Source organism: Dendronephthya gigantea, unplaced genomic scaffold (assembly GCF_004324835.1).
Source record: "Dendronephthya gigantea isolate DGI-Jeju-01 unplaced genomic scaffold, DenGig_1.0 000184F, whole genome shotgun sequence".
Taxonomy (NCBI): domain Eukaryota; kingdom Metazoa; phylum Cnidaria; class Anthozoa; order Malacalcyonacea; family Nephtheidae; genus Dendronephthya; species Dendronephthya gigantea.
The window spans coordinates 288331-360419 of record NW_021163194.1 but is presented as its reverse complement, the minus strand read 5'-3'; the positions used below and the strand labels follow the sequence as shown (position 1 = coordinate 360419).

Here is a 72089-nt window from a genome sequence, read left to right as displayed (position 1 = left end):
TCGTTAAAAAGAGTCTTGAAGTGTTGTAAACTGTGGTGTCGCGAACGAGAAGTGAAAGAAAATGCTTTGAATCATCACACCTTTTTATAAACTATTACTATGATGACTCATCGGCCTCATGAATGTTTGTTGTCTCTGTGAAAACAATAACAGTGGCAAAACAACAGCATTAACGAAGGGTTATTAACAGTTACTAATTACTACCACTATGCAGATGAAACTCTGATACATTTCTGTCTTATGGATTTCCTATATCAATACGTTTCATTCATTCGTTGTTTCTCAATATGAAATGTAGCATAAGCAACATGCGGCGAAGAAGCAATTGTATCAAACTAGCAACCGTATCTTGGTCACGATTCTATGGTTAAAAAATCTTGACCAAAATGATTATCAATCGTGACTAATTTCCTCGTCGGGTAATTAGTCACGGCTGATGATCTTTTTACCACTTTGTTTTTAACTTCAGCCTGAAAAATTTTTTACCACTTTGTTTTTAGTCAGTGCGTATAAATGACACTACTACGAATGTTCGAATAACTCGGGTAGCTTTTTAAACCCGGGGACATTTTCAAAACCTCATGTGATCGTGCACGCACTGACTAAACATTTGTCATGTAATCGTTTCAACCACTGAGGTTTCAAACAGGCCTGAAGTTAAAAACAAAGTGGTAAAAAGATCATCAGCCGTGACTAATTACCCGACGAGGAAATTAGTCACGATTGATAATCATTTTGGTCAAGATTTTTTAACCATAGAATCGTGACCAAGATACGGTTGCTAGTTTGATACAATTGCTTCTTCGCCGCATGTTGCTTATGCTACATTTCATATTGAGAAACAACGAATGAATGAAACGTATTGATATAGGAAATCCATAAGACAGAAATGTATCAGAGTTTCATCTGCATAGTGGTAGTAATTAGTAACTGTTAATAACCCTTCGTTAATGCTGTTGTTTTGCCACTGTTATTGTTTTCACAGAGACAACAAACATTCATGAGGCCGATGAGTCATCATAGTAATAGTTTATAAAAAGGTGTGATGATTCAAAGCATTTTCTTTCACTTCTCGTTCGCGACACCACAGTTTACAACACTTCAAGACTCTTTTTAACGATGGCCGATCAAGATCTTTGCATTCGCTGCAAGAACTCCGTCCGAGCAAGACAAGAAGGCATTCAATGCGATGGATGTGACCGATGGCAGCACAGAACGTGCGACACCGGGATATCCCAACAGCGGTACAGGAGCGCTGTCAGGAATGGACAGGATATCGACTGGCGTTGTGATGATTGCCTCAACATGAGCGCTGGATTTCTTTTGCCACTTGCCGAAAGCTCGAGAATTCCCCATGGTAACTATTAGAAAAATGCTCATATATAAGCATTGGAATAATTATTGTTTATATAGAAAGAAACACTGTGATAAAACTGCAATATTTTAATCATATGAACTTTTCAATCTTTAGGTAGTACAGTGGTAGGCGTTGGTGCTTCTCAAGCTTCTATTCAACCTACCATCATACCTTCTTCAACTGTTGGTATGTGAAATATGCTATAAAATTATTATTCCCTTCATAACTGAAACACTATTTTTTTTATTTATTCCATGCAACCAACCAAGATTTATTTATTTTTTCATACAGATAGTGAACTCGTTGATAGTGAAATGGTTGACCTGATAGTGAACTTGGGCAATGATTCCTCAACTCCACCATCCTCACGCGAAAGTTCGGCACAAAATGAAGATTTTGGCAGTTACGAAATTCCACCCACAGTTCAGGAAGAGTCAATTAGAGATGGCGCTCCAGGCAACATTGTTCCTGAGGACACCATCCGTGTCATCGAGTATGAGAAAATCGAGTCCTCTACGCAACGCGGTAAATGTAAGTTGGTGGACAACCTTGGACATTCGTACACGGTTAAACGCAAGTATGGCGAGGACAACATTGTCTGGCGTTGTACTGTCCGCAACAAGACAACGAATTGTCTGGCCACTGTGAGGCAGCATGGCACAGACTTTAGTCCAGGTGTGCAGGTCCATTCACATCAACCGTCCAGTGGCATAGGTACAGCAGCAAAGGTGAAACACATGTAGTCATTTCGCATGTTCATATTTAAAAGTCAACACCTTATATCTACATGTCATAACATTTGTCTTCTTGATCATCTCTGCTTTGTATAGATAATCAGTGAGGTGAAAGCCAAAGCCATGGAAGACTTCTTTCGATCTGCAGGAGCTATCGCCGATGAAGTTCTGGTTGCCCATTTCACAGATGCCCCGTGCGCTGCTGTTCCTAAGGTTTGTAATCTCGCTAGGCAAGCAAACCGGAAAAGACAGAAGACAAGACCACAGGAGCCCACTGATCTGGAGTTTGAGGTTGACGAACGCCACATACCAGATGATTTCCTGCAGGCAGACGTGAAGGTTGGAGGTCGGCGCCACCTCATATTCAGCACCCCAGAAATGATCGCCCTACTAAAGCAAGCAAAGGTTTGGTACATGGATGCCACTTTCAAAGTTGTGAAAGATCCATTCAAGCAGCTATTCTCAATTCATGCCTTTGTGAGACAAAACAGTGACGTGAAGCAGGTAAATATATATAATATATATATATAATATATTTAATACATTCAACTAAGTCCTCATTTTTAGATCCAAATTAAATTGCTGTATTTTATTTTTTCATATTAACAGATACCGTTGGCATTTATCTTAATGTCTGGCAAAAAAAGGCGAGACTACAAGCACGTGTTGAAGGCCATCAAGAACCTCCTTGCTGATGGTCTCTGCTTGAAAGGCGTTGTCATCGACTTCGAGCATGCGTTATGGCAGGCAGTGGCAAAGGTGTTCCCAGGTGCATCAGTTCAAGGCTGTGTGTTCCATTGGACCCAAGCAATTTGGCGGAAAGTACAAGGGTTGGGCCTGACCACAGCATACAACGAGGACGACTCAACCCATAAATACATTAGACGGTTGATGGCCTTGCCATTTTTGCCCCACGAGCACATTAGCCAGATGTTTGAGCAGCTGAAGGCTTTGGCAACCACACCTGTCCTCCAAGCCCTGGTCGCGTACATCAGTGATACCTGGATCAATTCCACAGTTTGGTCTCCGGAGAATTGGAGCATATTCAAAAAAAGTGTTAGAACCAACAATGATGTTGAGGGTTGGCACCATCGTTTAAACCACAACGCAAGGCGTGGATCCCTGCCCTTCTACTTGCTGGTTGACCTGTTACATCGCGAATCTCGTCTGGTGTCCGTACAGGTTCGTCTAGTTTCTGACAACAAATTGAAACGTCAACAACGGCGCAAATACAGAAAACTACAAGGCAGAATATTTGAACATTGGGACAAATTCATTGCTGGTGAAATGACCAGCAAACAACTGTTGCATGCTTGTGCCCATGTCAATGGCCCTTGCACCCAGTGAACTGTGATGGTGGCGGGGTATTTAATAGGATACACTGTATATATCGATGTAAATAATGTAAATAATTATTAACTATTCTATTACGTATATTTGTATATTGTATGTTTATATGTCTTGTCTAAAAGTCATTTCTTGGCAAATAGCTTTCACGGCATTAAAAAAACCAAAATCACATGTGTTTGACTACTGTAAACTTCGAATGTCATATATTTATACAAGTAATCAACTCTCAGCAATGAATTCACTTGCCTGTACTTGCGATTTTCAAATCTTAGTATGCCAATATTGAAATTTTGACTTGACTTACCTTGGATAAAAAGCGATCATACAGTACGATATTGCAGTAACAACTTCTAGAGTACCTTTTCCTTTCCAATTTTAAAATATTTAACACATTTATACATTGAATAACATTGTCCGATGTTGGCCGAGTTGGTCTCGGTAGTGGGCCGACTTGGCCTCGGCAGTGGGCCGACTTAGTCTCGACAGTGGGCCGAGTTGGTTGGGCCGAGTTAGTTAGTGGGCCGAGTTGACCGTAATTCGATTTTTCTACGCAGCTTCGATTCTAAGAGCTCCTTCAAGTATGCAAACTTTGTCACCGCTGCCATGTTCGAAGAGCCGATTTCTGCTTAAAATTTGTTTCAAAACGATAGACTGTTCTGAAACTCGCCATCGTTCAAATAATTTCGCAACCGTGTTATTTTGGTGACGCCTCGGTCAATATTTTCTTCAATTAAACAGCCTCGCGCTTCTATGTCTTCAAGTGATTCGCCTTTTCCCAAATTTGCCATGTTTACTTTCACGTTTAGACTCCCCGATCCACGTTACTACCTTACTCAGAATCTATTTATGCCTTTTGATTTTCTCTGAAATACCCTTGTTTAGAACCCCGTTTCGTTTTTGCTGTTTAAAGACTTAAAAGAGTTCAATCGCTCCTTCCAGTTTTGAATTCAAGTTTTTTTAATTCGTTTTTACTCGATCTCGTTCGGACGTGCCACTATATCGCGACCCTTCTTCGGCGTAAACCTAGACACTAAAAATGGGTATCTATTTATGTTGTAATGCATCGAGTTTTCAAACTCAGGCAATCAGCGTAGACTACGAGTTGCATCATATTTCAATGAGTTTTTGATGGTTTTTAATCCTTTTTTACCCATCACTTGTGAATTTATGTTTGTCGAGCTTTGAAATAATCAGCATGTATGATTGAAGAGCCGGGTTTAACTTTCAATGTAATCATGTTCATGTTTCAGATTCAATTTGAACATTACTGCTAATGGCCCATGGTTATGATCCAAACCGCTTTCTTGATCCAGTCAACGAAGATTATCTATGCAATATTTGCCACCGTGTTTTTAACAATCCACGATTATGCGAGGCAGAAGAGCACTACTTTTGTCTGAGTTGTATTGAAGAATATCTTGCCCATTCTCAATCCTGCCCGAAATGTCAACAACATCTCACTCAAAAAACTTTGAAACATCCCCATTTTTTTTTGCCGAAGATTTTGTCGCAGCTGAGAATCAAGTGTGATTACAACAGTCGAGGGTGTCCCATATTTATTCAGCTTAAAATGTTGGACGATCACGTCAGTGTTTGTGAATATCGTCCAGTTACGTGTGGAAATTGTGGCCAGCAGGTGAACAAAAGAGATGAAAACTACCATAAAAGTTTCTGTCTGTTTGATCGCTCCAATATTCAGGACTTAAAGGACATCAAAATGAATCAAAAGGAAATAAAGGATATGTTGACAACTATGATGACGATTATGTCTGAAAGACAAGAAAGATTTCACGTAACCCTAGACATAAGTGGGAAAGCACCACAAGTGGTGGAGAATTCGCAAGTGAAAGATCTGATGGTAGTCACCAATGTGTACAAGGAAGGTCATACTTCCACGAATTCATGCGAACAAAATGAAAAATGGTGAGACAAAAAGTAATGAATGTCAAGATGATGATGTACGTATGGAAGTTATGAAAATGAAGGTAATTGTTCATAATTTTTTCTGCCATCATTTAAATGTTCTGACGGCTTAGTGAGGAGGGCCACATATCTTCGAAAAATAAGGTAGTAATTCGAAGGTAATCTTGTGATGTGCATAATAGACCAACTTTTGATTTAGCCAAGAAAAAGGAAATTTCCGAAAAGTGCATACTAAATTTAGTAAAATTACCAAGTTTGGCTGCAAAATATTGTAAAGTACGGAAAATATAGCCATGCGAAGTTGCCAATTTTGTATACTTTTTACTACGGCTGGAAGTGTTTAACTAAATTAGTTTAAACGCTTCCGGCCGTAGTAAAAAGTAAATACAAAATTGCCAACTTCGCATGGCTATATTTTCCATACTACTCGACATTTTCCAGCCAAAGTGGGCAATTATACCAACTAAGCATGCTCTTTTTAGCTGTGGTGATTTATTTCCTCCTTGTTATCTAGATCGTAAGTTGGTCTATTATGCAAAAGGTCTATTGGTAATTAGTACGACTGCTGGATCGCACTGGAAGCCGGGCCGAAACTATAGAGCGATAATTGAGGGGGATTATTGATACTGAATCATAGGTAGCCCAATGCGCTGCATTACGTACGTCACTCGGGTCACGTATATAGTATAAATAATATAAGGTTGGCAAGAATATTTTATTTTCAATATACATCGTTTAAATATGATCAAAATATTAACATCTATTCTATAAAATACGCCAAAAAATAGCAGCCCCTAAGTGTAGGGTAGTTTTACTAAATTTGTACGTCGTTTTTTTGCAATGAAACGCGATTAAAAAATGAAAATATGCCAAAAGTTTGTTGAAATTTGCCGTGTCCCTATGCAGGATGCCTGTTGCCGTGCAAAAACATCAATTTGAAAACTCGTATACGCGATCCTATTGGTCATCACAAAACGGTCAAAGCTGCATGACCAATAGGATCGCGTATACGAGTTTTCAAATTGATGTTTTTGCACGGCAACAGGCATCCCGCATCGGGACACGGCAAATTTCAACAAACTTTTGGCATAGTTTCATTTTTTAATCGCGTTTCATTGCAAAAAACCGACGTACAAATTTAGTAAAACTACCCTACACTTAGGGGCTGTTATTTTTTTGGCGTATTTTATAGAATAGATGTTAATATTTTGATCATATTTAAACGATGTACATTGAAAATAAAATATTCTTGCCAACCTTATATTATTATATACTATATACGTGACCCAAGTGACGTACGTAATGCAGCGCATTGGGCTACCTATGACTGAATATGTGAATAAACACCTCTTCACCCTCACCCTCCCCCCCCATGATTATCGTTCTAGACGTTTTGTACATTTAGAATATTTTGTGGTATTTTCGTTTACTTTTCCGGTCATTTTTAAAACCATGTTTCTAGTCAATACGAAACAGCTTTTACTAATGGTTTTAACCGATTTCATGATTTAATAGTCACCACATGTTTTAGCAGGCGCATAAAATCTTGCATGTACTTAACAACAAGTTTTATTTTATGATTTACCGGCTGCCGTTAAATAACAAGTTTCGTTTCAAGTTTTTTTTGTGGATCAAACACGATAGTCGTACATGTGTTATTTTAGCTTTTCAAAACGAGTATTCGCCAGCAACACTGTATATTATATAATAAACGTAAATAAAATGAAGAAAACAAGCGCTTTTCAATTTCTAATATTCTCGTCAAAACCTTTCGACAAACCTTGAGACAAACAAAGTGAATAAAATGGAGGTAGTGGTAATATTTTAAAATTATTGACCATTTATCCTCATAATTATTGCCCTGCATGCATTCATGCAGAGCTTGTTTTTTTCCACAGACCAAATGTTGCTACCACAAAGTTCAAATACCATTGTTAGACTCAGTCTTAACCAGACGTGTACTTTGAACTCGTAGAATTTTAATCATATAGCGGTTCAACTAAACGAATATTTACAGAGATTAGTACGGTACGAATACGAGGAATACGAACAAGTACCATACGACAAGTACGAATACGACCATACGAATACATACATGAAACTTACAGATTAATTTGTCTGTCCGGTAGAAAATCGTTCGCTTCTTGAATTGTGGAGACTCTTGGTGGATCTTTGTATCGTATGATCAAACTGATAGTGAACGACTATTTATACCGCGAATTAACATAACATTATATATATAACATAACATTAAACTAAGTTATGACAGTTCCGGTTTGAAATCTACAACCATTATGGTCGGATATAACACCATAGCATACCATAACACCATTATGGTAGTGTAATGACTAAAAATTAAAATTTTACATTTTAGGAGAACATTTTAACGAGTAAACAAGATTGCGAGGGGTTTAAAGGAGTGCTAAATGATCTATTAGCAAGGAATGCAACAGGTATTATCATATTTTCTGGTGGGTATGGTTGTAAAAGCGAAACTACTTCTTCAAATACTGTTGAACTGTATTGTATTGTTGAGAGGAGCTCTAGAATTGTGCAACAATTGGAGCAACCTTTGGTATCGTCGGCATTGTGTGTTCACGACAATCGCATCCTTGCTATTGGTGGTGTCGATGATGAAGGTGACAGTGACAAGATCAAGGTTTTGAAGATGAGCCGACATGTTTTGCAATGCGCAATATTTGGAAAACTGCCTGTTAAATTATTTGGCCACGATGTCGTTGTCCATGAAGGAAATTTATATGTAATAGGCGGGTGTAATTGGCACGAAAGGAGAACATTGGACGAAATCTATCAGATTGCTCTTACCCCACCTTTTACTGTCGAGCTGCTGACGAGAATGCCCGAGCAAAGAAGACATCACAGAGCAGAACTTGTTAATGGAAAGCTGTTTATCTTGGGCGGAGCATCTACCGGACGTAGTAAAGATGCCACTGACAGCGTTGTCGTTTACGATTTTGGTGAGAATGAGTTCAAGCCTTGTCCGTCGTTACCTCAGCCGGTTTCTCGTATGTCCTCGGTTACTTCGGGTGAGAATATTATCGTTATCGGGGGCATGGATATGAGAGGCCGTGCAGTCAATGACGTCATCACATATCACACGGTGACCGGGCGATCTGAGATGTTACCATCCATGCAGCACAAAAGGTACGGCAGCTCTGTCGTAATCATCGATGACGTCATTTTCGTGTTTGGCGGACGGAATAATGAGGAGGGATATCTCAACTCAGTGGAAACCTTCACCATTGGTGGAAATGGCTGGGAAGAACTGCCAGGAATGATAGAAGAAAGATGTTGGGCAGCTGCTGTTGTTAAACCTTACAACTATACATTTCTCTAAGTCATAGGCGTATGAGGCGGAAGAAAATTATCGGAACAACGGAACAACAAAAAACGATTATTAACTCTTTTTATAAATTTCTACTGTATTCGCGTTCCTGATTGGTCAAAACCCTCCAAATAAATCTCAATATTCGGTTGAATTTCACATTTTCACCGGTTGTGACGTCATAGCGAGGGATATTGATTTTTTTGGATCGAACTTCGATTTTTCATGCATTTGTTGAAGAACGATTTTTTTTGCATCTTTGCACGTAAAACTATTTAAAACGATGATGTTGTGACGCAATTTTTCGCTCTTTTTATTTAACTTCGAAATTTCGAGAACGGAACAATGTTGCGAAGTACATTTGCGAAGCATTTGTTGTTTTAACTAGGCCATAGGCAACCCAGTCAATGCGGCAACTCTCTCGAAAAATATAATACATAAATTAACACCATCGCTTGAAACACAAAAATTACGCTAGTTTCTTAAAAAAAAATTAGATACAAAACACCTTGGATATATTTACTACATTAATCTGTCATTTTTAGACTTAAAACTTAAAAATGCTTAAATTTTGCAAATCAAAAGTGTATTTTTATCGAAATTTTGTTAAATATAGGCGGGATGCAATTTACTCGACAAACGTCATCGTCGGCAAATCTCTGATTCGCTGTTGAAAGTTCGGAAAATCACGAAGACAATTTTTCTTCATTGAGTTGGCCTTCTGATTTTTCCGAACTTTCAACAGCCAATCAGAAATTTGCCGACGATTTTTCCGATGATGACGTTTGTCGTGTAAATTGCATCCCGCCTCTGTTTAAAACAAAATTTCGATAAAAATACACTTTTTATTTGCAAAATTTAAGCATTTTTAAGTTGTTTTCAAGTCTAAATATGACAGATAAATGTAGTGAATATATCCAAGGTTTTTATATCTCGTTTTTTTTCAAGAAACTAGCGTAATTTTTGTGTTTCAAGCGATGGCATTAATGTATGTATTATATTTTTTGTCAGAGAGTTACCAACCTTAGGATAATTATATACATAAGATGGTATGCGGTACCCGCATTGACCGGGCTGCCTATGATTAGGCGTGTTATTATTACGCGATTAATTATATTCTTTGCGATTCTTTATATTTCTTCATTGGCTGAAAGCAGGTGCGATCTGAGCTTTTCATTTCTACAGCCAATAATGATTGTAATCTTGTTTAGCCTGCACGGTGGTAACACTGTTATACGTGGTATTAATGAGCCATTAATGTATTCAGTTAATTTGTATTAAAATATAACAATATCAATCAACCTTAATTTTTGTCTAAATATTATCGACGTAATAGTTTTTTATGTTTGATTATTCTCAAGTCACGGCGATCGATATTAATTTTGGGGTACTCTGATGGAGAGCTGCTTTTAAAAAACTTGTATGCAGTGATATACTGTACAATTAACACACCGCATTTTATTTAGTTCGAGTTCGGGGGGGGGGGGCGAGAAAATTTCGGCTAAGCGATATAATTTCACAAACTCAAAACCAAATGAATGAAACTAAATCAAACGCGCTAAACTTCAGTCAAATATCAGGAAAAATTAAATTACCTTGACCAACTATAATCTTTGATTCAAAGGAACAACATTTGCAATCAAAGGAACAATAAATATGCAAACGAGTCTCTCAAAATGTAAATGAATCTTCGCGGCATGGTGCTGGAAATGGTATTGTTAAAACCGAAACCAAGTCTGGTAAATCTTGCATAAGAGATGATAAATAAATCAATGAACCATTAAATATTACTTCAAATCTTACATCAAATGTGGTTTAACAACTGCCTGAAATAACAAAAATGCTTTTAAAAGCACGCACGTTACTCCGACGAATGCCCATATAGGTTAAACATCGAGAAGTGTTTTTTTTTTATTTTAGACAGTTGTTATACCACATTTGACACGACGTTGTTAGAAGACGCTGCCACGTTGCTCATTGATAAAACTTGGAATATGTTAACACCTAGAACATCAAGAAAATGCAAATGTCTGAGAAAAATACAATTTTCGCAGCATGATAGTAAAAATGTTATTGTTATTAATGTTTTTAGCCCTTTATAACGATTTCAAAAACAAACGTTGATATAAAGGGATTTATTTAAGGTGGCTGGATACAGTTTTCAAAAATTCCATCGTTCATCACTTTGACACGTTCAAACAACGCATTTTTGTGATTTATTCTAGAGATATTGGGGGTTTTATATATTTTGATGTTTCTACTTTTGAATCGTATTAGTTTTAGTAACAAATCATCCGTTGCTATGGCAACATACGTGTACAAAATTCACTCCAAAATGGCAAATTGCCTGGGATAGTTGGAAAACAAGCACGGTGACCCCCAATTTTTTTTCGTCCAATATTTTTTGGAAGGAAAACTAACAATTAGCAAAATATAAAAAAATTCTATAATAGCAAAAAAAATTATTGAAAAAAATGTCATTTTTACATTTTTCAAAAATTTGGTATTATAGAATTTTTTTATATTTTGCCAATTGTTAGTTTTTCTTCCAAGTAAAATAATGGACGAAAAAAAATTGGGGGTCACCGTGCTTGTTTTCCAACTATCCGAGGCAATTGGTCATTTTGGAGTGAATTTTGTACGCGTATGTCGCCATAGCAACGGACGATCTGTTACTAAAACTAATACGATTCAAAAGTAGAGACATCAAAATATATAAAAACCCGAATATCTCTGGAATAAATCACAAAAATGCGTTGTTTGAACATGTCAAAGTGATGAACAATTGAATTCTTGAAAACTGTACTGAGCCACCTTAACACAATAAACATTACAACATTAACTGCTTTTCAGGCGCAAAATCTTATTGACGGCGTTTGGTCCAACTTCAATCTTTGAAAGTGTAAACCACGTATATATACTCGGGTATGTTAAATTTCATTCTCTTTGTGACGTTTAAGCCGCATGATCATTCGCTTTCAGTCTGTGGAAGCGAAACCTTCAAAAACTGCTGAAGATTATAAACATTAAAATCGCGGACTTCTGGAAACTTCTTGACCCTTTCTAAACTGAATTTTATAATTAACCCTTGTCTATGATTTCAATGAAGTAATTTAGAGTTTGCTGTTAGCGATTTTGCAAAAGATCAGTCAGAAAGTCTCTAAATTCAGCCTCGTTATCAATCACTATGGGCTTAATAGCGAACTCGATTACTGAATGGTCGGAGGTGACGAACTCGGTAGTTTATTGACCTAATCAGTGTTTATAATTAGCCAGACAAATCAGTCTACCTAACCATTCACAAAACTGAGAGAAATATATGAATCGGTATCGCTGCTTGTATCTCACTGTTTTCGACGGTCGCGTGTTGACACGTCATACACAATATGAACACGAAGCAGTGAACACTAACACAACACGAATCGTTTGCACTAGTGAACACATAATCAAAACGCTATTGTAAGTTATAGGGTTATCAAAAATGATACTATATATATTAAAATACGAATACTTCGCAGAAAGAGTGTACAAAATTCTTTCACCATGAACATAATCTTTATTACGTCATTCAACCTTTTTTACACCACTGCCAAGAAAACTTCTTATATCCCGAATCTCATTCCCTGAGCCCGCGATTCGGGCTAGAGGAACGAGATTGCTTGCTACTGCGTCTGACTGCATCGATCCTGTGTCCACTTGACCCGCTTCTTGCGTCCAGGTAAAAACTACGTCCGTTCCGTGAAATCTTCAAAACGTGTTGTTGCACAAGAAGTCGTGTAAAAAAATGATTAGTTCAACTTTTAATGAAATTATGTTTCAGGTGTAATGGACATGTTGGAATTGCTCGAAACGGGCCCCGGTTACGATCCATCACGGTTCATTGGTGAAGTAAAAGACGATTTGTTATGCTGTGTTTGCCATGGCGTTCTAAACAATCCACGTTTATGCGAAAATGGAAGTCACTCATTTTGTTCTTATTGTATATCAAATTGGCTTGAAATCAATGCAACATGCCCAGAGTGTCGGGATCCCCTTACTCTAGCGACTTTGAAATATCCCCAAAGGTTTATGAAGAACTATTTGTCAGCACTGATAATCAAGTGTGACTACGTCGATCGTGGGTGTTCTGAACAAGTTAAACTTGAAAATTTACATAAACACAAGAATGGCTGCGAATACGGGCCTGAGCAGTGTGAGTTTTGTAAATCGCAATTTAATAGAAGAGACATGGCCGAACACCAGAATTTTTGTATGGAGATGACGGAAATTAAAAGAAGACATGATAATTTATATCATAAAGTAAAGAAGATGAAGGTAATTGAGTATAGAATGAAGGCTGGTAAACATAGTCGACTATTAAGTCTAGTCTAAACAATAATATATCATGTTTCCAGTGACTGTATTTCTTTGGACCTCAAAGTCACATGCCCAATATATAGAAAGTCTTGATTTCAAATGTGGCAAACAACTGCCTGAGCACTTCTCGTGCTTTTTTCTAATTTAGGTGGTTGTTTTCATGTTTTGTTCCTTTATTACCACGCTTTTTAGTCATATCGTAACTTAGCCCAGAGCAGATAGATTTAAATTTCTCTTCCTGCAATTAAATTTGGCCCGTTTTCACTGCGCTCAATTTATTGGCTGTAGCCGTGCCCAATTTTATAAAAGCCGGCGCACACCAGAGCTATGTGCTTCAGTAGCAAAAAATGGCCATTGGCGTAAGTCAGTTGCTGTCGTGTGCGGTTTTTACGCTACGTGTAAGTACGTGTATATTAAATACCGGCAATGTTTCAATATTTTTTATGTATCATTTAGAAACAATTTAATGATATGAAACAAACCCAATCTGAGATGAAAGTCAAAATAAATGAAATGGACGAAAAAATAAATGAAATGGACGACAATGAATATAATATGGAGGTAATAAAATATCATGATAATTCTGCATAATTGCTGGGTCATTATCTTTAAATCTTTAATAGCTGCTAAGATGTAGAAAATCTAAACACCTTGAAAGTACAAAATTTTTGACATCGTGGTATACAAATGACCTCGTTTACACTACACTCGATTTATTGGCACAGCTAAAACTAATACCAGTATCATTTTAATTAGTCCCCTGTACCTGGCCTTTGTATTCATAACCAGTGAAGTGTTGACATTAGTAAATTCTTTTGATCGCAGGTAATTCAAAATTCGCACTCGTCGGGGGATGAAGAGCAAGAAGGCTAAAAGAAATCATTGTTAAAATGCTCAACTATATGATTCCTACTATTCTAAACAACCTATTAACGCTTGAGATGAGCTGATCAGGTACCATGCACGATAAAATACTGCAATTTAAGGAAGATATCATCTTCTGGGGAGGTCATATAACATAAGTAGATATAGATATATAATATTTTGTTCATATAGTCAACATTTTGCATCTTTGCACGTAAAACTATTTAAAACGATAATGTTGTGACGCAATTAGTATATTTGTTCGGGTCTCGGTGTTTTTCGCTCTTTTTATTTAACTTCGAAATTTCGAAAACGGAAAAATGTTGCGAAGTATTTGTTGTTTGAACTAGGCCATAGGCAGCCCAGTCAATGCGGCAACTCTCTCACAAAAAATATAATACATAAATTAACACCATCGCTTGAAACAAAAAATTACGCTAGTTTCTTAAAAAAAATTAGATACAAAACACCTTGGATATATTTACTACATTTATCTGTCATTTTTAGACTTAAAACTTAAAAATGCTTAAATTTTGCAAATAAAAAGTGTATTTTTATCGAAATTTTGTTAAACATAGGTGGGATGCAATTTACTCGACAAACGTCATCATCGGAAAAATCGTCGGCAAATTTCTGATTGGCTGTTGAAAGTTCGGAAAATCACGAAGACATTTTTTCTTCATTGAATTGGCCTTCGTGATTTTTCCGAACTTTCAATAGCCAATCAGAAATTTGCCGACGATTTTTCCGATGATGACGTTTGTCGAGTAAATTGCATCCCGCCTCTGTTTAAAACAAAATTTCGATAAAAATACACTTTTTATTTGCAAAATTTAAGCATTTTTAAATTGTTTTCAAGTCTAAATATGACAGATAAATGTAGTGAATATATCCAAGGTTTTTATATCTCGTTTTTTTTCAAGAAACTAGCGTAATTTTTGTGTTTCAAGCGATGGTATTAATGTATGTAGTATATTTTTTGTCAGAGAGTTGCCAGCCTTAGGATAATTATATACATAAGTGGTATGCGGTACCCGCATTGACCGGGCTGCCTATGATTAGGCGTGTTATTATTACGCGATTAATGATATATTACCTGATTTCCCCCTGGGGAAATGAATGGCATTCTGCGATTCCCTTTTTAAAGATAGCCAAGTTTAAAAATACTCTCATGCACCTTATGAATGACTGAAACTACATATTGTGTTTTTAAGACGTTCTTCCATTGAAAATTAAGCTATTTACATCGAAATATTTCAGCTCAGTTGTTGAATAAAAGTATTAGATACTTTTGTTTTCCATTTTGAACTTATCCACCGTTTAAGCTAAACGACTTTCGAAGTTCGAACAATCGGCCCTTCTACGCAGATACAATAACCTTCAGTGGTGGAAATATTGAATGAGCTCAGCTGCATAATCTATACCATGATGGATCGGTCACACTGCCTATCTTCGTAAAATCTCGTGTTTCCGAAGTGGGCTCGACAGTGCCGCGAAGATGTGCTGATCTGTTGCAGGAACGTCGTCTGTTTTCTTTAATTGCTCTTCGACATTTGGTGCCAGAAACCTTGAATTCTGCAAATTCATCGAGGATCTTATTTCGGTATGTAAACTATTGCTATCTTTATTGTTATTTTGAAAGAGGTGTGATTGTGAATTTGTTGAAGCCAACTGTAATAATTGCTACTTTCACTCGACATTTGTAACATTACTGATAGAATTTCAGTATAGAATTAACACAACAGGCACAAAAATCAGGGTTAGCCGGTTAGGGCTTGCTCTGACTTAATATACTCTTATACACCAAACATATCCTGACAGTTGAAGTTCTTTTCAACCTATATTATGACCTACAATCATAATAACTATGTACATATTGTAGTAATACTATACATATCAAACCACATGTAGATTTTTGCAGCAATATTATCACAACAGTGTATGATTACAGTAAATACATAAACACATGATATCAAACAAATTTTTGAACTCTATCAAGCTTCTTGCAAATTAGTTGTTTCTAAATGCTAAAGTTGGAAAATTTAGCAGATGATGTGCGCCATTCTTTCAAGTGGTCAAACCGGTTATTGAAATTGAGTATTTCATTAAGAGTACTCTAGTGAAACTACATTTTCCATGCTTAGCAGATGTAAATAGCAACATGCAATGCTTGAATGCACAGTTCTTGATACAATCTAAAATACCAGTAATCTGTCTGTACTAAAATACAACAGGGCTGGTATGGCCATTTTTACTGTGTAGCGCCTTCTCACCAAATAACTTTGCGCATATTACGTGGTTTCCGGACGGCGCGCAAGGAACTTTTAACAACAATATTTGTATAATTCTTTTAGGATATAACCTCCTCGCCTAGATTATAGTTTATAATTCTGTTAGGAAATAGACTTGCCTAGTTTAATCTTTACGCCGCAAATATTATTTACCTTATATTTCCTCTTGGCAGCAACACTTGTACATATTTATAGCCCATTATCACTTCTTGCTTAACACTCCTTAATTAAGCATTGTGCATTGTGTAAGCATACAGTCTTGCTTTATGCTCTCAAGAGAACATCTCTTCAAACTTTTGATTGTATCCACGAATTTCTATGTGAAACAAATTATATTAAATCAAAATTATATTAGCATCCTGAGTATTTCATACTAACTCACACGGCAACAGGTCATATACGGATCTCGTGCTAAAACTGTATGAAGTAGGGCATCCTTAGTTTATGTGGACCAAAATTTAAATGTTGGCAGGGGGTGGTTGCTTTTATCTACGGTACTTGCTGATCGAGTGACAAATCATGATTAATCACACTTACACAAAAAACAATGGAGTTGTCCTTCTGATGGGTACTCTGTGCCCAGGGATGAAGTGCTCAGAAGCGGCACTTAGTCACTATCTCAGGCTCTGCATTGGGGTTGGCTCTCTCTACCCTTGATATGAAAAATAATGATTTTAGCATTTGGTTCACATCAGTTAATTACTAACTATATAAATCATATTTTATGGAAACAACTTATGCACTAGTAATATTCTGGCCAATTTATTAAATCATCATTATATGCAGAGATTTCAGTCCATTAACCTGAATCTTTATAGCTTTGTATAAAATGTGGTGGTACTACAAACTGATTATTTAACCTATTAGATTGCAGTGCACCCAGATGTAGCCTACTTCAGTATTTTACTCTGTCTAATGCCAGATGATTTTACTCATCAGTGAAAGAGTACTGTCAGTTAATGAGTTAACAAAACTATCTGTCAGTGTCTCTTGTTAACCCATTAGCTTGCAATGCACCCAGATGTGGCCAACTTTATTATTTTACTCTGTCTAATGCCAGATGATTTTACTCATCAGTGGAAGAGCACTGTCAGTTAATAAGTTAACAAAACTATCTGTCAGTGTCTCTTGTTAACCCATTAGCTTGCAATGCACCCAGATGTGGCCTACTTTAGTATTTTACTCTGTCTAATGTCAGATGATTTTACTCATCAGTGGAAGAGGACTGTCAGTTAATAAGTTAACAAAACTATCTGTCAGTGTCTCTTGTTAACCTATTAGCTTGCAATGCACTCAGATGTGACCTACTTTAGTATTTTACTCTGTCTAATGTCAGATGATTTTACTCATCAGTGGAAGAGTACTGTCAGTTAATAAGTTAACAAAACTATCTGTCAGTGTCTCTTGTTAACCTATTAGCTTGCAATGCACCCAGATGTGGCCTACTTTCACAAAAAATTCCTAAAAGAACTGAACTTTCTCTGTATTTGAGAAACATGGGGGTTGAGAAGGGTTGGGCAGGACAGGTGGGGATATAGTGTATATATGTATTGGTCGATTTTTTATTTGCTTAGCACCCTGCAACATATCATATTCTTAGAAGTTTTGGTTGGAAGCAACCGGTTTGAAAATAACATGTCATTTAGTGATCTCCACTGTTTTTTTGCAATGAAGTACTTACTGGTTAGGTTGTATTTCAAAAAGACAACAAAAAAATGTGGCGCTTTTTGTATAGGAAGCATGCTATAACATAATAGCTGTACAGAGCAACCTTAAATGGATGACAGGAAGCTATAAGGAGCATTAGAACAACTATGTATTTCTGATAAATAAGTTATTTAAAGTCAGTCAATATTACTAATGATTTGAGTACTTTCCTACTAAATGAACTAACCCATAGTTTTTACAAGGAAAACTGCAATACCATGATTGGTTTTTACTGCTAAATGAAAGGCAGGCATAATATTCAGTAGAGATTTCTGTTGAGAAAACTACCCATATTGCTTTCTGTTTGCCTGCATAATCCCATGACACACATTTGCAGTCAGTAAATAGCTACCATTTGCACAATTCATAAATGAAATACTTGCAATACATTCAGAAACATTCAACTTGCCCAGCAAATGTTTTATGTCTATATGTATAGAAATTCATTGCTGTGTCAACAGGCCTTTCATATAAACTCTTTAATCTATTGACGTGTATTTAATGTATTTACACTAGTGTGTATATTAGTATGTATATTACTATATATTAATACATATTACTAGATCAGATTTATTGACAAAGTTAATGTTATTTCATTGCACATGTATGGGTAATATATTACTTAAAGTTAAAATGCCATTTTTATACAGTTGTACAACTTTAAGACAAACAAGTTATACTGTAGTGGCTTTAGTTTAACGGATTTTCTGCCCCTGTATACATTGCAAATCACACGACATCAGTGAAAATTGTTTTACGGTATCTCAGTCTGTCCCCAGAAATTTTTCATTTGACAACTGGGGCTGGTTTTATCAAGCCCGTTTAGCTTAAACGGTGGATAAGTCAAAATTAAATAACACTCTTACAACTCTCTTGAATGAGTCAACTTAAATATTATGCACTGAATATGTAGTTGTAAACAGTGTCGTTGTATTAAGGTTAAAAACATTTAGTTTGCTTGTTGAATACAACGATAGACTTGCTTTCTATTTTGAACTTATCCGCCGTTTAAACTAAACGGGCTTGATACAACCGGCCCCTGGCACCACGCACATAATGTTATTTGTGTTAAAAATTAAAATGAATCAAATCGCTTTGACGAATGACGATTGACGAAATCGATTATCGAACACTTCCGGTCATTCAAATTTTCCTTAAACAAGTGAATTCTATTTCAAGAAATTTTTGGAACCATTACTCAGTATTTTTTGGAATTTTAAACTAGTATAGCAGTGCCTCGTAAACATGGGCTTTACCAAGTTCCTTTGAACTTCAAGCATGGCTTTAATCATTGTGGATTTTAAATTTTTAATCATTAAAATGAGAATTGAGAATACTGTAAGATAGGAAATTTCGGATGAATCCTGAGGAACTGCGCTGCTCCTGCTAAGGAATATTGAGATTTGGGTGCAGTTAACGTTGTCGTTACGTTACTGGTCATACTAAACGTTAACAGGCAGCTATTCTCATTTCTCAAGCGAGCTTTGCCACAAATTTTTTCGAGGTTTCCACAAAGTACTAGCAGTTTTGGCGCGATAAAGCATCAGGTAAGGTTGCTTATACATTTGCTTTAGTTTGTACGCGATGCCGCCGAGTCTTTGAGTTTGACAAGCGTTCGCAAAGCTTTCGGACAAGAACATCTATAGATACGTCAAATATTGTGTGATATATAAATTTTCAAAGAGCTTCTTCGATTGCGGTCAACACAAGTAGCACGCTCCAAAATTAGGGAGATTTAGCATGAGGATGTGAACGTCAAAGACGACTTGAAAATAGCGAGTAAATGGCGTGGCATGTCCATATTTGGGCGCATCACGATATTTATTCGCCATTTTAGCACGCGATGCCGCCGAGTATATATATATATATATATATATATAATAATATATATATAATATATTATAATATTATTATATATATAATATATATTCCATATGTGGAATATAATACTCTCTTCCGGTAGGAGCCATATCTGCCTTTTCCACAATTCCTTCTCTGAACTGATCAACGTCTTCTTTTAAAGACCTTGGGTTAAAGTTTTCATGTATATGCTCGTTAGTGATAGAATTCATGCACTTTTGAAAGATGAGAACCCACAACAACTGGTAGAGCTATGACATTTTCGATATACTTATTTACGATTTCACTAACCTTCCCGTATTCAGACAGCCTTCAAGATATTGTTGCCTCTGTCGTAGCCTTTTCTCTTAGATTTGTAAACCGTCGATTTTTCTACGCAGCTTCGATTCTAAGAGCTCCTTCAAGTATGCAAACTTTGTCACCGCTGCCATGTTCGAAGAGCCGATTTCTGCTTAAAATTTGTTTCAAAACGATAGACTGTTCTGAAACTCGCCATCGTTCAAATAATTTCGCAACCGTGTTATTTTGGTGACGCCTCGGTCAATATTTTCTTCAATTAAACAGCCTCGCGCTTCTATGTCTTCAAGTGATTCGCTTTTCCCAAATTTGCCATGTTTACTTTCACGTTTAGACTCCCCGATCCACGTTACTACCTTACTCAGAATCTATTTATGCCTTTTGATTTTCTCTGAAATACCCTTGTTTAGAACCCCGTTTCGTTTTTGCTGTTTAAAGACTTAAAAGAGTTCAATCGCTCCTTCCAGTTTTGAATTCAAGTTTTTTTAATTCGTTTTTACTCGATCTCGTTCGGACGTGCCACTATATCGCGACCCTTCTTCGGCGTAAACCTAGACACTAAAAATGGGTATCTATTTATGTTGTAATGCATCGAGTTTTCAAACTCAGGCAATCAGCGTAGACTACGAGTTGCATCATATTTCAATGAGTTTTTGATGGTTTTTAATCCTTTTTTACCCATCACTTGTGAATTTATGTTTGTCGAGCTTTGAAATAATCAGCATGTATGATTGAAGAGCCGGGTTTAACTTTCAATGTAATCATGTTCATGTTTCAGATTCAATTTGAACATTACTGCTAATGGCCCATGGTTATGATCCAAACCGCTTTCTTGATCCAGTCAACGAAGATTATCTATGCAATATTTGCCACCGTGTTTTTAACAATCCACGATTATGCGAGGCAGAAGAGCACTACTTTTGTCTGAGTTGTATTGAAGAATATCTTGCCCATTCTCAATCCTGCCCGAAATGTCAACAACATCTCACTCAAAAAACTTTGAAACATCCCCATTTTTTTTTGCCGAAGATTTTGTCGCAGCTGAGAATCAAGTGTGATTACAACAGTCGAGGGTGTCCCATATTTATTCAGCTTAAAATGTTGGACGATCACGTCAGTGTTTGTGAATATCGTCCAGTTACGTGTGGAAATTGTGGCCAGCAGGTGAACAAAAGAGATGAAAACTACCATAAAAGTTTCTGTCTGTTTGATCGCTCCAATATTCAGGACTTAAAGGACATCAAAATGAATCAAAAGGAAATAAAGGATATGTTGACAACTATGATGACGATTATGTCTGAAAGACAAGAAAGATTTCACGTAACCCTAGACATAAGTGGGAAAGCACCACAAGTGGTGGAGAATTCGCAAGTGAAAGATCTGATGGTAGTCACCAATGTGTACAAGGAAGGTCATACTTCCACGAATTCATGCGAACATAAAATGAAAAATGGTGAGACAAAAAGTAATGAATGTCAAGATGATGAAGTACGTATGGAAGTTATGAAAATGAAGGTAATTGTTTCATAATTTTTCTGCCATCATTTAAATGTTCTGACGGCTTAGTGAGGAGGGCCACATATCTTCGAAAAATAAGGTAGTAATTCGAAGGTAATCTTGTGATGTGCATAATAGACCAAACTTTTGATTTAGCCAAGAAAAAGGAAATTTCCGAAAAGTGCATACTAAATTTAGTAAAATTACCAAGTTTGGCTGCAAAATATTGTAAAGTACGGAAAATATAGCCATGCGAAGTTGCCAATTTTGTATACTTTTTACTACGGCTGGAAGTGTTTAACTAAATTAGTTTAAACGCTTCCGGCCGTAGTAAAAAGTAAATACAAAATTGCCAACTTCGCATGGCTATATTTTCCATACTACTCGACATTTTCCAGCCAAAGTGGGCAATTATACCAACTAAGCATGCTCTTTTTAGCTGTGGTGATTTATTTCCTCCTTGTTATCTAGATCGTAAGTTGGTCTATTATGCAAAAGGTCTATTGGTAATTAGTACGACTGCTGGATCGCACTGGAAGCCGGGCCGAAACTATAGAGCGATAATTGAGGGGGGATTATTGATACTGAATCATAGGTAGCCCAATGCGCTGCATTACGTACGTCACTCGGGTCACGTATATAGTATATAATAATATAAGGTTGGCAAGAATATTTTATTTTCAATATACATCGTTTAAATATGATCAAAATATTAACATCTATTCTATAAAATACGCCAAAAAATAGCAGCCCCTAAGTGTAGGGTAGTTTTACTAAATTTGTACGTCGTTTTTTGCAATGAAACGCGATTAAAAAATGAAAATATGCCAAAAGTTTGTTGAAATTTGCCGTGTCCCGATGCAGGATGCCTGTTGCCGTGCAAAAACATCAATTTGAAAACTCGTATACGCGATCCTATTGGTCATCACAAAACGGTCAAAGCTGCATGACCAATAGGATCGCGTATACGAGTTTTCAAATTGTTTTTGCACGGCAACAGGCATCCCGCATCGGGACACGGCAAATTTCAACAAACTTTTGGCATAGTTTCATTTTTTAATCGCGTTTCATTGCAAAAAACCGACGTACAAATTTAGTAAAACTACCCTACACTTAGGGGCTGTTATTTTTTTGGCGTATTTTATAGAATAGATGTTAATATTTTGATCATATTTAAACGATGTACATTGAAAATAAAATATTCTTGCCAACCTTATATTATTATATACTATATACGTGACCCAAGTGACGTACGTAATGCAGCGCATTGGGCTACCTATGACTGAATATGTGAATAAACACCTCTTCACCCTCCCTCCCCCCCCATGATTATCGTTCTAGACGTTTTGTACATTTAGAATATTTTGTGGTATTTTCGTTTACTTTTCCGGTCATTTTTAAAACCATGTTTCTAGTCAATACGAAACAGCTTTTACTAATGGTTTTAACCGATTTCATGATTTAATAGTCACCACATGTTTTAGCAGGCGCATAAAATCTTGCATGTACTTAACAACAAGTTTTATTTTATGTGATTTACCGGCTGCCGTTAAATAACAAGTTTCGTTTCAAGTTTCTTTTGGTGGATCAAACACGATAGTCGTACATGTGTTATTTTAGCTTTTCAAAACGAGGTATTCGCCAGCAACACTGTATATTATATAATAAACGTAAATAAAATGAAGAAAACAAGCGCTTTTTCAATTTCTAATATTCTCGTCAAAACCTTTCGACAAACCTTGAGACAAACAAAGTGAATAAAATGGAGGTAGTGGTAATATTTTAAAATTATTGACCATTTATCATAATTATTGCCCTGCATGCATTCATGCAGAGCTTGTTTTTTTCCACAGACCAAATGTTGCTACCACAAAGTTCAAATACCATTGTTAGACTCAGTCTTAACCAGACGTGTACTTTGAACTCGTAGAATTTTAATCATATAGCGGTTCAACTAAACGAATATTTACAGAGATTAGTACGGTACGAATACGAGGAATACGAACAAGTACCATACGACAAGTACGAATACGACCATACGAATACATACATGAAACTTACAGATTAATTTGTCTGTCCGGTAGAAAATCGTTCGCTTCTTGAATTGTGGAGACTCTTGGTGGATCTTTGTATCGTATGATCAAACTGATAGTGAACGACTATTTATACCGCGAATTAACATAACATATATATATAATAACATAACATTAAACTAAGTTATGACAGTTCCGGTTTGAAATCTACAACCATTATGGTCGGTATAACACCATAGCATCCATAACACCATTATGGTAGTGTAATGACTAAAAATTAAAATTTTACATTTTAGGAGAATTTAACGAGTAAACAAGATTGCGAGGGTTTAAAGGAGTGCTAAATGATCTATTAGCAAGGAATGCAACAGGTATTATCATATTTTCTGGTGGGTATGGTTGTAAAAGCGAAACTACTTCTTCAAATACTGTTGAACTGTATTGTATTGTTGAGAGGAGCTCTAGAATTGTGCAACAATTGGAGCAACCTTGGTATCGTCGGCATTGTGTGTTCACGACAATCGCATCCTTGCTATTGGTGGTGTCGATGATGAAGGTGACAGTGACAGATCAAGTTTTGAAGATGAGCCGACATGTTTTGCAATGCGCATATTTGGAAAACTGCCTGTTAAATTATTGGCCACGATGTCGTTGTCCATGAAAATTTATATGTAATAGGCGGGTGTAATTGGCACGAAAGGAGAACATTGGACGAAATCTATCAGATTGCTCTTACCCCACCTTTTACTGTCGAGCTTCTGACGAGAATGCCCGAGCAAAGAAGACATCACAGAGCAGAGCTTGTTAATGGAAAGCTTTTTATCTGGGTGGAGCATCTACCGGATGCAGTAAATATGCCACTGGCAGGGTTGTCGTTTATGATTTTGGTGAGAATAAGTTCAAGCCTTGTCCTTCGTTACCTCAGCCGGTTTCTCGTATGTCCTCGGTCGTTTGGGGTGAGATTATTATCGTTATCGGGGGCATGGATATGAGAGGCCGTGCAGTCAATGACGTCATCGCATATCACACGGTGACCGGGCGATCTGAGATGTTACCATCCATGCAGCACAAAAGGTACGGCAGCTCTGCCGTAATCATCGATGACGTCATTTTCGTGTTTGGTGGACGGAATAATGAGCAGGGATATCTCAACTCAGTGGAAACCTTCACCATTGGTGGAAATGGCTGGGAAGAACTACCAGGGATGATAGAAGAAAGATGTTGGGCAGCTGCTGTTGTGAAACCTTACAACTATACATTTCTCTAAATCATAGGCGTATGAGGCGGAGGAAAATTATCGGAACAACGGAACAACAAAAAACGATTAACTCTTTTTATAAATTTCTACTGTATTCGCGTTCCTGATTGGTCAAAACCCTCCAAATAAATCTCAATATTCGATTGAATTTCATGTTTTCACCGGTTGTGACGTGTCATAGCCAGGGATATTGATTTTTTTGGATCGAACTTCGATTTTTCATGCATGTGTTGAAGAACGATTTTTTTTGCATCTTTGCACGTAAAACTATTTAAAACGATGATGTTGTGACGCAATTTTTCGCTCTTTTTATTTAACTTCGAAATTTCGAGAACGGAACAATGTTGCGAAGTACATTTGCGAAGCATTTGTTGTTTTAACTAGGCCATAAGCAGCCCAGTCAATGCAGCAACTCTCTCACAAAAAATATATAATACATAAATTAACACCATCGCTTGAAACACAAAAATTACGCTAGTTTCTTAAAAAAAAATAGAAAAAAAACACCTTGGATATATTTACTACATTAATCTGTCATTTTTAGACTTAAAACTTAAAAATGCTTAAATTTTGCAAATAAAAAGTGTATTTTTATCGAAATTTTGTTAAACATAGGCGGAATGCAATTTACTCGACAAACGTCATCATCGGAAAAATCGTCGGCAAATTTCTGATTGGCTGTTGAAAGTTCGGAAAAATCACGAAGGCTAACTCAATGAAGAAAAATTGTCTGCGTGATTTTCCGAACTTTCAACAGCCAATCAGAAATTTGCTGACGATTTTTCCGATGATGACGTTTGTCGAGTAAATTGCATTCCGCCTCTGTTTAACAAAATTTCGATAAAAATACACTTTTTATTTGCAAAATTTAAGCATTTTTAAGTTGTTTTGAAGTCTGAATATGACAGATAAATTGGCCAAAGCACTCAAATTATCCTAGTTCCTCAACAAACTGTCAATAATTCACATGTGTCCGAAAAAATCGAAAATATGAAAATAGTTTCTCGGCTGGTTTTCATATTTCACTGAGCTACTACAAGCTCTTCGCAGCGTTTTTGACGTAAAACAGTAAGAAAAACACGTTAAATGCATTTCTAAGGCTTCCAAAATGCATAATTTTCCATTATGCATACAAGAGCAAGTTCTACACAAGTCTCAGCATTATCAGTAGTCGCTTCAGGCAATAATGCAGGATTAAAACTAAGATTTCCAAGCACTAATTAATTATACTACACTGTGACTTTGTCTTGCAATTCATGTTAATTTTTTTGGGATACATCAGCGGTTCGAAAGATTTCATGGATTACTTGATCAACTAACAAAAGAAAGAACAACCAACAGAAACAGTACTCAAGCCGAGGATGATCCCATAATTCGTTATTATTGGTGGTTGGTATAGCGGTGAAGTCACCTTAGACACTTTTGAAGAATACAATGTTGGTGCGAAGACGTCGACAATGTTACCACGATTGAATCACTTTCGCGAACAATCAGCATCGTGTGTTTACGACAATGACGTTCTTCTCGTTGGTGGTTACGGTAAACATGCACTTGACACGATCGAAGCTTTGAACATAGACCAACATCCTTTGCGATGGACAATGTTTGATTCTAAACTGCCTCGCAGATTATTTGGACATGACGTCATAGTTTATCAAGGGAAATTATATATAATAGGAGGATATGACTGGGATGAAGAAAAAACATCGAATGCCATTTATGAGATTGCTGTTACCCCACTTTATATTACCAAGCTGCTGACGAGAATGCCTGAGGCAAGACAAAATCACAAAGCAGAACTTGTTAATGGAAAACTATTTATCTTGGGGGGAACAACAACTGGCAAGTCTGAAGATGCTCTTGACAGCGTTATTGTTTATGATTTCATCAAAAATGAGTTCAAGCCATGTCCATCAGCAGGACATTAGATTCATTAGTGAAACAAGACGCCTGTTCTGGCGTTAACTCCGGCGCACGTGCCAGTCTTTAATATAGAGCTTCTGAACATAAACAATACAATTCATATTCGCATTTAGATGCCTTACGAAGCTAAATGTTCGATCGCGAAATTCAGCAGCACATCGTACTTTAAAAAATATAGAAGTTCAATTGTTCGAAAATGTAAACAAACCGCATGATACATTCGCTTTGTCTCACACTTAGCCTTTGGAATTTGCGCTTATATATTATATCTTCAATCCTGTGCAAACTACGACGTGTCAACGCGCCCATACACGACCACATCATCTTGTTAAACGGCGAAATAGCAGCGATATTATTAAAATAGGACCAGAATCTACATGTATTAAATATATTCTTACTCCAATTCAATCTAAACTTAATCGAAGAGCATGAAAACAACGGCTTATTTGTTCCTCTTGAAGGAATTGCCGTAACATACGAGCGAAATCGAATCGCGCATCGGAAAATTAGCCAAAGCTGTGCACCACAACTCTTGGGAGATAAGACTGGGACGTAAATAAATACAGTCACATACACACTTTAAGTACTAGAAAGTTTCCCGCCATTTCAGACTTGCGACGACGAAAAATAAAAAAAATAAAAAAAAAAACAAACAACAGAACAAAACCAAGGCGAATTTTCAACTCCGTCGCTGACGCCGGAGTAATAAGTTTGATGATAAATATTGATCAATAAAAGGTAGATTATCCATGTTTTAATGGCGATCAATACGATTCGTTCCTAAATCACAACATATTAAGAACAAATGACATTGTTTACTGAAGGAAAAAGCAAGTCATGAGATCATTCTTTTGTTCAAAGAAAATTTTTAGTGAGTTTAAACTTTTTTTTTCAAATTTTTATGTATTTAAGTTTCGCCAACTTTTCTTAAACACCAGAGCCGTGGTCATCTCGACCACTCTAATATAAGTCTATTCATTTGTTATTACCGACCTATGTTTACAAAAATTATTATATGAACCTTTAAAAGATTATTCCAGTATTCTTTGGCTAACAAATAACATATAAAGTTGAGAACTGTTACTTATGTGAAATACGTACTGGACTAACTTCAATAATTGTTTAATTTCCGGACAGGAAATGAACTTTGAGGATTATGGTAATAAGACGAGACTTCGTATTATAACTCAAAGAGAAAGGAATTGAGACAAGAAAGGCAGAATTTTGTCGCTACGAAAATTACTGGTGAGTTTGTTTATATTTTAAGCGATTTCGTGTGCAAAGTTAGCAGCATTTAGCGAACTTTTCAACGTGTTTTTAACCGGACATAATTTCTGGCTATTTTTCTGAGTTCAAACAGCGAGGCAACGAATGTTGTTTGACTGTCTTTAATAATTCAAGGGACTTTTCGCCGTTGGTAAAATATTGATTATAAACTAGCGATTATATCACAAAGGACTTCGTGATGAGTGAAGTGTTATCATTAATTCACAACTATAAAACGATAGTTTAAAAATATCCTGTAATAAACTGTGTTTAAAAGTTGTCATTTGGTATTTTGGTTGCAATCTTTCCGCCTTTTCCTCGTTATAAGGAATCGCAGGCAGGTGCGGGTGAAGCAGGGACTCCTGTTGATAAATTTCTGTCCTCGTATTTAAATTACATGAATTTTTTCTATATTAGTGACCGAAATATAAATTGATAACAGGCTCAGAGGTGGTTTTTGTAAACAAGAAAACTTTGCACACAAATACATATTTAATCTTGATCAAACTGTGATCCTCGGATAAAACTTTAGGAAATTCCACGTCAGCATGCTTCAATATTACTGGGAAATAAATAATAATTCCTAGAAATTATTGGCAGGCATGCTTCTCTGAAATCTTGCATATCATAAAGTGATCGATTAAAAAAGCGATTGATTTTGTCTATATTAATCTATTGACAATAACAGCGATATAATGTCTAGTTCTGTGATATAACATATGATTATTATCATGTTTTTAAAATTGCGAAACTTTTTAACAGGAAGTAAAGGGTTTTTGATGTCCATATAAGGTAAACAAGATCACCCCATTCGTCACGAGAAGTTGCGCGTTTTATTCAGTCATTTGGAAAGCTCTAAAGATGCAGTTTTACACCACAATGAAAGAAGCTATATTGCCACCGTGAATGTATATCGCGACATTTTGTGGTAAGTGTGTTTACATATTTATTTTAGTCGAGATGTAAGCAATCTTAAATAACAAAATGCACGCATTGACACGATTAACTCTGGCACAATATGCTGATAATTTAATAATTTTGAGTCGCTTTTAACGAGATTTTAGTCCGGTTTCATTCGTTTCAATTCGTCTCGATTCCAAAATCTTAATTCATTGTAATTCGCTGTAGATATTTATGATTCCGCGTAGCACAAGCCAGGAATTGCGACATGTGAATTAGTAAACACTCAGGGGCCGGTTGTATCAAGCCCGTTTAGCTTAAACGGTGGATAAGTTCAAAATAGAAAGGAAGTCTGCCGTTTTATTCAACAAGCGAACGAAACATGTTTTTGACCTTAATATAAAGCTACTGTTTACAACTACATATTCAGTGCATAATATTCAAGTTGACTCATTCAAGGGAGTTGTAAGAGTGTTATTTAATTCTGACTTATTCACCGTTTAAGCTAAACGGGCTTGATACACCCTACATCATAATATTCTTGTAGATTACTGTACATACATTTTGACTGCTTTGGCGTGAATAGATTTCAAATTTTGCAGTGATGAGGAAAGGTTAATTATCATTAAAGGCCCTGTCACACTGTTGCGTATCACATTAGCGTATGGCAGCGTATGATAAATATCACGCATACGCCGGAATACGCTGAAATATGCTGGTGGTACGTCGTGCGTAAGTTATACACGTTCCGAGCACGGTCACATACGCTGGTATACGCCGAGGAAGAAAATTTTTTTTAAGCATGCTTAAAAATCTTGTGCGTGTTTGGACGTATGGTTTATACGGTAAAGATAAGCTAGTCATACGCTGAATACGGCAGAAGGACGCTAAATGTACTGTATTAATAGGTTGAGTACGCTAATCATACGCAAATGAGTAAGTGTGCCGTACAACTAACGTGTTGATAGCGCATCAGTAACGAAGGTCAAACTTATGTGTGACGTATGTTTAACGTCTATAGAGGGCTTAGCGTATGACTGACGATTAAGTAACGCATTTACCGTACAATTAGCGTATAGTTAACGCCTGGTCGTCGTATCTTCAGCGTATTGCAAACGTTACGAGAAAGGGTATAATTATAAATATTATAGGTTGTCATAGCCGGGGGTGGTATTGGGGATAAGCTCCCACTACCTATAAAATGCTCCCATATGGCGTGCGTGCTCAAATAGCCTCTGACAACTAAGTCCAGCTCCTGGCGTGCTCGTCGCGGGACTGCTTCTACTGACAGGAGAAGGGTTGCAGGCGGATCTCTGGCGCCTTAAAACCAGATTGCTTCGGGCAGGTGGGGCTCGACAGCCTGGGAAGGCAGTCCACCTAGGGGAAGGAAAACCCTGATTTCAAACCTCCGCTGCCTTGCGGCATACCCGTTCACTGGAAAGGCTTCGGGAGTCAACCCTGAGGAAAAATCCGGAGTCGGAGCCCCTAAGGCAGTTCGTCGTTAGCTTCAACCTCGTTCTGGCAGCTCCTGCGACGGCGCTGGTGCCAAACTGTAACAGCCTGCTGTTCCTTTGGATCCACCAACGACGTGGAGAGGGGGGACACGCTGCATGGGCAACAGCCCGTCCTCCATATCATTTTGCCCAGGCTAGAATCCTACCACAACGTACCAAAACCCAGACCATACACTGGAGAGGACACTCCAGCTTCGCCCTCGGCGTCGACACAACACGGGAAGCAATAGATACCGGTTATAAGTCATCGCTCGATTGGCGTAGAGCTTGGCGCCAAGGATTGCTTTCGACGGTGGGAGGCATTTTCGGATGCCATTGGACAGCTATCGCCCGCCTCAAGCTGGGCATCCCCCAGCCAATAAGGTGCTGTCCCGCCACGGTCTGCTTGCCCCATTGGGTGCATGGGGATTAGGAGAAATCTGAACGGCAGACTGCAAATCTCGCACCAGGCATAACAAAACAAAGAAAAATACCAGCTCTAAAACTGGGAAGCTGGAACGTACGAACTATGATGACCGGCCTCGCAGAAAACCTCAAACACATCAGCGACGCCAGGAAGACCGCCGTCATCAACGACGAGCTGAAGAGACTGAACGTAGACATCGCTACCCTGCAGGAAACACGACTGGCTGACTCGGGCACACTGAGAGAGAAAGACTATACGTTCTTCTGGCAGGGAAAGGGCTCCAACGAGCCCAGGGAGTACGGAGTGGGCTTTGCAGTTAGGAATACATTGCTGAAGATGGTTGAACCAGGCAGCAACGGCTCTGCGCGACTCCTGACTCTCCGCCTTAACACCACTGAAGGCCCTGTCACTCTCGTCAGTGTCTACGCCCCAACGCTGGCCGCCACCCCAGAAGCCAAGGACGAGTTCTATGAGAACCTAGCAGCCACTGTCAGGAATATCCCCAGCACAGAACAACTAGTTCTGCTTGGCGACTTCAACGCCAGAGTGGGCGCCGATCATGACTCCTGGCCGTCCTGCCTCGGTGAATTTGGTGTGGGCAAGATGAATGAAAACGGACAGCGTCTACTGGAGTTCTGCACGTACTACAACTTGTGCATTACCAACTCCTACTTCCAGACCAAGCCACAACACAAAGTTTCCTGGCGCCACCCGCGTTCCAAACACTGGCACCAGCTGGACATGATCCTGACCAGACGCACCTCCCTGAAGAACGTGCTACTGACCCGTTCCTACCAGAGTGCGGATTGTGACACAGACCACTCACTGGTGTGTTGCAAGTTCAGGATGCAGCCAAAGAAATTCCACCGCGCCAGACAGCAAGGAAAGGCACGCATTGACACCAGCAAGATGGCCCAACCAGAACTTGTGGAGCAGTTCGCCGCCGCCTTTGAGAAGGAGCTTGGCACCTTGGGGCACGAGGAATCTGCAACGAAGAGGTGGGAGGACTGCGAAACACCATACACCACACAGCCTTGACTACCTTTGGGAAGAAAACCACCAAGTCGCATGATTGGTTCGAAGCCAAGACGACTGAGATGACCCCTGTCATCGAAGCCAAGCGCGCTGCTCTCACCGAGTACAAGCGGACCCCAAACGAGAGGAACCTCCAGATCCTCAGAGCTGCAAGGAGCAAAGTCCAGCAGACGGCACGGCGCTGCGCCAACGAGTACTGGATGCAGCTAAGTGAAGACATTCAGACTGCCGCCATCACTGGGAACATCAGAGGGATGTACGATGGCATCAAGAAGGCACTGGGCCCAGTTCAGAGCAAGACGGCACCCCTCAAATCCTCCACTGGGGAAACCATCACAGACAAGGGCCAGCAGATGGAGAGATGGGTGGAACACTACTCCGACCTCTACTCCAGACAGAACACAGTGTCCCCCTTAGCTCTTGATGCTATCGAGTGCCTACCGACCATGAACGAGCTCGACGCGGAGCCAACCTTGGATGAGCTCAATAAGGCCATTGACAGCCTGGCCGCAGGAAAAGCTCCAGGCAGTGACGGTATACCACCCGACCTGATCAAGCACTGCAAGACTGCCCTATTGCGTCCACTGCACGAAGTCCTCTGCCAGTGCTGGAAGGAAGGTGCTGTACCTCAAGACATGAGGGATGCCAAGATCATCACCCTCTACAAAAACAAGGGCGAAAGAAGCGACTGTAACAATTACAGGGGGATCTCTCTCCTCAGCATAGTTGGCAAGGTGTACGCGCGCGTCATCCTCGTTCGCTTACAGAAACTCGCCGAACGCGTCTACCCTGAGTCCCAGTGTGGCTTTCGCGCCAACAGATCAACGGTAGACATGATTTTCTCCCTCCGCCAACTCCAGGAGAAATGCAGAGAACAGAACATGCCGCTGTATGTTGCCTTCATTGACCTGACGAAGGCTTTCGACTTGGTCAGCAGAGAAGGCCTATTCGCGATCCTGCCAAAGATAGGATGCCCCCCAAAGCTGCAGAGCCTCGTCGAATCCTTCCACACTGATATGAAGGGAACTGTACAGTACGACGGCAGTATCTCGGAGCCATTCGACATACGCAGCGGCGTCAAACAAGGCTGCGTCCTCGCCCCGACTCTCTTCGGGATCTTCTTTGCATTGCTCCTGAAGCGCCTTCGGCTCATCAACAGAGGGGATCTACCTACACACCAGATCCGACGGCAAGCTGTTCAACCTTGCCCGCCTCAAAGCCAAAACCAAAGTACGAGAGGCCCTGATCCGCGACATGCTGTTTGCCGACGATGCTGCAGTCGCAACACACACACAGCAGGAGCTCCAGACCCTGATGGACCGCTTTTCCCAGGCCTGCAAGGACTTCGGGCTTACTATTAGTCTAAAGAAGACCAACGTACTGGGACAGAGCGTGGAAGTGCCACCATCTATCACCATCGACGACTACGAGCTGGAAGTCGTGAACGAATTCACATACCTGGGGTCCACGATCAGCAGCAACCTCTCACTGGACACAGAACTGGACAAAAGAATTGGGAAGGCAGCAACAACACTCGCTCGCCTCACCACACGAGTGTGGGAGAACTCCAAACTTTCCATCAAGACCAGGATGGCAGTGTACAATGCCTGTGTCCTCAGTACACTACTGTACGGGAGTGAGACGTGGACGACCTACGCCAAACAAGAAAGAAGACTGAACGCCTTCCACCTGAGGTGCGTCCGCCGCATACTGGGCATTTCGTGGCAGGACAAAGTGCCCAACACCGAAGTCTTGTCTCGCGCCGGCCTTCCAACCATGTTTACCTTGCTCAGACAACGAAGGCTACGCTGGCTGGGCCATGTTCACCGCATGGAGGACGGCCGTATCCCCAAAGACATCCTCTACGGAGAACTGGCGAGTGGCAAGAGAGGCACTGGCCGCCCAAAGCTGCGCTATAGAGATGTCTGCAAGAGGGACATGAAAGCTCTTGAGATCGACACAGAGCGCTGGGAGAGCCTGGCCGACGACCGCTCCAGATGGAGAAGCACAGCGACCACACAGCTGAAGACAGGAGAGGAGCGGCTGAAAGGTGCTGCGGAGGAAAAGCGAGCCCGCAGAAAAGAACGTGACCGCTCTCACAGCACAGAGACAATCCACAAGTGTGACTTGTGTGACAGAGACTGCCATTCGCGCATCGGCCTGTTCAGCCACAGGCGGCGCTGTTCCAGCAGGACAGACAACTAGGATTTTCAACCCATGGTCACCACAGACCGAAGGAGGCCGAACAGCATGTCATTTTTTGTCTATAATATATATTTATGTTGGATGCCTTCATATCATCTTGTACCTTCGAGGATAAAGGATGGAGTTAGCTGTTCTTGAATACCAGTTTGATCTCATAGCTTTGACGATTCGTCACATAGAAAATAACAGAAGGAAAAGGAGAAAAAGAAAAAGAGAAAGACGTGAGGTATGGATGAGATTATGGATCGGAAGGCGAAGGCAGTTTGGCATTTACGACCAACTTTTGGTGGAACTCCGAAGCGAGGATACGCGATGTTTCAAGAACTTTATGCGGATGGTCCCCGAGATGTTTGATGAGCTTCTAGCAAGAGCGAGTCCCTGCAGGATCACCAAGAAACATACCTGGTATAGGCGACCCCTGGAGCCTGGGCTGAACCTCTCTTTGACTTTGCGACACCTTGCCTCTGGGAGCACGTTCAGCCATGAAGTACGGATGGAGGGTCCCCCACAACACCCAGTCACTTATTGTCAGAGAGGTTTGCCAAGCCATCATCGACGAATACATGTCCGAAGTAATGACCTGCCCTACCACGCCAGAGGGATGGCGTGCCATATCTGATAAGTTCCTCAAGAGGTGGAACTTCCCCCATACATGTGGTGCTATAGATGGAAAGCACATTGCCTGCAAATGTCCACCAAAAAGTGGATCCCAATATTTCAACTAAAAGGGATTCTTCTCTGTTGTACTCATGGGCCTTGTAGACGCAGATTATAAATTCATCTGGGCAGACCTCGGTGGTAAAGGGTCATCATCGGACGCACAGATCTACAACAACTCTGAAATCAAAGAATTAACAGAAGACGGAACTATAGGATTCCCCATCCCCGATGCTTTACCAAATGACTATCAGAGTGTCCCCTACTTCTTTGTAGGTGACGATGCCTTTGCCCTCCGAGAGACAATGATGAAGCCATACAGCCGCCGTGGTCTATAGTCAATACTTCTTTCACGTTGGTGGTTGAAGGTTGAGAACCTCATCCTGAAATCCAATATCATCAGTAGATTCCATGATGTCTCGAAATCCTGAAAGACTAGTAATGTTCGGGTGACTTTGTAGTGGGGTGCAAATCGTGGGGTGGTTGAGAAGGGATCCCTTGTTGGTTCACTTTGATAGATGGAGCCGCCATTGCACTTGGAAATTCATCATCGCTGTCCTCATCCATGAGTTCAGACAATAACCTATTGATGGAGGACCTTGCCTTCTTGTACTTGGACTTGGACATAGTCAAAAGGCTCTCTTTAACATAATTTGCAAAGACACTTCGTGCTGTAATGGGCTGTTGTTTAGCTTTGTAGATGTCTTTGAGGATGGTGCCAGACTCAGCAACTCTCTTCTGTAGAGTCTCAAGGACGTCACTCTCTGTGTCCTGAGGTCGCTTGTGGGACCTTCCAGCGGTAGATGATGGTATTGGAGTGACTTCATCTAAGACATCCTGCATATCAGCGCAGGCACTCTCGGCAGCATTGAGATCTCCTCTGTGAAGCTGGATGGTTTCCTTCACCTAAAAAAACCAAAAATATCATGTGGAAATTGTCTCAAATTACTTGGTTATCATGTTGCTAAGGTAATATGGTTGTATACTTACACTCTGCATGGGCTCCGGTCGGTGGCGAGTGACAGTCTTCAGGAAGGCAAACTTTGAGAGGATCCACTGTTCTCTCTTAGTCAGGTTTGGAGCACTATCCCCGCTTTTCTTTTTGTCAAGGCGCGTATTGGTGTCGCGCAGCGATCTGAACCAGCCCTTGAGGATGTCAACAGTCTTATTCATCTGATGTGCTTGCTCTTCCCAGATCTTCTCTTTCTTGTCTTTTCGCCTATAATCTGTCATCTTCACATTCCACAGCACAGGATTGTCCATGATAAACTCCAGCATCAGCTCCTCTTCTGTGGCGCTGAGGTTGTAGGGGTTTTTTTTCGCCCTCTTCCTCTTATTTTTCTCCTTGCTATCAGCCCGCCGGAAGGAAGTAAAGTCATCAATGGTTTCAGATGATAAAGCCAATGAATTATGGGAGTCTTAGGAAGGTTGTGTTGGGGACTTTGAGAGCTCAGGAACATGTTGCGCATTATTTAAAGATGTTTCAGGAATAAGTGCATCATCATCAGGTGGTTCAACTACATCTGCAGGTGCACAAACACGTTGTTCGTCAGCTTTGGCAACGGCTGATGATGGAGTCCTCTTTCCTTTCCTTCGTCCGCGGGTAGATGATGTCTTCGTATTTGCCATGGTGTCTTCTTCTTTTTTCACTGGAGGTTTGACATTTTCTCGAATGGAGCCGTGTGAAAATACTGCCGCTTATATACGATTAAAGTCTGTGAAACGCCATTGGTATGCTTGACATGCGCATTTCAAACGCTTCTCGTAAGCTATTCATACGCTTGCATACGCCAGCGACAGGCTACTCATACGATACTCATACGTTTAATAAGTTAATTTTATGCAAAATGTCCTATTTTTACAGACTTTTTCGTGCGTATAAAAATGAATGAAACGATCTTTATACGCGACTCATACGTTCCTCTTATACGCAACAGTGTGACAGGGCCTTAACACACAACTATAAAGCGATTGTTCAAAAATAACGTGCAATAAACTGCGATTATTTTAAAACTGTCCTCAGTCGTATGAAATATTAAATTACAATCAATGAACCATCATGAACTATCAACATGCATTCAAATTAATTACAGGCACAAAACTCGTAGTGATCACAAATACAAACGCCTCTCTCAAAGTGCAAAATTCTTTCTGTCAAATTTGTGAAATCCAACTCTGACAAATCTTGTCTAACGAATGACACAAATCAGTGACATTACTTTGGGTCTTAAATTGATATAGTTGGACAACACAGTGTCTGTCTGATTACATAGAGCAAGGCATCTCGACTAAGCGAGATAGTTTCTTAAACGCTAAACCAGACTAGAACAAACTCACTAAACTTAAGTCAAATATCAGTAAATATTAAATTACAATAACCCAATAACACTCGAAGAATCAAAGGCACAATATCCGTAGTAGATTCAAGTGCAAACGCGTTTCTCAAAATACAAATTAATTCTCGGAACATGATTCTTGAAATGGTATTCTCAAAACAAAGACGTATTGATAAATTTTGTGTTCTTGCGAACAATAATATATCAGTCAATGACTCGACCATAATACTAGTAATCTCACGTTGACACTGGGATATCAATGAATGCAAAGAATTCAATAAATAAAATGAACTTTCACAGCGCGATGACAGAATGACGTAAGTTATGAATGATGTCGTGGATACAACAAATATTGCACAAGGTATCAAGGTGTTGTCTTTAACAAAATATCGTTGATCGCGTCAACACCAGCTTACCACAGAATATTTAAGCGAAAATCTGTCGTAATTCATCAGCTTTGGTAAGTCTAATTTTATTATCTTTGTGTGGTTTATGTTGCATGGTCTGTCAGTGTCAATATCAGCCTCGCTACCGATCACTGTAGGTTTAATAGTTCCACTGGTCGCCACGTTTACACTTTACCAGATTCCCGAGTCACGAGATTAACCCTTGTCGTTTTCGAGTAATCTTTGTCAACAAATCTTAGTTCATTCACAATTATTGTTTGATTTTATTGTAAAATCCTAATTCAAAGTGTTCAGAGCGTTCTCAAACTGGAAAATACGATATCGTGTCAGAGACAGAGGGAATATTGTACAGTGTAAACACAACTATGAACTATTGGGCGGCGAGGCGTTCCTTGAGGATGATATACTCATATACACATATAATAACTCGACTATCAATAATACCAATCTCAAGTTGATACTTGGTAAATAAAAGAGAAAAGCAAGTGTCTGAAATGAATACAATTTTCGCACCGTGTTTAGTAAACTTTTAGTGTCAAAATAAACCACTTTTGAATCTTGTATGCGAGATAATAACTCAACTATTAATAATGCCAATCTGAAGTTGATACTTGGTAAATAACAAAGAAATGCAAGTGTGTGAAATGAATACAATTTTCGCACAAGTTTAGCAAACTGTTAGTGTCAAAATAAACCACTTTTGAATCTTGTATGCGAGATAATAACTCAACTATCAATAATACCAATCTCAAGTTGATACTTTGAATAACAAAGAATGCAAATCTCTGAAGATATTAAAACTCTCTCAACACGATGGTAAAGATAGCAAATCGAAACTAGTTTCGTAATTAGTTTTTACAAATTTTGTAAAAAGGATGATAACTCAATCCACAAACCATTTGAAAGAACTTGAAATATTCCATTGATACTCGAAATATCGAAGACATGCAAATTAAACGACGGGAATAAATACAAGTTTCGCAGCATGATGTTGAAAATATTTTTGTCACAGCAAACTGCGTAGTTTCGCAAGAATGATTTTTGAATGACGTGGACATCACGCAATGTTTTGAAGACAATAAATAATACGACATTTCAAGGTGTTGTCTTAGACACAAAATACCGTCGAACGCGTTAACACCAGCTTGTTCCAAAATCGTTACGTAAAAATCTGTCATAATTCATCATCTTTGGTAAGTCTTATTTGATTATCTTTGTGTGGTTTAAGTTGCATGGTCTGTTAGTGTCAATATCAGCCTCGCTACCAATCACTGTAGGTTTGATATTTCCATTGGTCGCCACGTTTACACTTTACCAGATTCTCGAGATCAACACTTCATGAGTAATGTTGGCATATAGTATAAGAGATTTTGCTGGCTTGAATTTGAATATCAAAACCCTTTCGTGGAAACAAATACCTATATTCTTTCTCTATTTCTCTCTCTAGCCTAAATTTGACTTCAGATTGTAAATTACACTGCTAAGGTGTACTCAATTCGAAACGAAAATCGTTGTCTATTATTTGTGTCGTCTACGCCATCGGTCCAGTTTTATTGAATGCCTAAAACGAAGTACATTGTTACTTCAATTAAATAATTTTATCGCCATTGAATCGTCTATGGCTACAGTGCAATAAAGGTTTATTTCATCATTTCACTTTTCAATAATTCCGTGGACTGGATTTCTAAGGGTTAAAGCACATAACAATTATGAAATTTTTTCAGATAAATTGAGCTCATCATGGACGGAGGCTATGAACCAGAACGGTTCATTGGTCAAATTAGACATGATTTAATTTGCTGTATTTGCCTCTGTGTTTTGAAGAATCCACGATTATGCGAGGCAGGAGAACATCTGTTTTGTTTGAGTTGTATAACACGATCCCTTGCTAACGATGAAAAATGCCCCAAGTGTCGACAACACCTTACTCTAGCAACTCTGAAACATCCCCAAGGGTTAATAAGGACCATTTTATCAGAGCTAAAAATCAAATGTGTTTACATCGATCGTGGGTGTCCGGAGCAAGTTGAACTTGGAAACCTTCAGGATCACGCAAATAATTGCGAATACCGTCCAGTGTCGTGTGAAAATTGTCGCCGTGAGATTGAACCTCACATTACTCGTATTTCGCGAAGACTTGATGAAATGGAGGAAAGTCAAAATTTATACAGTCAGCAAGTGAATGAAGTCAACAATAGTTATGAAGAAATTCGTACTTTGACGAATGAAATAGAAGAGGAGAAAAAAAATGAGGTCATTGGAAATAAAAGAAAATATGGGAAAATACATGAAACAGTGAAGAAAATGAAGGTGATTAGTGAATATTTTTGCCAACATTATGCCTAAATGAAGCACCCAACAATATCAAAGTCCCACAATTAAGGCGTTTTGGAAATGTGATGATAAATTGTACAAGATATTGAGCAAACCTTATGGCATCCCCAGTGATACCAATCTCGGCACATCACTAGCTGGTTTTACAATTACTTTCTTATTCTCATTTTTCACCGTGATAACCAATTATAAGCAATTAATCATCATTGATACAACTCAGAGGGAATTGATAAATATTTCTTGACCACTTCATTTTTAGCAAAACATTTATCTAGAGCGGAAATCTATTTAGAACTTGTGCCTGACACCTGTTACCGTAGCAACAGAGACGTTTTAAAATAGCCGCCGAACTGGGTTTATTCGTGTTTATATCACAAACGTGTTTGATGACCCCCATTTTTACTCCGGCATGAGAGATGGTTTTGTTGTGTCTTTTGGGGGGGGGTTATTATTTTTCGTCGTCGCAAGTGTGTTTTGGCGCTAGATATACAAGTATTTAAAAAGTGAATGATCATTTGTAGCCAGGACTTAACAGGATGCGACTATAGCTCAGTGGTATTAACGCATGAATCGATTATTGCAAATTTCCCGAGTAAACGTATTTTAATTCTTGTAATTGTCAATCAGTCAATCAATCAATTCAATTTATTTTGCAAAAAAAGATATACAATAATATATACAATAGAACATATACAATAATAATTTGAGATGAGTTATACACTATATGGCAAGGAACCTTTGGGCTACCTTATTTCATCCTAATGAAACGAGGGACGCGCATATTTACACACAAAACAAATTAGCACAAATGAAATAAAGCTTTCCAGCTTTCCACTGTCGCGTTTCTTGGACGTACGTACACACACGTAAAGGTTGTTGTATTATTAATTTTATGCCAGAGAAAAACACATCAGAAAAAATCATCAACAGAAGCCAACGCTATACGTCTATTGAATTGTTGATTTCATGAGTATCATTTGAAATGATTTGAAACTTTTACGTGAGTAGACGTAGGTACAAAAAACAAATGGACAGTGGAAAATAAATCACGACGAACGTGATATTTTAGGTGGCTCAATACAGTTATATATAGTTATATACAGTTATAAATAAAATAGTTAAAATATTTTACCCATCATGCTATGATTTAGACAAATGTCAACAAACTGACACCGTCTCAAGCTGAGCTGAATATTAAGCACCTTGAAATGGCAAGAAAACAAGATCAAATGGAAGTGAGACAAGATGAGACGAAGGTTAATTTTTAACTGATATAGTCAAGGCGATATCTACGAAAGACAGCAATCCTCTCTCTTAGGAATTAGTATAAGATGATGTTTCTTATAAAAATGATGTTTCTTCTATATTCTTGCTACATAAAATTTAATAATAATAAAAATGATCTTTAATAATAATAAATTTAATAATAATAATAAGCAGTTTTACCTTTGAGATAATCAGCATATTCTACATCCAGACTCATCTTCACCTTAACTTGTTTCCATCCCCCCATTTCCGAGGTAATTCATATTAAATGAGTATGAACGTGAGTGAGGTTGTTATTTTAGAAAGCTCTTGACAAGATGAAACAAACCCAATCAGGAATTAACGAGAAAGTAGAGAAAATGGAGGTAAGAAAGTATTGTGATAATATTTCATAATTGCTGGTCATTGATTATCATATAAGCTGTCACGTGACGAAAAGCACACTCTCGATAATTATGTCATTTCCCTGGACGGCCTGGTTCAAAAGTAAACGTGCAATGCGCGTTGGATCCCTTGCGAAATGATGTAATTATTAAACTGATGTATCGAAATGTAATTTTTAACGCTTTAGAAGATCCATCGGAACAAAATAAAATTTGGATTTCTGGAGCTGCATTTGGAAAAAAATTGGATTTCCGCTGAGATTTCAAAGCACTAATGTTGCTACACCGTAACTTTTCATTTCAGATGATGGAACGCAAGTTGGAAAGAGTTGAAGGATTATTTGGTCAGCTATTCCAAGAAAATATTTTCAACAGAAATGGTGCTCAAGCTACGGATCCCACAATTCCCACTAACAACCAAGACGTTATTATTCTTGGAGGTTGGTATGACTTTGTGTACACACCCCCTTTGAATACTGTTGAAAAATATAATATTGTTGAGAAGAGGTCGACTATGTTGCCACCATTGAATCATCCTCGAGCATTATCAGCATCGTGTGTTTACGACCATGACATCCTAGTCGTTGGTGGTTTCGATGGTAAAGAAGGAACTGACAGGATCGAAGTATTGAAGATGAACCAACATCCTTTGCGATGGACAATGTTTGATGGTAAACTGCCTGTCAAATTATCCAGTCATGACGTCATAGTTTATCAAGGAAAATTATATATAATAGGAGGATATGACGAGAATGAAGGAAAAGCATCGACTGCCATTTATGAGATTGCTCTTACCCCACCTTATACTACTACCAAGCTGTTGACGAGAATGCCTGAGGCAAGATGCGATCACAGAGCAGAACTTGTTAATGGAAAACTATTTATCTTCGGCGGAACAACAACCGGCCGTGGTAAAGATGCTCTTGACAGCGTTGTTGTTTATGATTTGATTAACAATGAGTTCAAACCATATCCATCTTTACCTCAGCCCGTTAGTCGCATGTCAACAGTCACCTGGGGTAATATGATCATCCTTGTTGGCGGCCAGGATGAGAATGAAGAGGCATTAAGTGACGTCATCATGTATGACGCTGAGACGGGGCGAAGTGAGAAACTGCCCTCCATGATTTACAAAAGGAGCGGCTGCTCAGCTGTCATCATGAATGACGTCATTGTCGTGTTTGGTGGATTCAATCGTAAGCAGAAAGAGCTCAACTCAGTGGAAACCTTCAGCGTTGGTGGAAATGGCTGGGAAGAACAGCCAGGAATGATAGAAAGGAGATGGTATGCAACTGCTGTTGTAAAACCTCACATCTGAAAGTTTTCCCAATATAAACTTCTTATTGTGTCCTTGCATGAATATGATAATATTTTGTGTCGTGATGGTCAATCATTGTTTCGGCGCTTTCTTGATATATGACCAACCAGAAGTCTGTCCTTAATCACAATCCTGAATCTAACATGAAGTATTTTATTTATATTTCGGTTTTCTCATATATCAAGAAACAGTCATTTTCCACGTCACGTTGATAACTGCTGTTGTCATCTATAATATTTCTATATTCTTATACTGTGACGTCTGGTGAGGTTTAACCAATATTATTAGTGTGTAAATATATAACATAAGATAAATAGATATAGATATATAATGTTTTAATCATGTAGTCAATATTTTACCCTAACCAATGTTGATAACTGCTTTTGTCATCTATAATATTTCTATATTCTTATACTGTGGCGTCTGGTGAGGTTTAACCAATATTATTAGTGTGTAAATAGGTTCAATTTGACATTTTAATCTTAACCAATGGACATTAGAAATAAGCAGGACATTAGATTAATTAGTGAAATAAGTTTGATGATAAATATTGACCAATAAAAGATAGATACTTCTAAACTAAGCCTAATTATTTTTACGATGGTTATTCAGGATAATTCTTCCTAGTTGCTATCAAACGTTTTAACGAAGCGTGAATTGACCAGTTGTTTTAACCCAAAAAGCTCACAAGGCATGGCGTTACAAGCTTAATAATATAAAGTGAATTCTTATAATAATTGCAAAAGTGATTTTTGAAAGTTCTGGCTTCTGATTGGTCGAGCGACCTCGAATTATTACGCAATAATCAGCTGATCGGATTTTTCAAAATGGCGACGAGTTGTTTTTGTCAAAATGACAGATGAAGAAATCTGTAATTTAAAAAAAAAATGATCTAAAATGATTTTCTAGGGAAAAAAAAACGTGTCGAAACATGCCAACTTTATTGCACAAAAATTGTCAAAATATCGCGGTTAACCGTTTACATTCGCTTTTAACAAAACTAAATAGTCATGTTTCATGCAAAAACTGGATGTATGTCACAAATAATATATATTTCACTTTTGGAAATATATAGCTTGCATTAGTAAATCAACTGAGCTGCATAATCTATACCATATAATGGATCGATCACACTGCCTATCTTCGTAAAATCTCGTGTTTCCGAAGTGTGCTCGACAGTGTGCCGAAAATGTTCCGATCTCTTGCAGGAGTTCCCTCTGACTTCCTTCTGTGCAAGAAACCTTTAAACTCTGCAAATTCATCGAGAAATTGTGCTGTTTGGAACGGTATGTAACAATAATAACTATAATCTTGCTATTCTTATTGCAGTTTTAGTCGTGTCTTGTTACTTTAAAGATGTGTGGTTTGTTGATTCCGGTCTGGTCTGATTAATTTAGGATTTAAATGGACCTACTTTTTTACAGTCTTATAACTCTGCGAATACGCGGGCGAAAAACACAAAAATACAACCAAAATATAGCTTGAGAAAAGCACTAAAACCTAACCTCTTCTGTTCAAGATTTAATCAAAGTTATAACCAACAGCGGGCGATTTTATAGCGATTGAAAAAACCACTATCCGGTGGATAGCGCTATCCAGCTTTCACACAACCTGCCCCTGGCTTTTAGCTGTTGATAAGCAAATACGAGTTGGTTGAAGAATTCTGGTCAAATTAAAATATTTTCACCTCTGCGCTATGATAAAGAAAAGAACAAAGCAATTAATCACGGATTTGTCAAACTGCCTTTTGTTAAACGATGCTTAGAATAATTATTATGCATGGCGACAAACGTGCATCAGGATGTGTGTTGAAATTCAATCACTTTCTCGCTACGACTTTTAATCGACTTATATTTCCTTGTTTATTTTCTCTACGCTGTGAAAATCGTTTCATTCAACAGCCAAATGCTTGTTCTGTCTTCATATCCGAAAGTTATTCTCGTTGATCAAGTAAGTTACGTACAATATCTCGCTAAAGTGAGGTTACTTTTTATACATCCGTATTGTGAAATATAACCAGTAATCATTTGAATGTAATAATTTATATCTCTGAGTGCATTATAAGCTGATGAAGAGACTTTAATATCTCGAGTAAAAAACCTTTTTTATGATCTTAAATAAAGAAATGAGTTTCATCGCTTTTGTATGAAAAGAATTGTTGAAACCGACAAAGAATATCTTCCATATTATCACAATTCTACAAGAGGGTAATTGATATTCAGAGCTGGGTTAATTTATGCAGAGCATTAATTATACTTGTTTACATAAGTTTTTCGTCCAGATTTTATTTTTTACCAAACGCAATCGAACTTTTAAAGATGGCTTTTGGACCTATGTCGAATAGCTCTACGAAATATCGTAATTTACGTATTATTGTATTACCTTTCCACCAAAACAATCCATAGATGCTTTGCGGTTCCAGACCTGACCCAGTAGCCTGCTCGATTTGAGAGAGGATTTGTAACTTTTTTCGCTTACGAAATTCATCATGGTAGTAGAGTTAATGTTTAAAATTTTTCAAAATCTTAGGTTAAAATGGGGACAATTGAGACCATCGAGGGAGACCTCCAAGGATATATATGGATAGCTCGGGGTTTTGGTGATATAGTTTTCATGGCTGATAAAGGTAAGGAAAGTTATTCCGAATTCTAAGTTCATAATACACGAGCTCAATCTAATCCTAAATCCATCCCTAAACCTCTTTATTATCGGAAATTAAAGAGATTTATGGATTGGATTAGGATTAGATTTAAGATTAGATTTAGGATTATACTCGTGTACTATTGTATTTCTAGACGTGTAATTAATTATTAGTGTAAATATGTTTGTGAATATATTGTTGATGTGTTGATATGATTGCATATTATGATGGTTCATTTCAAGACTTCAATATTAATCGGTGAACATTAGCAATAATCATGTACAGCGAACAAATTCTTTAGTAAAAAGTCTGACTAACTTCTCGTCAAATGTGACATAAAAACTGTTAGACCGGAAAAAATTCTCGAGGTTTCGACCTAAAAGTCTTTGTCAGGAGAGTTAGTATGACTGTACTAATTTTTAAAGGGTTGATAAGTCAAGTTGATACTTGAAATAACAAAGAAATGCGAATATCTGAAAATGTTTAAAACTCTCACAGCATGATGCTAAATGGCAAATCGAAACTAGTTTCAAGAAATGCAATTGTCTAAAGATATTTAAAACTCACTCAGCATGATGGTAAAAATTGCAAATCGAAACTAGTTTCGATTCAATAAATCTTGCTGGTGTCAAAACGGAAACCAGTTTTTACAAATCTTGTAAAAAACTCATTCAATGAACAATTTGATAGTACTTGGAATATCATATTGATATTTGAAATATCGAAGACATGCAAATTGAATGAGGGGAATAAAAACAAGTTTCGCAGCATGATGTTAAAAATGTTTTTGTCAAAGATAATCGCGTAGGTCCACATGAATAAAAAAATTACTTAGAAATAAATATTACGACATATATCAAGGTGATGTTTGGCACAATATATTGAAGTGTGGTTAGAAAACTGTTAGACCGGGAAAAATTCTCGACGTTTCGACCTAAAGGTCTTTGTCAGGAGAGTTAGTATGACTGTACTAACACTTCTGACGAATGATGCTTTTGGACACATGGGTCATAAACACTTCTCCGTAGACATCTCCCCAGCCTCCCTCCCTTTAAAACGTCGCATAAAAGCTGTATTTGAATACGCTCTTGAAATCCTTACGTCTTCTGTGTCTTCATCTGAATTTCAAACACTTTTCAATAAATCAATTGAGATTTTGTAGCATTAACTAATTTCCAAAGAATTGATAGGTATTAATTTCGATTGGAAAACTTTCCACTTGAAATTACTTGTTATTGAATACTTTTTATCAGAATTTAAACCGTAGTGTTCAGCAAGTTGTGTTTGTTCATCAATGAAGTCAAATAGCTTTTTATTATTTCATGCCTGGACTTCCTCTGTGAGACTGGTTGCGAAATTGACACAAATCAATTACTCGAACCAAAGCAAGATTTATAGCTTTAGTTTGCTCCACAGCATGAAATATTTAATTACGATGACCCTAGCACGATATTCAATTTAAATCAATAACTTCTCAATAAATCAATTTGTGCCACTTCACTAGATGTTGGCTAATTTTGAAAGGGTTTATAGATCTTAATTTCGATTGGAAATTTTTCCACTTGAAATTACCTCTTAAGGCTAGTTTCCACTCAGAAAAAATCTCCTTTGGATCGGAACTGACAGGAAAATTTCCTTTGTCGGTGAGTTCTCAGGAGGCGTTTATACAAAGGAATCTTTCCTGTCCTGTCCGATCCAGAAGAGAATTATCCTGAGTGAAAACTAGCCTTTATTGAATACTATTAATCAGAATTTAAACCCTAGTGTTCAGCAAGTTGTATTTTGGTTCATCGATGAAGGCAAATACAATTGTATTATTTCATGCCTGGACTTTCTCAACACAAATCAATCAACACAAATGAATTACTCGAACCAAAGCGAGGTTCATAGCTTCAGTTTGGGCCACAGCATGAAATATTTAATCACGATGGACATAATTTAAACCATTGTCAAACAGTTGTGTTATTGTTATCGATTAGTCGAGTCCGTCTGGGAGACTAGCTCTGAAATGGACACAAATCAATAATCACTCGAACCAAAGCGAGATTCATAGATTCACTTTGTTAAGGGCCTGTCACACGGTGCAATTTTTCCTGCAGCTTGCAATGCAATTCTCCTTTTGAGAGATGTAAATTTGGCGACCACCAAACTTCTGCCTTTATTACACTCCATGGCGTTTCTTATACTTACTTTTTGAAGAATCTTTACTAATTAACATGTCTTCAAAGTAGAATTGCATTGCAAGTTGCAAGAAAAATTGCGCAGTGTAACATAGCCTTTACACAGCATTAAACATTTAATTAAGACCCCAGCACGACATTCAATTTAAAAGAACAACCACTTTAAATACTAAATATAGCGAGAGAGAGTGCCAGAGATTCTCTCAGCACGAGGCTGGTACTAATATTGCAAAACAAACCAGATTTAAATTTTGTGGTAATGACTCGATCAATGAACCATTTAATAATACTAGAAAACTCATGTTGATACTTGGAACATCCAAGAAATGCAAGTGTCTAGGAAACTGAAATGAACACAAATTTTGCACCATGATTAGAAAACTGTTAGTGTCAAAATAAACCACTTTTGAATCTTGTACGGGAGATAATAACTCAACTATCAAAAATACCAATTTCAAGTTGATGAAATGCAAATATCTGAAAATGTTTAAAACTCCCACAGCATGATGCTAAATGGCAAATCGAAACTAGTTTCGATAAATATCTCAAGTTGATACTTGGAGTAAGAAATAAATGCAAGTGTCTAAGTATATTTAAATTTCAAAAATACCTGTTGATAGGTCTTAATTTCGATTGGAAAACTTTGCACTTGAATTTACTGCTTTTTGAATACTTTTTATAGAATTTAAACCTTAATGCTCAGCAAGTTGTGTTATTGTTCATCGATGAAGTCAAATAACTTTGTATTATTTCATGCCTGGACTTCCACTGGTTTCGAAATCGACAGAAATCAATTATTCGAACCAAAGCAAGATTCATATCTTCAGTTTGGGCCACAGCATGAAATATTTAATTACGATTACCCCAGCACGATATTCAATTTAAATCAATAACTTCTCAATAAATGAATTGAGATTTTGTTCCACTTCACTAGATGTTGGCTAATTTTTAAAGGGTTGATAGATCTTAATTTCGATTGGAAAACTTTCCAGTTGAAATTACTTCGTATTGAATACTTTTTATCAGAATTTAAACCTTTGTGTTCAACAAGTTGTATTTTTGTTCATCGATGAAGGCAAATACAATTGTGTTGTTTCATGCCTGGACTTTAATTCTCAACACAAATCAATCAACACAAATCAATTACTCCAACCAAAGCGAGGTTCATAGCTTCAGTTTGGGCCACAGCATGAAATATTTAATCACGATGGACATAATTTAAACCCTTGTCAAACAGTTGTGTTATTGTTATCGATTAGTCGAGTTCGTCTGGGAGACTAGCTCTGAAATGGACACAAATCAATTATCACTCGAGCCAAAGAGAGATTCATAGATTCACTTTGTTATACACAGCATTAAACATTTAATTAAGACCCCAGCACGACATTCAATTTAAAAGAACAACCACTTTAAATACTAAATATAGCGAGAGAGAGCGCCAGAGATTCTCTCAGCATGAGGCTGCTACTAATATTGCAAAACAAACCAAATTTCAATCTTGTGGTAATGATGCGATCAATGAACTATTTAATAAAACCAGGAAACTCATGTTGATACTTGGAACATCCAAGAAATGAAAGTGTCTGAGAGACTGAAATGAACACAATTTTTGCACAATGATTAGAAAACTGTTAGTGTCAAAATAAACCACTTTTGAATCTTGTATGCGAGATAATAACTCAACTATATCAATAATACCAATCTCAAGTTGATACTTGAAATAACAAAGAAATGCAAGTGTCTGGAATGAATACAATTTTTGCACCATGATTAGTAAACTGTTAGTGTCAAAATAAACCACTTTTGAATCTTGTATGCGAGATAATAACTCAACTATCAATAATACCAATTTCGAGTTGATACTTGAAATAGCAAAAAAATGCAAGTGTTTAAAGATATTTAAAACTCTCTCAGCATGATGGTAAAAATTGCAAATAGAAACTAGTTTCGATTCGATAAATCTTTCTGGTGTCAAAAGGGAAAACAGTTTTTACAAATTTTGTAGAAAACTCATTCAATGAACCATTTGATAGTACTTGGAATATCATATTGATACTTGAAATATCGAAGAAATGCAAAATAAACGACGGGAATAGATACAAGTTTCTCAGCATGATGTTAAAAATGTTTTTGTCACAGCAAATTGCGTAGGTCCACAAGAATCTTATATGAATGACGTGCGTGGACATCACGCGATGTTTTGAAGGCAATAAATATTACGCCATTTCAAGGTGTTGTCTCAGAAACAAAATACAGTCGACAGCGTTAACACCAGCTTGTTCCAGAACGGTTACGTAAAAATCTGTCATAATTCATCAGCTTTGGTAAGTTTAATTTGATTATCTTTGTGTGGTTTAAGTCGAAAAGGCTGGGGACATTTTATTGGCAGACACTTGATTATTATTATTATATACCGAATATATCAAATAATCTCCTCTAAACTGAAAGCGGTAAAGACATGCTCTACTCTAGTGTATAAAGTTGGCACCTAAAGTTGCATCTAGGCATCTAAAGGCATCTAAAGTTGTCGAATACGAACATTTCTTACAATCTGATAACGTTTTCTTAGCATTTCGAACACTCTTTCCAAATTAACATCTCTCAAAATTATAATTGCATTGCAAGTTGCAAGAAAAAATTTTTGATGTTAGGAAGTTGAGAAAAGTTCCTTCTGTCAAACACGCCGTGAACAAATCCCAAAATCATTGTATATCTCGACAGGATATGAATCTTTGAAATTCTGTAGGGAAAACCGTCGAGACAAACAAGCGTCGAGAGGGAACGCTACGAAAATCGAAAATTTTGTCGCTACGAAAATCATTGGTGAGTTTGTTTCTATTTTAAACGTAATCTTGTGCAAAGTTATACCAGTGAACTCTAAAGGCACTGTCACACTCTGCAATTTTTCTTGCAATAGACCTTTTCGAAAAAAAAGCAAGAGGCTTGTGGCTAGGTACACGAAAGCGAGGCTAGTCAGATTTCCATTTCGGAATTTCAAAATCATGTTTACTTTCATTTTTCCCCGCTGGATCTGTCAGAATTTACAAAAACGATGTTTCTTTCATTCAAAACCCAGAAATAAAAAAATAATTTTGGACTTATTTTGAAAAAGTTTTTGACAAACAAATGCATGCTTATTTAAACAAAACCTTTAGGGCGATGTTGTATTTGACTAAAATTTTTAAAAAGATGAATTAAGAGGATCTTCTGCATGAGCTAAGAACTAGTTTCTGAAATTATTTGATGCTGGTAAAAACAGGAAAAAATATAGCTGAGGAGTACAGGGCTTGCCGTATGGAAAGCTGTGCAATAGTTTAGCACTTGCTGAGTTTAGAAAACATGTAATACATGCTTTAGTTACATATATCTCCAGGAGATAAGATGAAATGAATTAACAAATATCTAGGAATAACAGAAATGCGGAACGAAATGATAAAAAAGGACTTTGATAGAAACTTGAAAAATTCAGATAAATAATATTTACTTCATCGCAAAGAATTCAACCAGAGTATATATATTCCATAGTGCCAATGCAAATATCTTCTTTGATTTTCAAAGTCAATTTTGAGGCATAGAGATATGCTCAATTGCCTTTCCACAATTAACGAAGGATATACATATACCGATATTCTTCAAGAATTTATTCCAGAAATAGGCATAGGTAGCGAGGGTTTTTAAAAAAGCAATTTTTCGTCTTAAAACGGCGTTTTACTCATTAAATTCCCCCATGACACTTGCCAAGCTCGCCGGAAGTCATCACGCACTGTCTGCGCGTGGGACACGAAACAATAAACAAAAACACATATCACAGTTTCATATCTGTATGTATCTTATTTTATCTTCCGGAGTATAATTGCATTGCAAGTCATTCAGGGAAAGTTGCATAGTGTAACTGACACAACCTTAAAGGGTGTATCGAAAAAGTTAAACAGTTAATAAATGCATTCAGTCGTTAATAAGACTATGTGTAAGTAGCTATTTTGAGTCCTTCAAACGGCACATTTTGCACCAAAAATTTGCGAAAAACGGTGAAACGTTTTGGTGGAAACTTTTTCTAACGATATAAAAGCGTGATTTTAAATTCAATTTAAGAACGACTTGCGCAGAACAACGGGTGACTTGGCAGGCTAAAATATGGAATATATTTTATAAGTTGTTAAAATTTCAGACAATTTTGTGTATGCTTTAGCGAGTGCGCGGAGTTTAAAAATTGGGTATTTTAAAACCGTTTTGCATCATTCAATAGTGGTAAATTAATATTTGGAATATCAATAGATGCAAATGTCTAAAAAAGATGCAAAAAATTTTTCGCAAGCTTATTGAAAGACTGCCGTAGAAATCAAATCACGAAGTCTTGAAACATTACGACGCCTCAAGGTGTTGTCTTAAGCACAAAATATTGTTGACGCAACGTTAACACCAAACTATTGCAGGATGTTCAAGTGAATAACCGTCATCATCAGCTTTGGTAAGTCTAACTTGATTATATTTGTGTGGTTTAAATTGCCTGGTCTGTCACTGTCAATATCAGAATTAAATATGAACTAATATGTGGAAAAAAATCTTATTTCTATTTTATATATCGAGTTTATAATTATTTTAAACATTCATTGAAATAATATTTCAGATACATTCAACATATTGCTAATGGCTGGAGGCTATGATAGTGACCGTTTCGTTTATCCTGTTCAAGAAGATTTCTACTGCATTATTTGCTGTAATGTCTTAAGCGATGCGCGATTATGCGAGGCAGGAGAACATCATTTTTGTTTTAATTGCATATCACAATACCTTCCTAATTCATCAACGTGCCCAGTGTGTCGACAACGTCTCACTCTTGCAACTTTGCAACGTCCCCAAAGGTATCTAAGGAACTGTTTGTCAGAGCTGATAATCAGGTGTGATTATCACAATCGAGGGTGTCCCGAACATGTTGAGCTTGGAAATCTACAAAATCACGTGAATGGTTGCCAATACCGTCCAATAATGTGCGTGAACTGTCGCATGCATGTAAGTGCAAGAGAAATGCAGATCCACCAGGCCAATTTGTGTGAAGTGAATTTGCCACGATTGGAAGAAATTGACCAAAGAGTAACTACAATTGAGGTAATGTTAAGTATATTGTAGTTTTGTCACATTCTTCGGAATTTTATAATCCATATCCACGTTATTGAGAGCAATGAGCAGGATCTCGTCAGGCTCTTTATAACAGAGTTTTCAACAAACGTTCGGTTCCTGGTTTTGTCTAAAGCAACATTTTTTGTTGTTTTACGCTAAGCGTAACTACGATCCACGAACTATTTCTACGCCTCTAGACTGCAGCTGTCAAATTTGCTGAGTATAGGCCTATTACCACAACAAAACAGTGCTTAATATGTATAAACGTTAACGCGGTTAAGAACAGGCAGTTGTTATAAAAGTGACAATTATAAATGTTGCAATTTAGGGAAATTTACAGGGGATGATACAAGGCCAAAATATAATAAACGAAAGAGTGAATAGAATAGAGGTAAGAAAAAATGTTGCGAAATTTTAAAATTGCTGGTCGTTATTATGTCTGTGAGTTTTATAATCCATATCCACGTTATTGAGAGCAATGAGCAGGATCTCGTCAGGCTCTTTATAACAGAGTTTTCCACAAACGTTCGGTTCCTGGTTTTGTCTAAAGCAACATTTTTGTTGTTTAACTTGTTTTACGCTAAGCGTAACTACGAACCACGAACTATTTCTACGCCTCTAGACTGCAGCTGTCAAATTTGCTTAGTATAGGCCTATTACCACAACAAAACTGTGTGGTTATGCTTCAGACTAAACATGCAATAAACATTCATTAATCGAACATTCGAGTTTGCTCGTACTAAATATCGATAAACGTAAACGCGGTTAAGAACAGGCAGTTGTTATAAAAGTGACAATTATAAATGTTGCAATTTAGGGAAATTTACAGGAGATGAGACAAGGCCAAATTATAATAGAGGTAAGAAAAAATCTTGCAAAATTTTAAAATTGCTGGTCGTTATTAGGTTTGATCATCATTGTAAATCAAGGATAGGAAAGCAACTGGTTCACGAACACTACATTTTGGGAAGCATGGTTGGCTAGTGAAAATGCCTTTTTTGGAAAAATCTTCAGACTAAACATGCAATAAACATTCATTAATCGAACATTCGAGTTTGCTCGTACTTAATGTGGATAAACGTAAACGTGGTTAAGAAGAGGCAGTTATAAAAGTGACAATTATAAATCTTGCAATTTAGGGAAATTTACAGTGGATGAGACAAGGCCAAATTAGAATAGACGAAAGAGTGGGTACAATAGAGGTAAGAAAAATTCTTGCAAAATTTCAAAATTGCTGGTCGTTATTAGGTTTGATCATCATTGTAAATCAGGGATAGGAAAGCAACTGGTTCACGCAAACTACATTTCAGGAAGCATGGTTGGCTAGTGAAAATGCTTTTTGGAAAAATCTTCTCTTAAAAAACACCAATAAAGACTCACTTTCGCTAAATGCTGTTAAACTTGTAACTTTCTCAATTTAATGCGTGTATTTATAGACACATTTGAGCAATCAACATTAGTCAGGAACATACCGGACCAAGTATAGGAAATAGAGGTAAAAGAAGTTTAGGGTGGTATTATTAAACTGATTGGATCATATTTCTTACGCTATGGCCTAAACTGATAAACAGAGAATGTAACCTTCGGTATATTTAGGCAGCCCCAATACACTGACTTATATCATTTGTAATTCAGGAAAACTTCAAATTGACGAAACAGAACTTTGAAATGATTGACGGGGTTTCCGGATCGCCCAATCACAAGGCTTGGCTTGTGACTTATGACAACTTATGAATATTTCTATATTCTTATACAAGTCTACTTATTTTGTAACTATCAACTTATTTCATAGTTGATCATGTTAATAGTTTTAAAAGTTTAGTCAACAATACAGACATAATTAATTAAATCTGATGTGTCAGTCTAATAAAATTAAAAATATCAATACGTCTTATGTACTTTCTGTGGGCGCAGCTCTTTCGTCAGTAACATTCAGTTTTTGTCCTTAGCCTTCCTATGCCATCTTTTTCTATGTTCTCGATTTACTGGGTTAAATGTGTAGAGCATAAGATATGAGATATAAAGGCGCGACATCTTACGAAAAGAAAACAAAAGAGTGGCGCATTGTTGAAGTTTTTGCGAATGAGAGCATAAAAAAACTTAAAAGGGTAAAAAACCCCAGCAAAATTAAACAAATAGTGTCAGTTAAACAAATAGGTTGACAGTTTAAATATTGTGTCAGTATAAGATAAGAAATTGCCATAAATCTCTGTAGGTTCCATAGTGTAACAGATAAAACAGTGGTCTATAAACTTTGGAAGATTAATATATTGGATGGGTGACTATTAGGAATACTTCGTGATGTAAACCATTTTTGATTTATTCGTAAAAAATTATTCAATGTTCTTATTAATTTACTCGGGAGTATTTTGTTGTAGCTACTCCAAATCCTATTTCAAATATTTGCTCTAAAATGATATAATATTCGAGCTGTGCTGGGCCATCTTGTTATACACGCAACCACGATTTTTCTAATGACTTTTGAATGCATGTGGGGTGATATGAACATGGGAGGGTATATAGACAAAAGTACCACATACTTACAACATCTAAGATCGACTGGTAGCTATGTAATAACTTTTAACTTTCAATTTTATAACGTTTCAGGTGCATTAAAGATATCGCTCAAGAATTGAGGGTCACGATCCATCCATTTGAACCGGTAGATTTAAGGATATTGTGCTGTATTTGCCTATGTTTCATGATAAAGGTTTATAGTAATAACACGAGATTTCGCATCAAGAGATGGAAGGTTTAGATGGCGATTTCGTCGCTATGAAAATTGGTGGTGAGTTTGTTTATATTTTAAGCCATATCGTGTCAGTGTAAGATTAGCAACAATTAGCGAACTGCGCGTGTTATTAGGGAATGAAATTTTTGTCCAAACTTCAAATAGCGAGTGTGTCTGACTGTCTAATTCGAAACTCAAAACAATTCTCTAAAAATATCGTAAAGAAGTGTTAAAGGGCGGGCATAAATGCAAACCTATATATTAAAAACGAAAATTAATAGTCGTGTAGCTATTTCAAGCGTGACAGTGACAAACTATCAGCTTACGTGTCAAAAAAGTCGAAATATTTGGGAAAATATTATAATATATAACACTCCCCAAATCAAATACTTTACGTAATTATCATTAATGGATACCTAAGTAATACACTGTATTTGTTTCGAAAGTTTTCTTTGGAATATGAAATGTTAAATTACAATAAACTATTCACTATTTTCACCAAATCCCGTGATGCTTTGCGCGCGCATTCCTTGGGGTACTAAATTCGGCCACTATTTTAGTACCCCAAGGAATGCGCGCGCACAGAATCATGGAATTGAGTGAAAAAAGTGAAAAATAGCGTTAGAATCAGAGAAACGACATTCGTAGTAGCTAAATATTTCAAATGTTGATGTGTCGAAATGGCATCCTGGAGTTTAAATTGCTGCATTTTTTCGCAGCATGACGCTCATGAATTAAATGGTTTTGTTAAAACAAACTATCTTTAACAAATCTTGCGTGCGTGCAGATAAAAAATAACACAATAATTATATGATTGTAAATACTGATAATCTTAAGTTATACTTGGAATGCCAATGAAATGCAAATGTTTCATAGATAAAAGCAATGTGTTTGTACAAAATGAGACGGTGCTTGACCGTTCATATACCAAGATCAAGGTGTCGTGACTCCTGTGTGTTTATAGTAAAGTGGACAAATATTCCTTGAATTTAACGAATATTTCTTAAATAGAATGTCGTGTTGAGTATTTAATGTACTGTATGAATAAAGAAATAATAATAACCTGGACTTCAAATTAATTATTGTTTTAGAAAAAGAAAAGTGCGAAATGGAGCGAGGTTATGATCCAATCCGCTTTATTTTTCAAGTTAAACGAGATTTACTTTGCTGCATTTGCCACCGTGTGTTGAAAGAGCCACGATTATGTGAGGCGGAAGAACATTGCTTTTGTCTGAGTTGCATAACACAATATCTTGCTAAAGAGTCTCAAACATGCCCAGGATGTCGAGAACCCCTCACATTGGAAACTTTGAAACTTTCCCAAAGGTTCTTAAAGAAGGTTTTGTCAGAACTAAGAATCAGGTGTGATTACAATGATCGAGGATGTCCAGAGCAAGTTAAGCTTCGAAATCTTGAAGATCACGTGACTGATTGCAAATACCGCCCAACACTGGATGCCGAAAAGTATAGCTCTCTAGTGAGTGGCAAGGACCAGCAGAATTTCCGTCAGATTAAAGATGAAGAATTTTCTAAGGGAGCTGAAAAAAATGAATTCAGCCGAAATGAAATGAGAGAAACTAAAATCGGAACTGAGAGGAAACCAGAGGAAATTGTTGATCTGGATGAAGTCGGGTGTCAAAGTCTTGATACTGTGAAGAGGTCGAGACCTTTCGCAGAAACGAAAGATAAGGTGACAGAAAAACATGGTGATATGCATGAGGAATTAAAAATAATGAAGGTGATTAACAAAATATTTTTTTCATTTCGATCATCATATTGACAATTTTATAGACTCGTGATGTGTTAATAAGAGGGGGGGTCACTATCTTAACATATTTTATAGATTGATGAATGTTTAGCCAGTGGGAATTATTATTTTTATAAAATTTTGTTTGAATAACGTATGACCCTTCCTTTATATTAAATTGGAGATTGGGAATAAATATTGAAATTATATTAATAATATTTAGAAAATTGATTTGGATGAGATGAAACAAACCCAATGTAGAACAGACGACAAAGTAATGGAAATGAAGGTAAGAGTATCATACAGACCGTCACAATCTGAAAACACTTTTTGCATGCTCGATATTCGTGTTGCAAATACTGGTCTCGCTTAATAGTAAAAAGTAGATTTCCCTCCCCTCCCAATGAATTTAGTTTAACACTTATGCCTTAAATTGGAAAATATGGTTCATCTTACATCAATTTTAAAAGGCTTTCTATTGTCATTGGATTTAGCGCCATATTCTTAACCTTCACGCACAAACTTGCACAGTGTAAAAAACCGCGGCATGTGAGCCCCCAAGCCCATCCGTTCCCATGGGCTTGTGTAGATGAAGGTGATGAAAGCGCTCAGATTATCCTCTTTCTGAAGAAACTGTTCGTAAAATAATTAGTCGGTTGAATTTACTGCGATACAACAAGCTTGGCAGTGATTTGCTGTGAAAACTTTGCAACGCTAACTACAACACTCTTAGAAATGTCGTAAAATACAATTCTAAGCTTTAAAAATGCATCGTTTTTTCACAACAGCACGCCACAGATCCATTTACAGTTTAGCCAACATCGTCAGTAATTCCTAGAATCTGCAGCCCCAGTGGTCACTCTATGTGTTAGTACAGGATTTCGGCTGCGATTTCAAAGCAATAATGAATAAGTAATGATGCTACACCATAACTTTTCATTTCCAATTTAGGGTAATTTTGAGTTGATGAAAGGGCAGTTCGAAAGATTTGAAGGATTATTCGGTCATTTATTCCAAGAAAACATTGTCAACAGAAATGGTGCTGAAGCTACGGATCCCACAATTCCAACTAACAACCAAGACGTTATTATTCTTGGTGGTTGGTATGCCTTTGAGAGCACATCCCCTTTGAATACTGTTGAGGAGTATAATATTGTTAAGAAGAGGTCGACTATGCTGCCACCATTCGATCATCCTCGAGCAGGATCAGCATCATGTGTTTACAACAATGACGTTCTGGTCGTTGGTGGTCACGACGATAATGATGGAACTGGCACGATCGAAGTTTTGAAGATGAACCAACATCCTTTGCGATGGACAATGTTTGATGGTAAACTGCCCGTCAAATTATCCAGTCATGACGTCATAGTTTATCAAGGAAAATTATATACAATAGGAGGATATGACTGGAATGAAACAAGAACGTCGAATGCCATTTATGAGATTGCTCTTACCCCACCTTATACTGCGAAGCTACTGACGAGAATGCCTGAGGCAAAAAAGGACCACAGAGCAGAACTTGTTAATGGAAAACTATTTATCTTGGGCGGGTCAACAACCATCCTTAGTAAAGATGCTCTTGACAGCGTTGTGTTTATGATTTGATTAAGAATGAGTTCAAGCCATGTCCATCCTTACCTCAGCCTGTTTGTCGTATGTCCACAGTCACTTGGGGTGATAAAATTATCGTCGTTGGTGGCCTCGATAAGAAGCATCGGGTATTAAATGACGTCATTCAGTATGACACTGAGACAGGCCAAAGCAAGAAACTGCCCTCCATGATTTACAAAAGGGCTGGGTGCTCAGCTGTCATACTGAATGACGTCATTGTCGTGTTTGGTGGATGGAATGATGAGCAGGGATACCTCAACTCAGTGGAATCTTTCACCATTGATGGAGATGGCTGGAAAGAACTGCCAGGAATGATAGAAGAGAGGTGTTATGCAACCGCTGTTGTCAGTGGCGTAGTCAGCCTGACGATTTTGTCCCGCTTTGCCCAATTTGTAAATTTCGAGTTATTATAATTATTCATGTCTTTAGAAATCTATTGTTTTCACAGTCAGTGAAAACTAAAATATTAGCATAGCGAGACAAATCGACAGGCTGCCTACGCTACTGACTGTTGTGAATCCAAACATCTGAACGTTCTCTCAATATAATTGTGTTATCTTTGATTAAATTTTAGTATTCTTAAATTGAGGATCCTCTTCAATAATGTAATTGGTTCCAAAGTTGAAATTTTATTGCTTTTCAAGCATTTTTAGAACTGTTGAAAAAACATCATCCTGTGGATAGTGTCATAGTTGTCATATGATAATTTGTATAACAATCATAAGATTAATGTATTAGCATATGTAAATTTGTATATATATCCGTATCTATATAAAAGCATGTTCTTTTCCTAGTTTATTACATTTTACGATATAACTGTCTGGTGAGTTAGTCGTTATTATATTTATATTGGTTCGAAATATAACAGATAGCGCTATCCGGCTTTCATACAACCAGCCCAGAAGTCTGTCCCTAATGCAATAAAACTCGGAATTATATTGCCATAAAACTCGGAATAATATTGCAATAAAACTCGGAATTATATTGCCATAAAACTCGGAATTATATTTCAATAAAACTCGGAATAATATTGCAATAAAACTCGGAAATATATTGCTATAAAACTCGGAATAATATGGCAATAAAACTCGGAATTATATTGCAATAAAACTCGGAATTATATTGCCATAAAAATCGGAATTATATTGCTATAAAACTTGGAATTATATCGCAATAAAACTCGGAATAATATTGCAATAAAACTCCGAATAATATCGCAATAAAACTCGGAATAATATGGCAATAAAACTCGGAATAATATGGCAATAAAACTCGGAATAATATTGCAATAAAACTCCGAATAATATGGCAATAAAACTCCGAATAATATCGCAATAAAACTCGGAATAATATGGCAATAAAACTCGGAATAATATTGCAATAAAACTCGAAATTATATTGCCATAAAAATCGGAATTATATTGCTATAAATCTTGGAATTATATTGCAATAAAACTCGGAATAATATTGCAATAAAACTCGGAATAATATTGCAATAAAACTCGGAATAATATTGCAATAAAACTCGGAATAATATTGCAATAAAACTCGGAATTATATTGCAACAAAACTCGGAATATTATTGCCATAAAACTCGGAATAATATTGCAATAAAACTCGGAATAATATTGGAATAAAACTCGGAAATATATTGCTATAAAACTCGGAATAAAACTCGGAATTATATTGCCATAAAAATCGGAATTATATTGCAATAAAACTCGGAATAATATTGCCATAAAACTCGGAATAATATTGCAATAATATTGCAATAAAACTCGGAATAATATTGCAATAAAACTCGGAATAATATTGCAATAAAACTCGGAATGATATTGCAATAAAACTCGGAATAATATTGCAATAAAACTCGGAATAATATTGCAATAAAACTCGGAATAATATTGCCATAAAACTCGGAATAATATTGCAATAATATTGCAATAAAACTCGGAATAATATTGCAATAAAACTCGGAATAATATTGCAATAAAACTCCGAATTATATTGCAATAAAACTCGGAATAATATTGCAATAAAACTCGGAATAATATTGCAATAAAACTCGGAATTATATTGCACTACAGGGTGTTCTAAAAACCTCAAAACCACTGAAATTATCCATAACAATTTTACAGCTAGAGTTTGAATGCCTAAGCACCCTGTTGTGTTGGGGCCCACAATTGTACAGGGTTTAAATGAATATGGAGATAATATTCTATAGCGCGTAAGACTTAAGGACAATCTATAATTTACCATTGAGCCTAGAAATGTTGCCCATAATCTTTATTTCGTTATTTAACATTGATATTTATCAATATTCAGTTACTAGAGTTACCAGCTATCCATCCAATTATCCGGTTGCTTGTGTTTTCTACGAAGCCTTCAAATTCTAACAACAGGTGTTTTCAATAATTTTGGGGGGTTTTGGGGACACCCTGTATTGTTTTAAATCATTTTAAATTAAAACTCCAGGTGGTGCGTTGTTTCAATTTCCGGTCCTCTTTTGTTAAAGGCAAGCCGTGTAAGGTTGACGTTGTAAACTTGTGGTCATGCGATGTTGTCATTAAAAATGTTTCTTTGAATTTTCTTGGTAACGTCGCAACCAAAATATTACTTCTGTCATTCCAGCTTGAACTGAAACGTTAGTTTCGAAATACGAAAGTACACTTTTTCAAAACACAAAGAAGCTTTGTAACTCTACTGCGACACAAGTCTTTATACACGTCTAGAGATCTATAACCAATACGTTTTTACAACTGCTCAAAATTTACTTAAAATTTACAAAACCACTGATATATACCGAATATTGTTTCTTTAATTAAAAAGGTAATTCTCGATATTACAATGTTCTAACTAATTTTATTAAAAACCTATGCATGTGGTACAGGCTCTTTAATTTCTCGACGAGGCGACTATTGTCAGTGACAAGCTGTTAGCTCCTTATAAGGATGTTTCAGCAATTACATTAAAGCTACGACGCCACGTCTTCGACGCTATAAATATTACGGCGTCTCAAGGCGTTGTCTTAAATACGAATCACTCCTGACAGCATTAACAATAACTTTTGCTGAGTGTCAAAAGAAAGAATTTCTCACCATTTACCGTTTATTTCTGTAAGTTTTATTTAAATATTTTTTTTAGGTTAAACTGTACGATCTGTCATTTACAATCATAGAAACAGAAGAGTTGAAGGATATTGTTTTTGCGAGAGACGCCATAGTGCATGTACGCGTCGCAAATTATCGGTTGCACGGGAAAAAACCTCCAAAATAATGTCGAATGTATATTATATTGATTGTTGTCCTTTATTTTATCAAAAGTGAGCTTCGTTTATTCCTTAATGTGAATAGGTTTGTCGTATAAGAAATATACTTGCAGCTTCGGTGTATCCGAAATTTAGGCACCTCGGAAAGTTGGATGTTTTCTGAACTGACCTTGCGTTATGTTTAGAAAGCTACGCATTGTGGAATTTCTAGTACATTGAATTTCTTGTTCAGAAAACGAACATTTTAGTCGCGCAACATATAACGCGTGACCAAAGAAGCTTAGCTCATTTGAATTAAACTAATAAAACTCTAAGATAACTCCATTATTTCTAGTAGTAGTTGTTTGTGTAGGGTGGATAGTTAAAAGCTAGAGCATGGTTTTGATCAGAGTCGCTGTTTATGAAGTTTCAAGCCAAAAATCTAATCTCTGGTTCACAATTGTGTATTTCTGTATCGCTATCAAAGAGAAAACTATTGAATAACTTTAAAAAGTTCAACTTTTCTTCTGAATACGCATTCTGCAATCTTTTGACAGCTCATCACACATCTGACAGCTTTGAAATGGGCATTTTGAGGCTTAAACTATACACAAGGTTATTAATTCAAACGATTCGTTTTTGCCGTGTGCAAGCTTCAAATCTTTTGTGCAAGACATATTTTGTTGTTTAAATCTTATTCCTCATCAAGTCATGAAGCCCAAGTATTGAGGCTTATCATAGCTTCGTGCGGCTAATACTGTTGTCAAAGAAGCAGTTTAAATATTTTTATGCACAAGATAATGACTCAATCATGCAACGAGCAATTTAATAATACTAGAAAACTCATGTTTATACTTGGAATATTAAAGAAATGCAAATGTCTGAAATGAATAAAATTTTCGCACGGTGATGTCTCAAAGTCCCCAAAACACAATAAACATCACGATATATCAAAGTGTTGTCTTAAATACAAAATTGTTATGATTGCGTTCGCACCAATTTGATTTGTTGTAAAATGTCAAAGTGAAAATCTGTCATATTTAATCATCTTTGGTAAGTCTAAAAGCTGCCTGGTTTAATTATAGTATCACATTTATAATCGCCTGGTATCACATTTATAATCGCCATGACCAGCTCAATATTCGCCAGTTCACCGTGAATGCTAAATTTTAGCTACTCGTACTATCAAAATATTTTGATCTAAAGAAGATGGATACCTCAGAGGTTACCGGAGAACTTCCAGCGATTTCGCCAACCCATGACACACCAGCTGTAACTGCTGTTGATACACCTTCGACGTCCAATCCGTCAGCTACGCCAGCTTTTCCATCGTCGTCTGAAACAGCCACGACTTTAGCAGAAGGAACGATAAATGAAGCTGGCCCACAGACCTCAGGTATAAGCTACGGTGTTTGGCTGTACTAATAAAATGTACACAGCATTGAAAGCGCAGCTGTTATTTTTTCATGCTGGGTGTAGGCGCCCATTTTCATCTTGTTTAAAACAGGGGCAGTAGTTCAAAGCTAGGTTAGCGCTAACCCTGGCTTAAATTTTAATCCAGTGTTTTAGTTTATGTACTTCTGAAACACTGTTCCTTTTAAAACGTTTAGAAAATATGACTTCTATACAAGAAAAAGAATTGAATAGCCACCAGAAATCCTGTAAAAATGATGGTGTCTTCGTGGAACTCAAGGTACGTTGAGAGAACAGCCTGATCCAGAGGACTTTTAAGTAAAAAAGTTTAGATCCTTGGTCATTATGTTTTCCCGCTTTATTAAAAAGTGCACTTTGAAATGGCAAGAAAACGAGATCAAATCGAAGTGAGACAAGATGAGACTAAGTCTAAACAAGCAGAACAATGAAATCTGATAAGGTCCATATAGTAATGTGCCTAAGGCCCCCAGTTTCAACTATCACTTCATAGATTATATTCTATTATATCACCACAGAGATATAATAGAGAAATTTTGTACACATCAGTTGGATCGTGTTACCACAATAAAATATTTTAACCATCATACTTGTAATTTAGACAAATGTCAACAAACTGACAACGTCTCAAGCTGAGCTGTATATTCAGCATCTTCAAATGGCAAGAAAACAAGATCAAATCGAAGTGAGACAAGATGAGACGAAGGTTAATTTTTAACTGATATAGTCAAGGCGATATGTACAAAAGACAGAGATCCCCTCTCTTAGGAATTAGCTTAAGAAGATGTTTCTTAAAAAACAACTTACAATGATGTTTCTTCTATATTCTTGCTACATAAAATTTAATCCTTTGAGATCTTAACTTGTTTCCATCGCCCCGTTTCCGAGGTAATTCATATTAAATGAGTATGAACGTGAGTGAGGTTGTTATTTTAGAAAGCTCTTGACGAGATGAAAAAAACCCAATCAGGAATTAACGAGAAAGTTGAGGAAATGGAGGTAAGAAAATATTGTGATAATATTTCATAATTGCTGGTCATTGATTATCATATAAGCTGTCACCTGACGAAATGCACCTTCTCGATAATTATGTCATTTGCCTGGACGATGATTGCAAAATATGGTTCCGACGGGCGACGGGCTTATTTAGATGAAGGTGATGAAAGCGCTCAGATGATCCTCGTTGCAACGCTAACTACAACACTCTTAGAAACGTCGTAAAATACAATTCTGAGCTTTAAAAATTCATCGTTTATTCACAAGATCATATGCCACAGATCCATTTACAGTTAAGCTAACGTCGTCAGTAAATCTTCTTGATTCTCCATGCGTGTTTCTATAACTGTTTAGGTGACGAAAGAGCGACTGGAAAGAGTTGAAGAATTGTTACTCAATCATTTATCACAAATAGATATTAACACTGTTCACAATAATAGTGCTCATGCAATTGACCCCACAATTTCAGCCAAGAAACAAGACGTTATTATCATTGGCGGTGACTATAGCGATGAAGACATCCGTCCTTTGGATATGTTGAAATATTACAGTATTAGCTGAGAAGAAGTCTATGTTTAAGACTCAATAATCGCCGAAGTAAAACAGCATCGTTTGTTTACAACAATAACGTCCTTGTCGCAGGCGGTGTGGGTGTGGATGATGCCATTGACACAATAGAAGCGTTAAATATGAAGCAGTGTCCTTTGCGATGGACAATGTTTGATGGTAACTTGCCGGCAAAGTTAAGAGGCCATGCCGCCCTTGTTTATGAAGATAAATTGATTTCTATAGGCGGATTCAACGAGGATAAAAATATGATATCTGATGCCATATACGAGACTGCTCTTATTCCGCCTCACACGTCGAGGTTGCTGACGAGAATGAAAGAGCCACGATATGAACACAGAGCAGAGATAGTTAATGGAAAGGTATTTATCTTGGGTGGATCAACAACCGAGAGTTATGAGGATGCTACTGACGGCGTTGTTGTTTATGATTTGGTTGAGAATAACTTTACGCCATGTCCATCGTTACCTAAGCCTGTTTTTGAAATGTCCACAGTCATTTGGGGTGATAAGATCATCGTTCTCGGTGGTTTGGATAACAATGGTCGAATATTAGATGACGTCATCATCTATGAGACTGAGACGGGGCAAAGTAGGTGGCTTCCCTCCATGATTAATAAAAGGAGCGGCAGTTGTGCCGTCATCATGAATGACGTCATTATCGTGTTTGGTGGACGCAATGATGAGCAGGGATGTCTCAACTCAGTGGAAACCTTTACCATTGGTGGAGATGGCTGGAAAGAACTGCCAGGAATGATAGAAAAAAGATGGAATGCAACCGCTGTTGTGAAACCTCACATCTGAAAGTTTTATGACCTTTACACTGTGTTCTTATATATGTTCTTATAAACTTCTTATATGTTGATGACTGCTGTTGTCATCTATAACATTTCTAAATTCTTATACTGTGACGTCTGGTGAGGTTTAACCAATATTATTAGTGTGTAAATAGGGTCAATTTGAAATTTTAATCTTAACCAATGAACATTAGCAATATGAAGGACATTAGATTCATTAGTGAAATAAGTTTGATTATAAATATTGATCAATAAAAGATAGATATTTCCAAACTGAGCCTAATTATTTTTACGATGGTTATTCAGGATAGTTCTTGCTAGTCGCTATCAAGCGTTTTAACGAAGCGTGAATTGACCAGTGGTTATAACCCAAAAAGCCCACAAGGCATGGCGTTACAAGCTTAATAATATAAAATGAATTCGTATAATAATTGCAAAAGTGATTTTTGAAAGTTCTGGCTTCTGATTGGTCGAGCGACCTCGGAATTCTTACGCAATAATCAGCTGAGCGGATTTTTCAAAATGGCGGCGAGTTGTTTTTGTCAAAGTGACACATGAAGAAATCTGTAGTTTAAAAGAAAAATGGTCTTAAATAATTTTCTGGGTAAAAGAAAACGTTGTCGAACCATGCTCAACTTTAATGCTCAAAAAATTGTGAAGATATTTGCGGTTTACCGTTTACGTTCGCTTTTAACAGAAACTAAAATAGTCGTGTTTCATGCAAAAACTGGAGTGTATGTCACAATAATATTTCACTTTTGGAAATATGGCTTGCATATCCACTGAGCTGCATAATCTATACGATATAATGGATGGATCACACTGCCTATCTTCGTAAAATCTCGTGTTTCCGAAGTGAGCGCGACAGTGTGCCGAAAATGTTCCGATCACTTGCAGGAGTTCCCTCTGACTTCCTTCTGTGCAAGAAACCTTTAAACTCTGCAAATTCATCGAGAAATTGTGCTATTTGGAACGGTATGTAACTATAATAACTATAATCTTGCTATTCTTATTGCAGTTTTAGTCTCGTCTTGTTACTTTAAAGATGTGTTGTTTGTTGATTCCGGTCTGGTCTGATTAATTTAGGATTTAAATGGACCTACTTTTTTACAGTCTTATAACTCAGCGAATACGCGGGCGAAAAACACAAAAATACCACCAAAATATAGTTTGAGAAAAGCACTATAACCTAACCGCTTCTACTCAAAATTTAATAAAAGTTATAACCAACAGCGGGCGATTTTATAGCGATTAAAAAAAACACTATCCGGTGGATAGCGCTATCCAGCTTTCACACAACCTGCCCCTGGCTTTTAGCTGTTGATAAACAAATACGAGTTGGTTGAAGAATCCTGATCAAATTCAAATATTTTCACCTCTGCGCTATGATAAAGAAAGAACAAAGCAATTAATCACGGATTTGTCAAACTGTCTTTTGTAAAACGATGCTTAGAATAATTATTATGCATGGGCGACAAACGTGCATCAGGATGTGTGTTGAAATTCAATCATTTTCTTGCCACGATTTTTAATCGACTTATATTTCCTTGTTTATTTTCTCTACGCTGTGAAAATCGTTTCATTCAACAGCCAAATGCTTGTTCTGTCTTCATATCCGAAAGTTATTCTCGTTGATCAAGTAAGTTACGTACAATATCTCGCTAAAGTGAGTTTACTTTTTATACACCCGTATTGTAAAGTATAACCAGTAATCATTTGAATGTAATATTTTATATCTCTGAGTGCATTATAAGCTGATGAAGAGACTTTAATATCTTGAGTAAGAAACCTTTTTTATGATCTTAAATAAAGAAATGAGTTTCATCGCTTCTGTATGAAAAGAATTGTTGAAACCGACAGAGAATGTCTTCCATATTATCGCAATTCTACAGGAGGGTAATTAAAATTCAGAGCTGGGTTAATTTATGCAGAGCATTAATTATACTTGTTTACAAAAGTTTCTCGTCCAGATTTTTTAGCAAACGCAATCGAACTTTTAAAGATTGCTTTTGGACCTATGCTCTACGAAATATCGTAATTTACGTATTATTGTATTACCTTTCCACCAAAACAATCCATAGATGCTTTGCGGTTCCAGACCTGACCCAGTACCCTTCTCGATTTGAGAGAGGATTTGTAACTTTTTTCGCTTAAGAAATTCATCATGGTAGTAGAGTTAATGTTTAACATTTTTCAAAATCTCAGGTTAAAATGGGGACAGTTGAGACCACTGAAGGAGACTTCCAAGGATGGATATGGATAGTTCGGGGTATTTGTTGATATAATTTTCTTGGTGTATCAAGGTAAGGAAAGTTATTCCGAATTTCAGGTTCATAATACACGAGCTCAACCTAATCCTAAATCCATCCCTAAACCTCTTTATTATCGAAAATTAAAGAGATTAATGGATTGGATTAGGATTAGATTTAAGATTAGATTTAGGATTATATTCGTGTACTATTGTATTTGTAGACGTGCAATTATTAGTGTGAATATGCGTGTGAATATATTGTTGATGTGTTGATATAATTTCATATTATGATGGTTCATTTCAACACTTCAATATTAATCAGTGAACATCAGCAATAATCATGTACAGCGAATAAATTCTTTAGTAAAAGAGTTTCATATGTAAATATGATGAAATAATTTCTCATCAAATGTGGTTTGAAAACTGTTAGACCGGAAAAAATTCTCGACGTTTCGACCTAAAGGTCTTTGTCAGGAGAGTTAGTATGACTTTACTAACACTTCTGACGAATTATGCTCTTGGATACTTGGGTCATAAACACTTCTCCGTAGACATCTCCCCAGCCTCCCCCCCTTTAAAACGTCGCATAAAAGCTGTATTTGAATACGCTTTTGAAATCCTTACGTCTTCTGTGTCTTCATCTGAATTTCAAACACTTTTCAATAAATCAATTGTGATTTTGTAGCACTATACTTGATGTTGGCTAATTTTCAGAGGGTTGATAGGTCTTATTTTCGATTGAAAATCTTTCCACTTGAAATTACTTGTTATTCAATACTTTTTATCGTAATTTAACCTTTGTGTTTAACATGTTGTGTTTTTGTTCATCGACGAAGGCAAATAATCACTTTTTATTATTTCATGCCTTTCTCTGTGAGACTGTTTGTGAAATCAACACAAATCAATAACTCGAACCAAAGCGAGATTCATATCAATAGTTTGGGTCTCAGCATGAAATATTTAATCACGATGGACATAATTTAAACCCTTTTTAAACATAACCAGAGAGCAGCGTGGAAGCGTCTTCAAATAACTTAGCATCAAATGTGGTATAACAACTGCCTAAATAGGTGAAACACTTCTCGACGTTTCGACCTGAGGGCCTTTGTCAGGAGAGGTAGTAAGGTAGTAATAGTAACTAAGGTTAGTAATACTAACTCTCCTGACGAAGGCCCTCATGTCGAAACGTCGAGAAGTGTTTCGTCTATTTTAGGCAGTTGTTATACCACATTTGATGCTAAGTTGTTTGAAGACTTATATTTCCTTGTTTATTAACTCTACGCTGTTGTTATACCTTGTTAGACAGTTGTGTTATTGTTTTAGTTGAGTCCCTCTGGGAAACTAGCTCTGAAATGGACACAAATCAATAATCACTCGAGCCAAAGCGAGATTCGTAGCTTCACTTTGTTACACAGCATGAAACATTTAATTAAGACTCCTGCACAACATTGAATTTAAAAAAACAACCACTTTAAATACTAAATATAGCGAGAGAGAATGCTAGAGATTCTCTCAGCATGAGGCTGGCACTGATATTGCAAAACAAACCAGATTTAAATCTTGTGGTAATGACTCGATCAATGAAGCATTTAGTAATACTAGGAACTCATGTTGATACTTGGAACATCCAAGAAATGCAAGTGTCTGAGAGACTGGAATGAATACAATTTTTGCACCATGATTAGAAATCTGTTAGTGTCAAAATAAACCACTTTTTGAATCTTGTATGCGAGATAACACCTCAACTATCAATAATACCAATTTCGAGTTGGTACTTGAAATAACAAAGAAATGCAAGTGTTTAAAGATATTTAAAACTCTCACAGCATGATTGTAAAAATTGCAAATCGAAACTAGTTTCGATTCGATAAATCTTTCTGGTGTCAAAACGGAAACCTGTTTTTACAAATCTTGTAAATTCTCACATTCAGTTTTTACAAATCTTGTAAAAACTCATTAAATGAACCATTTGATAGTACTTCGAATATCATATTGATATTTGAAATATCGAAGACATGCAAATTGAATGACGGGAATAAAAACAAGTTTCACAGCATGATGTTAAAAATGTTACTGTCAAAGATAATTGCGTAGGTCCACAGGAATAAAAAATTACTTAGAAATAAATATTACGACATAATTTATATCAAGGTGATGTTTGAAACAAAATATTCAAGTGTGGTTTGAAAACTGTTAGACCAGGAAAAATTCTCGACGTTTCGATCTAAAGGTCTTTGTCAGGAAAGTTAGTATGACTTTACTAACACTTCTGACGAATTATGCTCTTGGACACTTGGGTCATAAACACTTCTCCGTAGACATCTCCCCAGCCTCCCTCCCTTTAAAACGTCGCATAAAAGCTGTATTTGAATACGCTCTTGAAATCCTTACGTCTTCTGTGTCTTCATCTGAATTTCAAACACTTTTCAATAAATCAATTGAGATTTTGTAGCATTAACTAATTTCCAGAGAATTGATAGGTATTAATTTCGAGTGGAAAAATTTCCACTTGAAATTTCTTATTATTGAATACTTTTTATCAGAATTTAAACCTTTGTGTTCAACATGTTGTGTTTTTGTTCATCGATGAAGGCAAATACAATTGTGTTATTTCATGCCTGGACTTTCTCTGTGAGACTGGTTGTGAAATCAACACAAATCAATAACTGGAACCAAAGCGAGATTCATAGCTTTAGTTTGAGTCTCAGCATGAAATATTTAATCACGATGGACATAATTTAAACCCTTGTTAAACATAACCAGAGAGCAGCGTGGCAGCGTCTTCAAACAACTCAGAATCAAATATGGTATAACAACAGCCTAAAATAGACAAAACACTTCTCGACGTTGCCACCTGAGGGCCTTCGTCAGGAGAGTTAGTATTATCACCTTACTAACTCTCCTGACGAAGGCCCTCAGGTCGAAACGTTGAGAAGTGTTTCGTCTATTTTAGGCAGTTGTTATACCACATTTGATGCTAAGTTGTTTGAAGACTTTTATTTCCTTGTTTATTAACTCTACGCTGTTGTTATACCTTGTTAACAGTTGTGTTATTGTTTGTCCATTAGTCGAGTCCCTCTGGGAGACTAGCTCTGAAATGGACACAAATCAATAATCACTCGAGCCAAAGCGAGATACGTAGATTCACTTTGCGACACAGCATGGAACATTTAATTAAGACCCCAGCACGACATTCAATTTAAAAGAGCAACCACTTTAAATACTAAATATAGCGAGAGAGAGCGCTAGAGATTCTCTCAGCATGAGGCTGGCACTGATATTGTCGAAACAAACCAAATTTAAATCTTGTTGTAATGACTCGATTAATGAACCATTTAATAATACTAGGAAATTCATGTTGATACTTGGAACATCGAAGAAATGCAAGTGTCTGAGAGACTAAAATGATTTTGCACCATGATTAGTAAACTGTTAGTGTCAAAATAAACCACTTTTGAATCTTGTATGCGAGATAATAACTCAACTATCAATAATACCAATCTCAAGTTGATACTTGAAATAACAAAGAAATGCGAATATCTGAAAAATGTTTAAAACTCTCACAGCATGATGCTAAATGGCAAATCGAAACTACAGTTTCGATAAATCTTGTTGCTGTCAAAACCGAAACTAGTTTTGTAAAAACTAGTAAAAAGATGATAAGGCAATCGACGAACAGTTTGATGTAACTTGGAGTACTTGGAATATCATATCATATATTGCTACTTGAAACATCGAAAAAATGGAAATAAAATGTTTAATCATTAAAGTTTCGCAAGTTCCCCAGCGTGATGCCAAAAATGATATTGTTAAAGCTAATTGCGTAGGACTGCAAGAATGTTTTAAAAATGACTTGGAAATAAATATTACGACATATATCAAGCTGATGTTTTAGACACAAAATATTGAACTATTGCAATTACAATCGAAGCTGGTTTAGGAATTTTAAG

General features: G+C 37.0%; 6 protein-coding genes, 1 long non-coding RNA gene and 1 pseudogene across 7 annotated transcripts; 6 read left to right on the top strand and 2 right to left on the bottom strand.

The window, feature by feature from the left end:
• The window catches only part of LOC114538447, a 2855-nt pseudogene extending 2434 nt beyond the window's left edge, over positions 1-421 (bottom strand).
• A 73-nt stretch (positions 422-494) lies between these two features.
• LOC114538445 lies at positions 495-3438 on the top strand. The gene is made up of 5 exons (XM_028559622.1): positions 495-1357; positions 1472-1543; positions 1649-2085; positions 2188-2595; positions 2701-3438. The coding sequence occupies exons 1-5, from the start codon at positions 1120-1122 to the stop codon at positions 3436-3438; spliced, it is 1893 nt and encodes a 630-aa protein (XP_028415423.1). The 5' UTR covers positions 495-1119.
• Positions 3439-5354: 1916 nt separating this feature from the next.
• LOC114538444 (kelch-like protein 41a) lies at positions 5355-9170 on the top strand. The gene is made up of 2 exons (XM_028559621.1): positions 5355-5426; positions 7739-9170. The coding sequence occupies exons 1-2, from the start codon at positions 5355-5357 to the stop codon at positions 8720-8722; spliced, it is 1056 nt and encodes a 351-aa protein (XP_028415422.1). The 3' UTR covers positions 8723-9170.
• Positions 9171-23943: 14773 nt separating this feature from the next.
• Positions 23944-43357, top strand: LOC114538420. The gene is made up of 7 exons (XM_028559598.1): positions 23944-23986; positions 27934-28041; positions 28825-28990; positions 37416-39832; positions 41008-41112; positions 41425-41487; positions 41810-43357. Exons 4-7 carry the CDS (start codon positions 39263-39265, stop codon positions 42821-42823), a joined length of 1752 nt encoding a protein of 583 aa, XP_028415399.1. The 5' UTR covers positions 23944-23986; positions 27934-28041; positions 28825-28990; positions 37416-39262; the 3' UTR covers positions 42824-43357.
• LOC114538421 lies at positions 34608-36659 on the bottom strand. The gene is made up of 2 exons (XM_028559599.1): positions 35770-36659; positions 34608-35685 (listed from the first exon to the last, which is right to left on the bottom strand). The coding sequence occupies exons 1-2, from the start codon at positions 36055-36057 to the stop codon at positions 35215-35217; spliced, it is 759 nt and encodes a 252-aa protein (XP_028415400.1). The 5' UTR covers positions 36058-36659; the 3' UTR covers positions 34608-35214.
• A 7032-nt stretch (positions 43358-50389) lies between the features above and the next one.
• LOC114538425 lies at positions 50390-52475 on the top strand. Its single transcript, XR_003688735.1, has 3 exons — positions 50390-50467; positions 52078-52112; positions 52272-52475. It is a non-coding gene; the product is annotated as an uncharacterized LOC114538425 (long non-coding RNA).
• Positions 52476-63288: 10813 nt separating this feature from the next.
• On the top strand, positions 63289-65086 carry LOC114538443. Its single transcript, XM_028559620.1, has 5 exons — positions 63289-63494; positions 63709-63791; positions 64131-64235; positions 64466-64528; positions 64880-65086. Exons 1-5 carry the CDS (start codon positions 63308-63310, stop codon positions 65084-65086), a joined length of 645 nt encoding a protein of 214 aa, XP_028415421.1. The 5' UTR covers positions 63289-63307.
• Positions 65087-65113: 27 nt separating this feature from the next.
• Positions 65114-66087, top strand: LOC114538422 (kelch domain-containing protein 8B-like). The gene has a single exon (XM_028559601.1). It carries the CDS (start codon positions 65215-65217, stop codon positions 65893-65895), a length of 681 nt encoding a protein of 226 aa, XP_028415402.1. The 5' UTR covers positions 65114-65214; the 3' UTR covers positions 65896-66087.
• The last annotated feature ends 6002 nt before the right edge of the window (positions 66088-72089 follow it).

Coding starts and splice junctions, on each gene's coding strand:
- LOC114538445 (XM_028559622.1), top strand. CDS start 1,120: ATGGCCGATCAAGATCTTTGCATTCGCTGCAAGAACTCCGTCCGAGCA. Junction 1,358..1,471: donor AAGCTCGAGAATTCCCCATG/GTAACTATTAGA, acceptor TTCAATCTTTAG/GTAGTACAGTGGTAGGCGTT. Junction 1,544..1,648: donor CATACCTTCTTCAACTGTTG/GTATGTGAAATA, acceptor TTTTTCATACAG/ATAGTGAACTCGTTGATAGT.
- LOC114538420 (XM_028559598.1), top strand. CDS start 39,263: ATGGACGGAGGCTATGAACCAGAACGGTTCATTGGTCAAATTAGACAT. Junction 39,833..41,007: donor AAACAGTGAAGAAAATGAAG/GTGATTAGTGAA, acceptor GCTATGATTTAG/ACAAATGTCAACAAACTGAC. Junction 41,488..41,809: donor AGAAAGTAGAGAAAATGGAG/GTAAGAAAGTAT, acceptor TTTTCATTTCAG/ATGATGGAACGCAAGTTGGA.
- LOC114538443 (XM_028559620.1), top strand. CDS start 63,308: ATGGATACCTCAGAGGTTACCGGAGAACTTCCAGCGATTTCGCCAACC. Junction 63,792..64,130: donor GTGTCTTCGTGGAACTCAAG/GTACGTTGAGAG, acceptor CTTGTAATTTAG/ACAAATGTCAACAAACTGAC. Junction 64,529..64,879: donor AGAAAGTTGAGGAAATGGAG/GTAAGAAAATAT, acceptor ATAACTGTTTAG/GTGACGAAAGAGCGACTGGA.
- LOC114538444 (XM_028559621.1), top strand. CDS start 5,355: ATGAAAAATGGTGAGACAAAAAGTAATGAATGTCAAGATGATGATGTA. Junction 5,427..7,738: donor TGGAAGTTATGAAAATGAAG/GTAATTGTTCAT, acceptor TTTACATTTTAG/GAGAACATTTTAACGAGTAA.
- LOC114538422 (XM_028559601.1), top strand. CDS start 65,215: ATGAAGCAGTGTCCTTTGCGATGGACAATGTTTGATGGTAACTTGCCG.
- LOC114538421 (XM_028559599.1), bottom strand. CDS start 36,057: ATGCTGGAGTTTATCATGGACAATCCTGTGCTGTGGAATGTGAAGATG. Junction 35,686..35,769: donor GACCGGAGCCCATGCAGAGT/GTAAGTATACAA, acceptor TGGTTTTTTTAG/GTGAAGGAAACCATCCAGCT.